The sequence below is a fragment of the Hemiscyllium ocellatum genome, chromosome 12, assembly GCF_020745735.1.
Source record: "Hemiscyllium ocellatum isolate sHemOce1 chromosome 12, sHemOce1.pat.X.cur, whole genome shotgun sequence".
NCBI classification, from domain to species: domain Eukaryota; kingdom Metazoa; phylum Chordata; class Chondrichthyes; order Orectolobiformes; family Hemiscylliidae; genus Hemiscyllium; species Hemiscyllium ocellatum.
The window spans coordinates 51,508,729-51,580,817 of NC_083412.1; the positions used below are offsets into that span (position 1 = coordinate 51,508,729).

General features: G+C 39.9%; 1 protein-coding gene across 1 annotated transcript; it reads left to right on the forward strand.

Annotated features, from left to right (window-relative positions):
* The first annotated feature begins 13,467 nt into the window (after nt 1-13,467).
* LOC132820754 (cytochrome b-245 heavy chain-like) lies at nt 13,468-57,277 on the forward strand. Its single transcript, XM_060833040.1, has 13 exons — nt 13,468-13,506; nt 23,901-23,996; nt 24,088-24,198; nt 26,531-26,603; nt 27,976-28,115; nt 30,270-30,451; nt 33,845-33,974; nt 34,083-34,175; nt 37,147-37,400; nt 40,104-40,266; nt 43,963-44,109; nt 48,728-48,852; nt 56,369-57,277. Exons 3-13 carry the CDS (start codon nt 24,139-24,141, stop codon nt 56,493-56,495), a joined length of 1,494 nt encoding a protein of 497 aa, XP_060689023.1. The 5' UTR covers nt 13,468-13,506; nt 23,901-23,996; nt 24,088-24,138; the 3' UTR covers nt 56,496-57,277.
* The last annotated feature ends 14,812 nt before the right edge of the window (nt 57,278-72,089 follow it).

Consider the following 72,089-nt stretch of genomic DNA (forward strand, 5'->3'; position numbering starts at 1 on the left):
AGTCCAAACTGGTTTGCCTGCCAAATGTCTCTCTCTCCCTCTCATCCAGTTTGAGATGAGTGAAATTGAGATAATCTAATTGCCAATAATCAAATCCCCAATTCCATAGCCATGGACTGTAGGAAATGAACCATTCACAATTCGATGGTCAAAGCTTTTAACAAGACAATTATCAAAAGAAGTAAACAGACTATTTTGTCTTTCATCCATTATTTCATGAGTCAAGGTGCACAACCAATGCAGAATTTTATATGAATTACTAGAGTCAAGGCACAAGAATGTGAGACTCAATGAAAGTCAAGAAACTGGACATTCCCAATGATGGTTGCCATGGTGCATTGTTTTTCTGTTCCTTTTTTGTTGGTAATAGCAGTGGCCTCAGCATCTTCCTCCAATGCCTTTCTTGAAGTGCCCAGCTCAGCTTGATTGCAACTGAACAAGCGCACTCTCAAGTTTATGTAGCCACCTCCACCAATCAATGCTCTTCCCTCTCCTGCATTGTTAACTCAAGACTAGCACAAGTAGTTGCCTTTTGGTTCTATATGTTCTGCATGTTTCCATTACAGCATCATTGATAGACGTATGCAGTTAGATTCCTCATGTCTGCTGACAACATACAGCTTGATGTCCCCATAACCCATTCATCCCCTCCACTGCACTTGTGCTTTTAGACCACTCCAGTATTGCATGAAATGTAAATCCCCTGAATAAGGAATGGGAAGATTGAAGCTATTCACCCACGTTTTGCACCCAGTAGTGATCAAAAACCAGAAATTATTCCTTACATTTACATTTGACCTGACAATCTCCCACTTCAATGACTTGAAATGTCAGCTGAAATTTTTCCGAGGCAGCAAGGTACCCACTACCAGTGCAGGAAGTACACAGCAACCTCGCTTTGGCAGACACCAGATCCCGACATTGCATTTTTCTGGTGCCATTAATGAAGTAGCTATTGCCATCTGGCCTGCCGTCCAGTAAAGAATGGAAGACATTCCTGAGTATAATCACAGTAGCCTCAACAGTACAGTCATGGCCACTGTAGGGCTGCAGCTGAAGAAAGAACACACTTTAAAATGAGCACTCTCAGAGATAGGTAAATAGGGCCTGGGGTATTGGAGACTGTATGCTCCTGACGAGAGGAGGCAGCAACTAAGGCACATGACTTCAATGGTTACTGGGGGGCCTACATAGCCAAAGCTGCCCAAAGCTGTCCACTTCATCGAGGCCACTCAAAAACCTCAGGTGATTGCCAGTTGATGTGGGGTGTAGGTCCCATTTATCCACTAAACTATCTCAAACGGGCACTGGGCTGGTCGGCAATCTGCCATCTTTCCTGCCTCTGGCAAAAAGAGGCAAATGGCAGGAAAACAACAGGTACTTCACCCATTGACCCTCCACACTATTTTGCCAACCCTCCAGGCTTTGACCTCATCCTCAAAGGGCCGTAAAAATCCTGACCATTAACTCTGCTTCTCCCTCCACAGGTACTCTGTGACCTGATGAGAATTTTCAACGTTTTTTGTGTTTCAGAAGCACCACATCCAATTACCCATGCTATCAATTCTACTCTACTCTCCACAAGCACAGTTACCTGCCATTCACCATCCTGACTTGTGAATATACCACAGTTTCTACAGTGTCACTGGGTTAAAATCCTGGAACTCTTCCTAACAGCGTTGTAGGCATTCCTACACAATATAAACTGTTGTGGTTCAAGAAGACAAGTCAACACCACCTTCTCAGTTGTAAATGGCAATGAAGGACGAACAACAAATGCTAGCCCAGCAAGTTGCACCCAGATCCCATAAAAGAATGAAAAGAAACTTTACTCGAAGGACTAATCAGACTACACTGTGGAAAATAGCAGATGTAATGCACTTTTCTTTCACATGGTGGCACTGCACACTCACTCACATATGCTAAACAAATCTCCTTCCAGGTTTTAGGATGTGGTCAAAAAATAGAATCGCTACAGTGTGGTTACAGGCCATTCAACCCATCAAATCCACACAGACCCTCTGAAGAGCAGCTGAAAATGTGTTGCTGGTCAAAGCACAGCAGGCCAGGCAGCATCTCAGGAATAGAGAATTCGATGTTTCGAGCATAAGCCCTTCATCAGGAATGAGAGAGAGTAGCCAAGCAGGCTAAGATAAAAGGTAGGGAGGAGGGACTTGGGGGAGGGGCGATGGAGGTGGGATAGGTGGAAGGAGGTCAAGGTGAGGGTGATAGGCCGGAGTGGGATGGGGGCGGAGAGGTCAGGAAGAAGATTGCAGGTTAGGAGGGCGGTGCTGAGTTGAGGGAACCGACTGAGACAAGGTGGGGGGAGGGGAAATGAGGAAACTGGAGAAATCTGAATTCATACCTTGTGGTTGGAGGGTTCCCAGGCGTAAGATGAGGCGCTCCTCCTCCAGCCGTCGTGTTGTTATGTTCTGCCGGTGGAGGAGTCCAAGGACCTGCATGTCCTCGGTGGAGTGGGAGGGAGAGTTAAAGTGTTGAGCCACGGGGTGGTTGGGTTGGTTGGTCCGGGCGTCCCTGAGGTGTTCTCTGAAGCGTTCCGCAAGTAAGCGGCCTGTCTCACCAATATAGAGGAGGCCACATCAGGTGCAGCGGATGCAATAGATGATGTGTGTGGAAGTACAGGTGAACTTGTGGCGGATATGGAAGGATCCCTTGGGACCTTGGAGGGAAGTGAGTGTGGAGGTGTGGGCGCAAGTTTTACATTTCCTGCGGTTGCAGGGGAAGGTGCCGGGGGTGGAGGTTGGGTTGGTGTGGGGTGTGGATCTGACGAGGGAGTCACGAAGGGAGTGGTCCTTGCGGAACGCTGATAGGGGAGGGGAGGGAAATATATCCTTGGTGGTGGGGTCCGTTTGGAGGTGGTGGAAATGACGGCGGATGATACGTTGTATGCGGAGGTTGGTGGGGTGGTAGGTGAGAACCAGTGGGGTTCTGTCTTGGTGGCGGTTGGAGGAGCGGGGCTCAAGGGCGGAGGAGTGGGAAGTGGAGGAGATGCGGTGGAGGGCATCGTCGATCACGTCTGGGGGGAATCTGCGGTCCTTGAAGAAGGAGGCCATCTGGGCTGTGCGGTGTTGGAACTGGTCCTCCTGGGAGCAGATGCGGCGGAGACGAAGGAATTGGGAATATGGGATGGCGTTTTTGCAGGGGGCAGGGTGGGAGGAGGTGTAGTCCAGGTAGCTGTGGGAGTCAGTCGGTTTATAATAGATGTCTGTGTTGAGTCGGTCGCCCGAGATAGAGATGGAAAGGTCTAGGAAGGGGAGGGAGGAGTCTGAGACAGTCCAGGTGAATTTCAGGTCGGGATGGAAGGTGTTAGTAAAGTTGATGAACTGTTCAACCTCCTCGTGGGAGCACGAGGCAGCGCCGATACAGTCATCGATGTAGCGGAGGAAAAGGTGGGGGGTGGTGCCAGTGTAGTTGCGGAAGATGGACTGTTCCACATATCCTACGAAGAGGCAGGCATAGCTGGGGCCCATGTGGGTGCCCATGGCAACTCCTTTAGTTTGGAGGAAGTGGGAGGATTGAAAAGAGAAGTTATTCAGGGTGAGGATCAGTTCAGTCAGTCGAAGGAGGGTGTCAGTGGAAAGGTACTGGTTGGTGCGGCGGGAAAGGAAGAAGCGGAGGGCTTTGAGTCCTTCGTGATGGGGGATGGAGGTGTACAGGGACTGGATGTCCATAGTGAAAATAAGGCGTTGGGGACCGGGGAAGCGAAAATCCTGGAGGAGGTGGAGGGCGTGGGTGGTGTCCCGAACGTAGGTGGGGAGTTCTTGGACTAAAGGGGACAGGACCGTGTCGAGGTATTGGGAGATGAGTTTGGTGGGGCAGGAGCAGGCTGAGACAATGGGTCGGCCGGGGCAGGCAGGTTTGTGGATTTTGGGCAGGAGGTAGAAACGGGCGGTGCGGGGTTGTGGGACTATGAGGTTGGAGGCGGTGGATGGGAGATCCCCTGAGGTGATGAGGTCATGGATGGGATCCCCTGAGGTGATGAGGTCCCACCCAGACCCACCATTTTGTAAATGTAATCCTGCAATTCCCACAGCTAATTCATCTTGCCTGCACATCCGTGGTCACTATAGGCAATTTAGCATGGCCAATCCACCTAACCTTTGCTGTGAAAGAAGGCCTGCAGACACAGAGAATGTACAAGCAGCACACAGGCAGACAGACAGTCAGTCAGCTGAGGTTAGAATTGAATCCAGGTTCCTAGTACTGCAAGGCAACAGTGCTAACCACTGAACCACCATCAAGAAATAGGGGAGAATACTGCAGAACATTATAAGGTACCTAATATGAAGGCCATTCAATCCATCACATTATATCACTCCAGAACAATTTCACAGTAATTTCATCATTTAGAGTATGTGCCAAAATTATTTTTTCAAGAATTACATAGCATGTATTAATCACTAAGTGTTGGTGGTGCTCTTGAATGGTATTATTATGGTTTGGTTAAAGGTTAACTAATTCAGAGTGATGGGCTAATAATCCAAAGGCAAATCCTATATGACATTTAGGGAATCAGTTAATTAAATAACTCTGGAATTAAAAAGCAACCATTAGTATGATAATCATGAAATGATCTGATTGTTGATAATGCCTTTTAAGGAAGGAAACTTACAGCCCTTAGTTTATCCAATAGGCAACTCCAAAATCACAGCAAAGGACTTTGAAAGAAAGTTGTCGCCTGTAACAAACTGCTACATAAAAGCATAAGAAAACCACATGAACAACATGGAATCAACCTTGAGTTACTGAGTTCAGACATAACAAAGACAAACTCTTCAATGTCCTTCTTGCTAAAATCCCAGAATTTGTGCCAAGTTTGGAAGAGACATTCTACACATTAGTCCAGAGAAACGTTGATATAGTGATAGTCACTGAGTCACACCATACAACCAATGGTTCAGACTCTTCCATCAATATCCCTGAGGTATAGCATTTCCCACAAGCAGAGTACACCCATTAGAGGTAATGGTACAGTGCTATACAGTGGGCTGGGATTGTCTCTGGGAATTCACAATATTTATTGTGGGGACCATGGCGTGATATCACATGACATCAGGGAAAACATTGACAAGAAAACCTCCTGCACATTAGTCAGAAGGCATCTCAGTGAATGAGTCAGTACTCCTGATATGTTGAATATCACATAGGAGAGGCACTCATGACAATTTATTTGGGGGGGGGTGGGGGTGGAGGCGGGGTGGTGGTAACTTCAATGTCTATCACCAAGAATGGACCATTACTTCCAATATGACAGCTATGAATAGATGTGAACCATTCAGCTCTGAGTATTTCCAGAATCAAGATTGATCTGTCTGGTCTTTTGCCTCAACTCCCCTTTCCTTTGCATTCGCTATATCCCTTAATTCACAGATAGCAAAAAAAAATTGTCTATGTCAACCTTAAGTATATTCAACAATGACATATTTGTAAGCATCTGGAGCAGAAAATTCCTAGATTTATAAACCACTGACAAAAAAAAAGTTACTCTGTGCCTCAGTCCCAAATGATCAACCTCTTATCTTGCAAGCATCATCTTCCTTAGAAATGAACTTCAAAACTGTGCACAGAATTCCAAATGTGGTAAAATGTAGCAAGATTTTCTTGTTCTTGTACTCCAGTCCACTTGTAATAAAAACAACACATTTGACCTCTTAATGGCTTACTGTACCTGCACCCTAACTTTGTGTTTCTTGTACGAACACACTGAATTGTCTTTCAGTACCAACATTTAGAAGTTTCATATCTTTTTTTAAAATCTACTTTCCTATTCTCACTCTAGAAGTGAAGCACTTTACACTTCCTCACATTTGTCTCTACCTGTCACCTTATTGTCTGTCACAGCAACATAAGGAGACATCTCACTATCGCTTTCTCAAAGGCAACAACAGATGGGCAATAAATGCTGGCCCAGCCGGAAAAGCCAATATCCCACAAGCATATAAAGAAGGAAACAATTCAACTGTACATATCTCTTTGCAGCATCTTTTTGGCTTCCTCATAGTTTGCATTCCCACCCAGCTATGCAGAGATATTTCATTTTCTTTCTCTTCCTCAAAGTCATTGATATAGATCATAAATAACTGAAGACAAATACTGACTCTTGTGACACTTCACTGGTTATGATTTGTTAACTTGAGGTTGTGCCATTTATGTGCTTCTTTACTATTCTCGATACATGATAATATATTACTACCAACACCATGAGACTTAATTTTGTACCTTAACTTTGTGCTATTTTATCAAGTGGATTTGGAAATCTATGTACATTACATTTATCTACCATATATTTTACATTCTCAAGATCTCTAAAAAAAATTGTCATCCAAAATTTCCCTTTTATAAAAACATTTTAATGTTGGTCAATCACGTGAGAGTTTAAGCATATTGTTAAGACTTCCTGAATAAGAGATTCTAGCACTTTCCTGATGACCCATATCAGGAAATCACATCTGCATTTCCCAGTATTCTCTTTCTTGCCTTTCTACAGTAAGCTATTCTTTAAATACCAGTCCCCTGAGGTTATTCTAGAATCTAGGAAATTTTGGAAAATCATAAACACTTTTAAAAAAAAGTGGAAAATACATCAAATCTCTCTGAAGCTACTTCTTTTGAACCAGAGGGTGCAGACCAACATGTCCTGGAATGTTTGGTGTTTTAAGTGTATTTAATAATTTTACTCTGATACTATTAAATTATGTCAAGTACCTCACTCTAATTAGCTGTCTGATTACCCTTTCTGTGTACCTATGTCAGTTTCTACAAGTCACCAGGCAGGTATAAAGAACAAAAAGAATTTATTCAATATCTCAGTTGTTTGTTGATTCCCCCTGATAATTTTGACTGTCCTAGCCTTTAAAAGGGCCAATATTTGCTATTCCTTCCCTCCTTCATTTTTGGTAAAATCTCTTATAAGTTGTTCTTATATCCCTGTTGAGCCCATGTGTTCTCATTTCCTTCTTAACAACTTTTTAATAGTGTTTATGGGGCAGGAATTTCAGCACCCTTTGAGATACCATCATCTGACAGCTCTGCAAGTGGGAAGCAGTCATGGGTCATAATTTTCTCGCCTGTCAGCCTTATTGGATGGAACGCAGTTGCAACAGTGTGTGCACTAGCGGGGAGTACTTATTTCTATACAACGTCTGCCAGTGCAGATACATTCACACCAATTGGTCCTCATACACAGTTAGAAAGGATGGCAGTGGGTGAAAGAGGGATTTTATCCTGTACTCCCTCTTTAGAACAGACTCGACTCCAGTTTCTTGGTTTAAATGTTTATTCATGCATGCATGGGAGATGTATATATCAAAAAATGGTGTACAGCTCACAATTACAAACTTTCAATCAACTATTTCCACAGATAATAATTGCTAATCAAAAGGTTACACATTCACTCATACATGTCTTTATGGAACTAAGTTCACATTGTCTACATTCCAGGTTAGTACACATGGCTGTATTATCCAACCATATTTAATTGCATACATGTGACTATACTACCCCATTGTATCATAACATGTTCACATCTTCTTGCTTTAAGTACATCTTTAATTGTAATTTGAGATCAGAAAGCCCATACTGTCTAATTTTCGCCATTCACTTCATGACAGAATGGCACTAGTTACCAGGAAGAGATGAAAGAAGCAGAGGTAGCTATGGGGAGAGCAAACCTGACTGTCCAGCTGACTGACAGCTTTGGGAGTCACAGGAAGTTGGCTGTACTATGGTACCAGTATGCCTATATGCGGAAGTTACCAGCAATGTACATCCTCACTCCCTGCAAGAACCCATCCCATGCTCCCAAGTTCACTGTCACAGGCCTGCTGCAATGTTCCAATGAGTCTCAGCACAAACCCAACATACAACATCTCACTTTCCACTCAGGGACTATACAGCCTCTTACACACATTGGGTTCAAGAACTTCAGAACTTGATTCCATCCTTCCATGTTTCTTTATCCACCCCACACCCTGTTATGACATGGGTTGCCTTTATAACAGTCACCCATTCTCACATACTCCTACGTTCATTACCATATTATGTGGGTTACATTCAGCACAGCTAACCCATTTTCTTCTGCTGTTAGCTCTTCATTATCACTTATTCAGCTTTTGTTTTGCCTTGACCTGCTAATCCATAATCTCCTTGTTTACCTATCGTTTTCAATTCTCTATAGGCTCCATCTCCACCCAATCTCTCAGTTTTCCCTTTACCTCCTACCCCCAGTCTTTGGATTCGGCAGAAATTTTTTTTATTTCAAAAATATACTTTATTCATAAATACTTTGATGATCTATACAACTGGACGTGCCATACATATGTAAACATTCCATTTGTTTGCATACCGAAACAGAGTAATCATTCCTATTTACAGGTCTGTATGATTACATTTTTAGCTGAGGTGTCAGCAGAGCCCAAATGACTGCGTGGGCCCCTTGTTCTTCTTTAGGCAGGCAGATGTTACATGGTGGTCTTTCCCCACCGCGCCTTGGCGGCAGTTGCCCCAAGCTCCAGTGCGTCCCTCAACACGTAGTCCTGGACCTTGGAATATGCCAGTCTGCAACACTCAGTCGGGGTCAACTCATTCAGCTGGAAGATCAACAGGTTTCGCCCAGAGAGCGTCCTTCACCGAGTTGATGATCCTCCAGGCGCAGTTGATGTTCGTCTCGGTGTGCGTCCCAGGGAACAGGCCCTAGAGCACTGAGTCCCGTGTCACAGCGCTGCTCGGGACGAACCTCGACAAATACCACTGCATTCCTCTCCAGACTTCTTCTGCATAGGCACACTCCAGAAGGAGTTGTGTGACAGTCTCGTTCCCCTCCCCCACCCCCCACCCCCGCAGCCGCTTCGAGGGCAGCATGCGATTCAGCATAAATACTGTATCTTTTCCCAGCTTGCAATCTGTTCTTGCTATCAAAGACCGCAGAGTGAATGTCTTTAGAGAGGGTAAAGAGGACATTTCAGATAATGTTGCCAGGACTAGGAAACTACAGCTATGAGGAAAGATTTGATACACTGGAATTGTTTTCCTTGGGTCAGAGGGGGATGAAGAGATATTTAATTGTATACAAAGTTGTAAGGGGTCTGGATAGAGCAGATGGGAAGGACCTATTTACCTTAACAGAGAAATCAATGACTCAGGGGCACAGGTGTACAGTGATTGGTGGAGGGATTAAAGAGGAACTGGGGAACATGTTTGTCATTAAAAGGTTGGTTGTGGTCTGAAACTCATTACCTGAAATGAAGTAGTGGGAGGAACCCTAAATTCACTTAAAAGATGACTGGAAATGCATCTCAAGTGCTGTAACCTGTAGGAATATGGATCAAATGGTGGAAAGTTGGATTAAGCTGGATGTTTCATATTTCAACTAGCAGTCACAACTGATCAAGGGGCTTCTTTCTGTGTCATGGACTTTCAATGATTCCATGATGTTCTGTTTGAGTTCTACCAGGTCACTTGAACCAAAACTGCGTTAGAGCCTTGGCCCAAAAATAGGCAAAGGAACTGAATAGAAGAGGGGAAGAATGAGTCACTGCTTATGTTCATTGCAATGAGCTCCTTAGTCTTTCTCTCTGCAATATGAGTAGAATGATCATTTTTCATTTAGGCTTCCCTTGTAATTTGCTAATTATGTTAAGTTAAGGTGATGGAAGTAATTCTGACATTGTGCAAAATACAAAATGAGGAATAGCAAATTATTTTGAAATGTGAAATACCCAGTACTTTTTACAATGGCATAATGTCATAGTTTTTCACTCAACTGTGTGCTAACCATTTGATGGTTGTTTAATTAACCTGGGTGAAACAAAATTACATCAATACGCAGAAGTTAGTTAATCTCAGTAAAATATAAATTGAATTTCCTGTATATTAAATTGGTCATGTTAATCTCATTTACTGTGATTGGCACTGCAGTGTATTGATACAGATACTGCAGTGACACCAGGCTCTGTAACTACACCAATACACCAAAAGGGAAACTTGTCTTCAGATAAACTCTTCAACTTTTAGTCTTTTACTCCAGTTCTGTAATTTCTGCACACAAGTTTAATGATGAGAGTGGATCAAGTTGCCCACTACATTATAATATCAAACTAATATTTACCTTACTGTGCTGACATGGGAAATTATAGTTCACACATACAACGAATACAAATCTGGAGGACAAAACGATTCCCTTTTTATTGGTACTATAATTTACAGACTGTTCTGAAGAATCTGAAATAAACATATAGTCTTTAAATATCACTGTACAGCAGTTTATTTTTAGTTTAAAAATTACTGAGTATGAATAACTTCCTCATTCTATGATCTACCTATTTCTCTAATACTCATAACAACAATAGTAATGAGTATTAATGTAGCACTTTTAATGCAATAAAATGTCTCAAAGTAATTCAAAAGAACTTTTGAAAGCAATATTTGACAACAAGCCATGTAACGAGATATTACAGCAGGAGGAATTCCTGACTGTTGGATCGAGGCAAATGAAAGTAAAACCAACAGTTGTGGAGCCATTTTAAACAAGGATGCACCAGAGACCAGAATTAAATGAACATTAGATGCAGATGTGGAATGGAGGAGATTTCAGAGATAGGGAGGGGCCTATAGGGATATTAGCAATGAGTGTTCTTGGGGCCATTCACACAAGTGAAAATTACTGTACCCCAGGAATGGTTATACAAGTGACAAGATTTTAGTTTATGAATGTAACTCTATGCATGGTCTAGAGTTGTTGACTCAAATCAGTGACTTGGACTTGAGAAATGGCTGGAGTTACTTTTTTTTGACTTGTGAATTGACTTAGACAAAACTAGCTTGGTGACAATCCTTGATTTAAAAGCAAAAAGTAATATTTAACTTCCCGCATGTCGTACAAAGTTTGGTGAGAACCACCGTACCTGGGACCAGGACAACCTTTGTGAGGGGCGAGGATAAGGACAAGGTGGGTCTCAGAGGGTGCCTGGTGAATGAGGGGGTAGAGAACCACAACATATGAAGTCCAGCACAACTCTATCTCCTCTTTCTGCCTGACCACAACTATTGCTCCTGCTCACTGGCTGTTTTGTAAATTGGACTGCCAGACCAACAGCACTGATTGATCAAGCAGGTAATTAACTAGGAATAGCCTAGGCACCAGATTTACCATTCCCTTCTTTCCCTCTAACCTTGTACAAGGAGAGGTCTATTGTTCTCAGTGGAAACAACCAAGGAGAAGGATGCAATTGCAATTCATGGGTTTTTGACCACTTCCTGATGGTATCTGCTGTCCTTTCTGAAGGACAAACACAAAAAGGTTTACATGGCCACCCCAGACCAAATTCTTACACTGTCGTACCTGTTCTAACTATTAGATGATTGCCCCTACCCACTGCAACCTTTTCATGGCTCTGTGCCTGAACCGTAAGAGTTAGAAAAGGAATGGGGAAAGAGAGGAGAGAGGGAGAAGGGAGAGGAGAGAGGGAGAAGGGAAAAAAAATTAGGGGTGTCATCCAGGAGAAAAAATGCAGGGAGAAAAAATGGACAGAAGACGCAGGAGAAAGATAGTAAATGGGCAAGAGAGAGGCAAGGTGGAATATGGGAGACTGTTAATGGAGAGGGACAGCAGAGAGGGATAGGAGAGAAACGGACATTGGATTGGGGGTGATTATGAAATGCTGGAGGGGATCAAGCCACACAAGATCCTCACCTCAGAATTATTTCACTATCCTCATTGTCGCTAGGTCAAAATTCAGAAACTCACTTCTTAAGAGCATGGTGTGTAACCCTCCAATGTTATTTAGAAATATACTCTTCCACTTTGTGAGTAGCTTTCTTGAAACTGAAAGCACATTGTACCATTGTTTTTCAGTTCAAAGTGTCAAATCTTCACAATCTGTATTCACTGCAGTGAGTTGCAGCCTCTCCTATGATCTACAATAAACCCCCCTTTTGCATTTCCCCTACTGTCTCGCAATCCCTATTTCCCCAATGACCTTTCATCATCCCCCATTTCATTTGAGCCCTTTGTTACTACTCTTCACAACCTCTCATAATCATGATCCTAATGCCCATGATCCCCTTCCCAAATGCAGGTCATAGTCATTGCGTTTCCTTGATGATCCCTGTATGCTAGACTACCATATCTCACCCCATTACAGTCAGTTTCTTCCGATTACTATAGCCCTTCCCTCAGCTAGCCAATACAATCAGACAAATCCCAGATTGGAGCTGCCTGCAGCCTTGAGGATGCCATGGACAGATTCTATGGCACTCCCCACCCTCCCAGTTAATCCACCATCTATCTTCCTGATCAACATAGCTCAATCTCCTGCATGGCCTTACATGATGTCCCTGATTAACCATGACTCCCTTCTGCTGTTCACATACCCCATGCTTTTCATCCTCAAGTTGTGCTTGGCACAGGCACATGCAGCACCTCTGAAGGTAACACATCACAATGCCTTTCAACCACAAGTATTCCCTTTTATTTAAACATTAACTATACCCTTTGGCACAAGCTGATGTGCAATCTTCTGCTCTCTCAGCCACAGTTGCTGCCTTGCTTTAGGAGCTAAGCCACCAAATCTGAAATGCAATTGATGTAATTCTTGGGACACAAATGCATACTGTTCAGGTTCTATATATTTGATTGCAGGAAGGTTGACTTGCCTTTTGAGGAGCAACCCTCCGACACAAACATCTTATTTTTGGACACTCACTCAATTATGTTGTCATACCCACCAAATTTTTTGCCTCCACTTGAAGTGGAATATCATGCCCATATTATGGGCAAGATATGTCCTAAAAACAAGAATGAGTGAGTTGAATAGAAAACAAATCTGCTGGATCAAAACTTTGAATTTCCTACTGGTAAAGTAGCCCACACAAACAGTTTACGGATGGAAACAGATTCATGTCAAGTTTAGCCTACATGGGGTCAGAGTCACAATTGACATCCGTAACAGAAATTTGCATTTCCTGTCCTCTGCAAGTCTCCTCTGACAGGACTTTCTACACAAGTGACCTCTGCTACCTAGAAGGACAAAGGCAAAAGATAAATGGGAACCGCACCATCTGCTAGCAAACCTCCAAGGCACACATCATCCTGACTTGGAACTATATTGCTATTCATTCACTGTCAAAATCCAACAACAGCATGGAGATACCTACACCCAAAGGGCTGCAAAAGTTCAAGAACACAGCTCCCCTCAAGGACAATTGGGCATGGGCAATTAATAATGACCTATCCAATAATACCCACATCCTTAAAAAGAAAAAAAGAAAAAAAACGATATTTAATAGTTTTAGCATCCATGGATATTCATGTAATTAATTTTATTCACTTAATTTATTCTACAAGTAGAGAAAGGTTGCACAACTATCAACAAAAATCTCACTTCCTTATTTGTTTGCTTAAATTCACATCTGTGAGCTGGTAAGTTCATAGTTTCTCCAATAATGGGAAACTGGCTGGTGAACGAGGGAGTTTCCATCTTCGTGATTGTAAGTACTCTGAAAGCAAAAGCAATGTGGAAATGTTCTGTGTTTTCTCATTTTACTTGAATCTTCTTGTTATATTAATTGGCTAATTTAAGCCTTCGTAAACAAAATAGTTTGATTAAAATACACATTTAAAACTGAAGACTTTGCAGATTAATTTTTTTGAGGCTATATTTATATCTTGTAATTTTGCGTCTGCTATTTTAGAGATCTGAAATGCTTATGCTTTCAGTTGTATTTCTTTGGGACATAAAACTTTAAAAATTAAAATACAGATCACACAGCGAAATGTATTAAAATTGCTCATAAATTGGAAGTAAAATTTATTTTGATGGTGCTTTAGGCAAATAATGAAGATTAAATGTTTGGGTTAAAGTATGAAAATATGTATATTACACACCTTAGAGGCTTGTGTTATTAACAACAATTTGAACAATTCATTTTAATACACTTCAAATCTATTGATTTCACATGACCATATTTACCAAATAAATTTCTCTACTCTTCAGTCAGATAATAGAAGTGCTTAAAAAGAATTAGTCCAACTTTTTAAAAAGTTAGACTCTCAACTCTTTAAAAAAGATCATTCCAGGAGGTCATTCTTAATGCTACCATATATTTTCCACTCCTAATTGCCCTGAGGGGTTAAATTGGGTTACTTCTTCAACTGTTCCAGCCTGTCTTGTTCCATTTGTTAGTGGTTTTGATACAATTAAATACATTCTCAAAATTACTTCAGAGTTGCTGAGAATCAACTGTAATGGATTGGGACTGGAGTCGCATATAAATGAGACTGTTCCACAGCATTGTTCCTTCTCTTGGATGATATTAAGAGACCAATAGCATTCTTAAAGCAATCCAGTCACTTTCAGGTCATGTTTAAATATTCTATTTCCAAGATTTTAACTGTATCAAAGTTCTGAAATTACGGTACCACGATGAGATTAAACTCTCATTCTATATATTTATTAGCTCAGATTGTTGGATTTCAAGTCCAGTAATATAATGGCAAAAGGCATTAGATATCCAATTTACAATGAATCAGTAATGAAGGTAATGAGGCACATGTTAACAAGAGGACAACTCTGCAGGTGTTGAATTAGTCAGTTCAAAAATTTGTTAATTGGAAGGTAACCCACTCTGACCTGTCAGGACAATTAGAATTGTACAATAAATGACACTCTTAAGGGTGACATCCGCATCCCCAAAATGATTTTTTTTTAAGACTTGAGAGGCTAATATTTTTAAAAGTCAGAATAAGTTTTATAAGCACCTCTAACAAATTGGTGAATATTCTGGAGAAATTTTTATTCAGTTAATATGATGATTGAAGTACATCAAAATTAATTGTATTAATTGTTATTAATAGCACATGCTTGCAAGACACGTATATTTCATTCAGATTGGTGTAAGTTAGGAACTGAAATAGGGAACATTTTAATCTTTTTATTCTGATCAAAAATTCAAAGTGAACCTTTACAAAACAGTTTATGCAGAGTTGTGATTATTGAGCACGTACGTGCTCAATAAAGGGAAATTCAAAACTTGCAAAAGTTAATGCAATACAGAAAGAAAAAAAAGTTTACTAATCTTTGCTCTCAGTCTACTTATGATGACTTGAACATTAATTTTAAACCAAAGAGGAAGTTAGACACCACAAATGCTGGAAATCTGAACTAAAATAGAAAATATTGGAGAAACGTAGCAGACAAACAGAGTTAACATTTCAAGTCCAATGACTCTTCTTTGGCACTGAATTAAAAGAGAAATTTACAGTTCCCTTCTCTTATTCCTGTACTGTCAACCCAATGATTGCATTGTCATTGTTAGTATTCCTCAGGGCAAGACTGTACCAATGAAAAAATCATGACAATGGTTAATTTTATTATTTGCCAATCATCTGATAGCAGTAATATTTACTATTTGTTTGTAGACATTGTCATTTTTGGCTAGCAACCAGGAACACTTGTTACACTGTGTAGTTCACTTCATTTTCTGTCTATATTTCTATCTTATCCTATAGTTACTCTTTATGGTGTAATCTCTATAGTGAGCAATCTGGAGCATGATTTGTTGAAAGGGATAAGTTTATGTATTCCTCTATCATTGGAAGTAGGCCAGGAATGGGCATAGGAGACAAACATTTCTAAGAACAGATGTAATTTTCTAATAACTTTGCACTGGATTCAAGGCCCAGCCCAATGGTACAGGGACTAAGAGAATTTCAAACATGATTTATGACAAGTGCTCTTAACTAGATTCAATCATAAAATCCGTACAGCATTGAAGCAGGCCATTTGCCCCATAGAGTCCACATCAACTCTCTAATGAGCATCCCACCCAGATAGCATTTTCATTTACAAGCTTGGCTTTCAGTTAGGCAAGGAGAATTTTATTGTGTAAGGATATTAGGACCCTGGAACAACCTCGTACTGAGATCTGTACTTCACAGAGTATAAATGGTCAGAGTGGAAGAAATTAGAACACACCAGAATGAAAACATTCAGACTCTGTACCAGAGCAGACTACAACAGGTACATGAACTCACAAAGAAGAGAGAGATTAGTCATTTAATCTGGTTCATTACGACCCGAAAACCTACTGAGGAGCATGGTTAAGACTTCTAACAATGAGTTATCAAGTTTCTGAGCTATTGAATTGATGAAAAAGATAAAAGCAGAAAATAAAGTAATTCTTCAGGTACAGTGAAGGCACCACAGTGAAGTTAGTGATTTTTTTTTATTATTTTGACTGTTTGAATGACAAATTCAAATTTTATTCAACAAATTGGAAGTTTTATTGATATAAATCATTAAACTGAAAAATTGAATTAAACAAATGCACAAATCTGACTACATGCCGCCAAATTCTATGTGAAATAAACCTCAAATGCTGGAAAGATTATCATTAATTGTCAGCTTTAGAAATCCTTCAGCCATTTTGGAAAAGGAATATCTTTATTCATCTCTAAGAAGATGGCACTTTGGAAATGGAAAACCAAATTTTACTTTGAAAACAGCAGTTAGAACAGCAGAAACTTTGACAGCTTTCAGTTTTAGACTTACAACAATGATTCAACAACAGCTTTAATGAACAAAGAATACAAGACAACAAATTAGTGCACTAAAAGATAAAAATTGTAAAAACCATTACGCACATCACAAAGATAATCAACAACTTCAGATGCCTACGAATGATCAAACAAGGTAACAAAATATGTCCACATAGATCTTTCCAACCGAAAAATTCAAACTATTGAATCCATTTGACAGATTAGCAAATTGGCAAATGTGGAAAACACAATTCCTAAATATTAAATAGCTTCAGATTTGGGCACCAAATAAATAAAGAACAGGTTAGTCAGTTCTCGAAAAACATCACATCATGTGTTATATAGACAACAGAACAAACATGAGTGAAATTATGCTTCAATGGCAGGTATCAACTTCCAGAAAAGTCTGCAAATGGTATATATAAATGAAGCAATCAGACCATGCAGCTTAGGAAACTTACAAGAGTGGCCTCTCAGTCACTGAACCTCTGGTGAAAGTAGATCTAATTCTAGAAGACCGGTCCAAATAGAGGTGGAATCAGGGTCTAGAAAAGAAACATGACACAGCAAAAGTTTAATTTAATTTAGAACATTCTACATGTCAAATTAAAGCACAAGACACAATCTGACAAGAGAAGGCAGACCTCTCATTTGACCAACAAACTGAGTACAACAACATCAACTCAAAATACTAAGCAATCAATTGTCACAGATGTGGTTCCACAATACTACATCAATGAAGACATTTGCCAACAATGCAGTCATTGTAGCAAAACAAGTCACTTATTGAAAAGTTGCTAGTGAGAATACACCAAGCAAAGATCAAATAATGCCCAACCCATCATATACATTTATGCCTTGGAACAGAACTGTTAACAAAGTTTCAGTAGAGTCAGAGATGTACAGCATGGAAACAGACTCTTCTGTCCAACTTGTCCATGCCAAGCAGATATCCCAACCCAATCTAGTCCTACTTGCCAGCACCAGCTCATATCCCTCCAAACCCTTCCTATTCATATACCCATCTAAATGTTTTTTAAGTGTTGCCATTGTACCAGCCTCCACCACTTCCTCTGGCAGCTCATTCCACACATGTACCACCCTCTGAAAAAGTTGTCCAGTAGCTCTCTTTTATATCTTTCCCCTCACACCCTAAACCTATGCCCTCTAGTTCTGGACTCCCCGACCCCAGGGAAAAGACTTTGCCTATTTATCCTATCCATGCCCCACAATTTTAAACCACTATAAGGTCACCCCTCAGCCTCCGATGCTCCAGGGAAAACAGCCCGAGCCTGTTCAGCCTGTCCCTTTAGCTCAAATCCTCCAACCCTGGCAACATCCTTGTAAATCTTTCGGACCCCTTTCAAGTTTCACAACATCCTTCTGATAGGAAGGAGACCAGAATTGCATGCAATATTCCAACAGTGGCCTAACCAATGTCCTGTACAGCCGTAACATAATCTCCCAACTCCTGTACTCCATACTCTGACCAACAAAAGAAAGCATACCAAACGCCTTCTTCACTATCCTATCTACCTGCGACTCCACTTTCAAGGAGCTATGAACCTGCACCCCAAGGTCTCTTTGTTCAGCAACACTCCCTAGGACCTTACCATTAAGTGTATAAGTCCTGCTAAGATTTGCTTTCCCAAAATGCAGCACCTCGCCTTTATCTGAATTAAATTCCATCTGCCACTTCTCAGCCCATTGGCCCATTTGGTCAAGATCCTGTTGTAATCTGAGGTAACCTTTGTCGCTGTCCACTACACCTCCAATTTTGGTGTCATCTGCAAACTTACTAACAGTACCTCTTTTGCTCGCATCCAAATCATTTATGTAAATGACAAAAAGTAGAAGACCCAGCACCGATCCTTGTGGCACTCCACTGGTCACAGGCCCCCAGTCTGAAAAACAACCCTCCACCACCACCCTTTGTCTTGTAACTCACATTAAGAGAAAAAATGCAACAATTCCTTCCGAGCGTAACTTAGAATGATATCCAACATTACTTATGGAGTCACTTCACCTGATCCAAACACTATTTCTAGTGCTAAGAATATTGATATTACCATCAATTCTTTGACTATTCCTCCTACATCCTTCTTGACCCTTCCTCCAACAGGAACCATTTTCTTTAGCTTATCCTAGTTCGAGTCTTTGTGATTTTGAGCAACTATCAAATCTCCTCTCATTTTTCTATTCTCTAAAAATAACATTTCCAAGCTATCCACATAACTGAAGTCCCACAGCCATGGAATAATTCAAGTAAATCTTTTTCTGCACCCTTGCTGAAGCATTTATATCATTCCCAAAATATATTAACTAGAATTTTATAAAATACTCAGATAAATCCAGTCTTAAGGCTCATCATAACTGCCTTGATTTTGTATGCTGTGCCTCTATTTATAAGTCTTTGGATTCTTTATGACTTTTTAAAATCACTATTACTTTCAATAGCACTAATTTTCCCTTTCCCATCACCAACCCCCAGAACTTTCTATGAGGCCACGGACCTCGGCAAGTCCACTATTCTCCTCCATGCAGTTATTTAAAAGTTTTGTATCATCTACAAATTTTGAAATTCTGCTTTGTGTACCTAATTTCTAGTCATTATATCAAGGAAAATGGCAGTTCTAATATCAATTCCTGGGGAATCCCACTTCCTTTCTCTGGTTTGAATACTAACCATTCACAACTACTTGATTTCTTTTCAGTCAACGAACACTGGATCCATGTTTCCACTTTCCCTTTTAATTTCAAAAATTCAACTTACTGTCAAGCTTTTTATGTAGCACTTTATCAAATGTTATTCACACTTGATTTTGTGCAACATTCTCTTTGATACAATTCAAAGCAAAATACTACTGTTACTGGAAATCTAAAAAACACTCAGCATTACTGGCTGCATCTGAGTTTAAACTGAGGTTTAAATGAGGACTGAAGAATTTGAAACATTAACTGTTGTTTCTATATAGATGTTACCAGATCTTCTGAGTGTCTCCAGGGCTTTGTTTTTATTTCTCATCTATGCAAATTTCTCCACCAACTGATATCTTGTTGATTGATTTATCTTCCCATGACTTTTTAAGCAAAGATGGAATATTTGTGATTCTCCAGTTCTCCGGCACTACCAAGAAGGATTGGAAGGTTGTTGCCAGGGCATCTGCAATTTCTTCCTTTACTTTCATTCGTATCCCTGAGTACTTCCCATTTGGTCCTGGTAGGCACAGTCAATATTTAGAATCCCTCCTCTTTATCCATTTTTTTATCCATCCAGAGCCTTAATGGACACCTTTTTCACCAGACATCGGGCTTGGTGACGATTGATACAAAGTACTCATTTAACTATCTCAACCATGTCATTTTCCTCCCTGTGTAAATCCTCCTTGGATCTCTAATGAGCATCACGCCTCTTCTTACTAATCTTTTGACTCAGTCAGACTTCTAGATTAGTTAACAGTTTCTTCTCATTCTCAAACTTTGCCTCTTATTTTCTTCACTTGACCTCTTCCTTTCTAAGAGAGGTTGGTTCATAATTATATTATCAATCTGACATATGCACTCTTTTCCTGCTTCATCTTATCTTTGATGAAAGACATCTGGTTTTGCTGATATTACCTTTCCCCATTTTGTAAATGAACTTCAACTGTACCCAAGACATCTCTTCTTTAAATGTAGCCTATTATTCCATTGCAGTTTAATCTGTGTGAGATATTAACTGTGTTTAACTAAATTTATGAGTTTTCTTAGTGAGGGCAAACAGAATGAAGTAGAGTTTATGGATTTCCAAAGGGCAATTGATAAACTGCCACAAAATTAGTACAAGTACAAGCTTTGATTGTAACTTATCTGGTCCAGGTATTACTAACGGTCCTAAGTTCAAATCCCAGACAACTGTTACGACACCTTCCCCCCACCCCACACTTAATTTAAACTAGCAACACAGAAAAGATTTATCTCGTGCAGTCATCTGAAAATTCAAAAGGCCAAGACCTATTTAAAGTAAAAATTAACCACTATTTCTTAAAGCATGAGAGAATAATTAACTAGTTACAACTCCTTTCTCTAACCTATCTTTTACTTTCCCTTCTGTAGTAATAGTCCGATAAAACCCCCGTGTAAGATTTACCAAAAATTCAAATTTCAAAACCAGGCAGCTGTCGAATCTTCTCTTTGTATCTTCCTCTAGATTTTCTTCTTAGGGACTTCTGTTTCACGGGTCATTGATAGATAATGGTACCTTGTAGAGAGCTGTGTTTCGGGCAGTCTGTATATGCTGGTGGCTTGGCAGTTCTCCCCTCAATTGTTTAATTTTTCAATTGACCCCCAAAGCATTGGATTGTTTCATCGGATTAGTTTTTGATATAGTCAAGATACTAAATTCAAACTTGATTGGAAGTTGGTATTTTGGGGTATAATTTAAACTAATTGGCTGAATTTGAATCTGTTTACTTGTCTCATAGCAACTCAGCCAATGCTAGCTGTTGGACCAAATGTTACATTGTAAATTCTCCAGCACTATGTGCTTGCTAAGTCCTTCGCTCTCTTAAAGATACAGTAAATTTCTACACCTTCATAAGAGGCCTCACCACAGAAATTGACTCACCTCCAATTATGCATTTTAACTCCAACTGCTATTCTTCCTTGTCTATAGCTAACCAAAACCCTGGGATTGAACGAATGAAAATATGTTACCAATCTACATGCTTACTTGAAGTAAAATTAAGTCGAGCCTTGTTATATTCCAGCTTAGCATTCCAGATTCATCACTGTCTTTTCCTGCCTTGCTGTCTGTTATATGTCTGAATAGCGAACACCAATCAAAATTGACATTATGCAATGTACAAAGAAATTATAGTAATTTAATTGAACTTCTTGTATCTGTTCTTGCTTAGATTAATCTTACTTCAAAGTAATTTCCTTCATAGTTTTCAGCCTGAATTATATGACTTATCAGCATGGGTTCTCTTTGGATACATCAGGAAATGTTAGTGCTATCCATTCTACTTCCAGTGAATAGCACAGCTCTGAAAGCAAATTCTCTTCATCCATAGACTTGCTCTCCTTGTTACTTTGTGCATATGGTCAAGTTTTGGTTCAAAGGAAATATCTATTTGTATATGAAAGCTGATAAGATTACAGAATGTGTTCTGCAAAGGTTAAACCTGAGGTCAAGTTGCATCGACTAGGCTTATAGTACATTGAGTATAGAAAGTTCATTTGTCTGAGGTGAAGGAAACTATTTCCTCTCTTGACCTAGCTTTAAAATAAGACTGACAGCAAAGATTTTTTCATGGAAAGTCTAGAATTTGGAAATTGATTCACTTTAGGGGGTTGTAGTTTAAATATAAAGAGAATTTTTACAACTGACAATGTTGGTGAGGTTGTACCTAGAGTACTGTGTACAGTTTTGGTCTGTGTAATTAATAAATAATTTACTAGCATTGAAAGCAGCTCAAAATATATATTAGGCTTAATTCTGGGAAGAGGAGGTTGACTTATCACCAACAGCTAAACAGATTAGGCCATTATAAATTAGAGTTTAAAGAATAGGAGATGATCTTATTGAAACATATGAGATTTTGAGACAACTTGACAGGATAATATTGATCAGATGTTTCCACTAGCTGGGAGTCACAAACTAGGGGACATAGTTATATAACTAAGAAACATTCATATGAGATGAAGGAATGTCCTCAGTGGGGAATGAATGCCTGGAAGCCTGTACCCCAGAGTTGTGGAGGCTAGACCACTAAAAATACTTAAAAGAGGAGCTGGATAGGTTTTTGAAATGTCTCAAAGTCAAGAACTGTGAGGAACTGGCATGAAAGAGGAGTTGAGGCTTCAGTAGAACAGCCATTGTTTTATAGAATGGCAGGGCAGGCTTGAGCAGCTGGATGTCTTATTCTTCCTCTCATGTCTTATATTGTTACGTTATTTCATTAGGCAGAGGCATAAAGCTGTGTGGAATCAAGATCGGTAGATGTTGAGATACAGAGAAGGAATGATCTCATTGAATGGCAGATTAGCTTGAGAGGCTAAAGAACCCACATTTATTTTCCTAGAATTTCCCTTAGAATGTCAAAATCATAACTGGCCTTACTGAGCTGAAGACAAGAAATATTGCTTCCATTTCAATCTGGCGATCATTTCTATAAGAAACAGATTTCCTTTTTATTGTTTCGGTCCTTACATTTTGTTTTACATGTGCTGAACAGTTTAAAAAATAAATTGCTCAATGTGAAAATGTAATACAATTACCACTCGCTCCAGCTCTGCACTTGACAGGAAATAAGGGTTTTCTAAATGTTAGCAAAAAGTTATTTTACTTCCCCTTCATTTACTTTATTTCTGTTATGGTTCCAAAGTTCTACGGAGCGATGAGTTAGATTTGGGGAGGACAAATAAGTCTGAATGTCTACATGATGAGTTAAATCTTTCTCGGCATTGTTGTCTGAGCATCTATTATCGCCTGGAACAAGTGCTTTCAGGAAAACTCAGTTCAGGGGATTTCACAAGAGTGTAGCACAGCCCAGCTAAAGCTTCCTCCATCAGTTTAAACAGAATGGAGATTTGACAGGATCTCTTATAGGCATTTGATCCCCCTTTCCTGAGTTTCTGTACTCTGCTCTATCAAGATGTTTAATGTACAATTTGTTTAGTTCCAGTCTGTACCTGTGACAATGAAAGGAACAGGATATTTGATGTCAGAGGATGAATTAGAAGCTTTCAGAGGAGTAAAACCCTTAATATCAGCAAAATAATGAGAGAAGAGATTGCAGTAAAAATAGAGACTCTTTTTAAAATTTACTCATGGCTAGCCAGCACTTATTGCCTGCTCCTGCTGCTCTTGAAGTGAGTGGCGTGCTAGGCCATTTCAGAGGACAGTCAAGAGTTAGCAACATTGCTGTGGTTCTGGAGCCAAATGTCAGCCAGACCAGGCAAGGATAAACGTCATTAGTGACCCAGATGGGGTTTTCCTGACAAAAAAAAATAGTTTTATAAAACCAAAGGGCTTGCAGATGCTGTAAATCAAAGACAAAAATAGAAATTGCCGGAAAAGCTCAGCAGGTCTGGCAGCATCTGTGCAGAGAAATCAGAGTTAATGTTTCGGGTCTAGTGACCCTTCCTCAGAACTGGGAAATATCTTGAATATACTCTACGTACTCATCTTCAAAGGAGTTCCGAGGAAGGATCCAACATGTTAACTGATCTCTCTCCACAGATTCTGCCAGACCTGCTGAGCTTTTCCAGCAATTTCTACACATGGCAATGCTTTTATGATCATCAGTAGATTTTAACTTACCTTTTTAAACTGAATGCTGAGTTTACTTTTTATTTGCAGCTGGTGTGGCTTGGAATAAATGCGTTTCTCTTTGTGAATTACTTTAACGTGTATGAGGCTGGGGAGAAGTTTTACTACACACGAGAACTTCTTGGAGTAAGTTTGCCTTGAGATACCAATATTTTAGATGATAGTTTCTCTTCTGCAAATGCACTGTTGCTCATGTGTGTTTTTTATATTTCTGTAGTCTGCTCTGGCCTGGGCTAGAGCCCCGGCTGCATGCTTGAATTTCAACTGCATGCTGATCCTCCTTCCAGTATGTCGAAATCTTTTGTCATTCCTGAGAGGATCATGTGGGGTAAGAATTCAAATAAATCTGATTGTATAAAATGTGTGTGCTCTTTTACCCTTTTCAATATTTAACATCTGCTGCATCAGCCAAGGCACAATTCATAGCACAAAATCACCAAGTTGCTGTTGTGGATTATTTCTGTTCGAATATTTAGATTAGATTCCCTACAGTGTGGAAACAGGCCCTTCGGCCCAAACAGTCCACACCGACCCTTCGCAGAGTAACCCACCCAGACCCATTTCCCTTCGACTAATGCATCCAAACATTGCCAATTCATCTGACCTGCACACTTTTACACTGTGGGAGGAAACCTGAGCACCCGGAGGAAACCCACGCAATCATGGTGAGAATGTGTAAACTCCACACAGACAGTTGCCCAAGGCTGGAATCAAACCTGAGACCCTTGAGCTGTGAGGCTATTAACGATTTGAAATTCAATTGCTGTACCTCAATAGAAATGCATTAGCTTCTTTTTTCAATCACCCACTTAATATTGAACAATGTCCCCACCCAAATCACAGGTTATTCAAGGGCAGTTTGTAAACAATTAAAGAGGAAATTAAAAGTTGAAATTGTAAGCTGATGCTCTTTCAATAAGAGATTAGCTAACTGTTTGAAAGAGGTGAATGTGATGGAATATTGAAAGTAAATAGATGAGTGGGATTAAACTAAGTGAGTTATATAGAAGGGAACACCAATGCAGACTTATGGTGCAGTGGTAGTTTCCCTATCTCTAATTCAGGAGGCATTAGTATAAACCCCATCTGCTCCAGAGGTGGGTCATCACATTGCTGAACAGATGGGTTAGGAAGTATCTACAGAATTATTAAGATGGTTTTCTATTGTGCTGCACCATTTCAAAATGTGCATATGTGGATGCTGGAAATCAGAAACAAAACACACAAATTATGGGAAAAGCTCAGCAGATCTGGTAGCATCTGTGGGAAGAAATAAGATCTAGTGACCCGAAGGTTCTGGGAAGGGTCACTGGAGTTGAAATGTTAATCCTGATGTTTCTGCATAGATGCAGCCAGACCTACTGAATTTTTCCAGCAATTTCTGATCATGCATGTTTGAATCCAGTTTGTTTTAAAAAATAAAACAAGTTTGAGAATTGTAGCCAGAAGATCACCACCTTAATCACAGAATCCCTACAATGCAGAAAGATATCATGCAGCCCATCAACACTGCACCACCCTCTGAAGAGCATCCCACCCAGACCCCTCTCAAATCCCCACATCTGCCATGGCCAACCCAACCAGCCTACACATCCCTGCGCATGATAAGCAATTTAACATGGTCAAGTCACCTTGGATATGGGAGGACACACGCGCCTGGAATTTTGAGGTCATAGTACTAAGCACTGAACCACTGTGCCACCCAAGATTAACATTGCAGGTGGCAGGAACAAGAGAGAAAGAAAAGTCCTGACTGCCATTTTAAACCCTGATCGTAGTGTTGGTACTGAACCAAGGGGTAAACAAGACATTCACAGGCTTCTCATTGTATTATAAAGGTAGATGCTGAATATTCTTACACATAGGGTTAAAAATGAGGTCTGCAGATGCTGGAGATCACAGCTGATGAAGGGCTTATGCCCGAAACGTCGAATTTCCTATTCCTTGGATGCTGCCTGACCTGCTGTGCTTTAACCAGCAACGCATTTTCAACTATTCTTACACATACCTGAATAAAAATAAAATGTAAAATAAGAAAGTGATAAAAATAATCAAGCAATTTGCCAGTATCTCACCAAGAGATTTGGCTTTGAAATACATGGAATGACAATAAATTGCTTTATCAACAATGATGGATATGCAATACACTCAGAAGTAATTCAGGTTTGCCCATTGAAAAGAAAGATATCCTTAATGGCATAGTAAATCTCAGATACCCTGTAATGAGCTCTTTACTAAAGTGTCTCGCTAGTCAAACAAATCCAGAGTTAAATCTGCATTTATATAAGTCTGGTGTTTGTCATTTGCTATTGCCAAGAAAATTCAAAGCATTGCTTAGGCTAGTGGAATAATAAAAAAAAAACACAAGATCTCTGCTGTACTGCTTGGTTTATATTGTTAGAGGTGGCTAAAGCTGCAAGCAAAAATTATAAATTTGTGCTGCTTGATAATTTGTCAGAGCTCATTCCCATTTGAGGCATAATCATTTATCAACAGAATAACAGGAAACTCAACAAGAATCATTGGGAAAAACTAAGACCCAGCATTTGATGCTATTTATATGAGCTTGTACATTACTCTACTGCCGTCAATGAGGCTAATGCAATCTGTTTAAACACTCATCTGTCACAGTGTCTAGTAACATCTGTTTTAATTTAAAGTGCTGCCGAAGACAACTGGACCGAAATATTTCCTTCCATAAGCTGGTAGCTTACATGATTGCCCTCCATACAGGTAACTTAAACAGTTTTCTTACACTATTGTAATTTATTTCCTGAATTCAAGAAATCAAATAAAATGTACTAGAAAAGTTAATTTTTTGGGAGGATTAAAAGCAAAAATATTCAAAAATCAGAAACCTTTGGATATAATCAAGCAACATTGTAACTATTCAAATGCTTTACGCCAGAGTACAGTACTGCAAGTACTTCACTGATTCCCCTCTGGAAATTAGTTCAGTAATGCCAGTACTTGAAAGCACTGTCTGTATGCATGTGGTCTGTTTGTGTGTACAATCAATAAAGTCACCTCTGCACAAAACATGAATATAATCATGATTGTCTTATGGCAATAATGACATTTCCAGATTTATAGGGTTTTATCCTAATTTTGGGTAAATTTTGGAGAGGTAATATCAGTGAAAGTGTCCCTGTATGCTAACCTAAATAATTGACATTATTAAAGCTAATAATTGAATCACTCAGTGGCATAAGTAGAACTGAGCATGTGGGCATTAGTGCAATGTTAAAAAGAGAAGAAGCTATTCTGTTAAAAGCCCATCAACCTGAACTATTGGCCTCAAATTGATTACCTCATTAACAACCTCTCCCTCTTGCCATATGACATCCCAAAGTCTGGGCATTGTACATTAAGGTCCCAGACTGCATGTATTTACACCTGGTGCTCCTTCAGGTTGTTCGTTTGACCAGTTGCCTGGCAGGAAAAGAAACTAAAGCACGTTAGTGATGCCTATTATTAGGTTCACCAGGACTCTGGCCCTGGAAGGTGCTTCAGCTGTTATTGATCTCTCCTGCCCTCTTTCAAATTCTTCGTTAATAAGGGATCATACATTTGGTTTCCTCTCCATAGATACTACTGAGTTTTTCCTGCAGTTCTGCTTTTCTTTCAGATTTCCAGCATTTGCACTATTTCTCTTTTATTAGACATAATCATAGTCTCTCTTCACTTTTTTCAGATCCTTTAGGAGATTCTAAAAGGAGTGATATCATTAAAAATGGGAGAGGATAATATTTTTCTCAAATATAACAAGTTTAAGGTTAACCTTAAGAAGAGTTGGGAATGTGACAATGACATTGTTGTAAAATACAATTAATACAAATCTAAAGCAGTAATACTTTATCCGAAAAAGATTAGTACAATGCATCCTAGACCACAAGGGATCAGACCGTGTCATGCTGACTATGGTTAAAAATTAGCTGATACAATTTTTCTCAGATTCAGAAGCATGGTTTAAGTTGACTCTATTGGCCATATTTTAGTACACAACCTCTTTGAACAATAAAGTAATAAAGCAGTTTTGTTTATCTCCTACATATTGCAGCATTTTAACAAGGTTATAATGGATGCTCCATCACTTCCTTTACAGCCATTCACATCATTGCACATCTGTTCAACTTTGAACGATTTATGACAAGCCAAGGATATGAAAATGGAACACTTGACAATGTTTTGTCTAAACTTGGAAATGATGAAAGCTATCTGAATCCAATTCGAGACCCAAACACGGTAACCTGTAACTTCCTTTTGATATCTAATGAAGTCATTATACATTTCGGTTAAATTGCAAACATTGTTATAGTTGCACTAATTTAAAAAGTATGATAGGATTTCCCACAATCTACATTTTACATCTTCTATACTTATTCCTGATGTGTGGACATTGTTGACTAGGCAGACATTTATTACCATCCCTAATTTCATTGGAGAAGCCAGTGGTTAGCTGTCTTCACAAACTGCTGTGTTCCATCTGCTGTTGGTACACTTATGGTGGATAACATAGGACTTTGATCGAGTGTGAAGGTATGGCATTGTACTTTCAAGTTGGATGCTATGTGGTTTAAAATATAACTTGCAGTGCAGTTTCCATGCATCTGCTGCCCTTGTCGTGGCGATAAAGGTTGTGGGTTTGGAAGGTGCTGTCAGAACAGCATTGTGAGTTAGTGCTGTGAATCTTGTAAATGTTATATGCTGTACAGTGATGGAGGGAATGAATGTTGAAACTCAGATGGGATGCCAATCAAAGGCTTTTTTGCCCTGCACAGTGTCAAACTTCTTGTTGTTGGAACTGGGTCCATTCAAGTAAGAGAGAAATATTCCAATGCACACCTGTCTAGAGCTTTTAGATTCTATCTTGTTGGAGATGATCATCACCTGGTACTTGTGTGGTGCGAGTGATATTTATCACTTATAAGCCCAAGCCTGGATATTGCCCAGGTCTTGCTGCATTTGGGCACAGACCGCTTTCATATCTGAGGAGCTGCAATTGGTGCTAAACATTCTGTGAGCATCAGTGAACTTCCCCACTTCAGACTTGACGATGATAGGCCAAAACAGCTGAACATGTTTTGGCCAAGATCACTGAACAAATGAACATCTAAAATAGGAGAAGTAAACTATTCAGCCTTTCGACATGGTTCTGCCATTGAAGAAGATCATGACTGATATGTTTTATGTTTTGAACTCTGTTGCCATATCCATCCTGATAACCCATGATTCCTTTGCCAAAAGGAATCTTTTTTCCTCTGTCTTAAAAAAACTTTAAGAATCTCACCTCTACTGTCTTATGAGTCAGAGAGTTCCAAAGTCACAGCCTTCTGAAAGAAAAATATCCTCCTTCCTCTGTCCTAAAACAAAGGCACCACATTTTAAAATGATGCTCCCTAGTTCTGGATTGATTGACAACAGGAAACAACTTATCCACATCCAATTTGTATCACAATTCAGGATCTTATCACTTCCATTGGATCACACCTCAGTCTCCTAAAGTTCAGCAGAACAAAGCCCAGCCATTATATCCCCTCCTTGTGAAACACGCTTATTCCAGGGGTATCAAACTAGTAAACGTATTGTGAATTTCCTCCAAGGTAGTTAAGGAAAAGCTGGATAGGGTTTGACTTCTTTCACTGGAATGTAATGAGGTGGACAGTGTCCTTGTCGAGTTTTATAAAATCATAACTGGCTTAGATAAAGTGAATAGAAAAATTCTTTTTCCTAGACTGGGGGAGTCCAAAATCAAGTAGCATATTTTCAAGATGAGACAGTAAAGATTTAAAAAGGAACTGAGGGGCAAAATTTTCATTTGGAGGTTCGTTCATGTGTGGAATGAACTGCCAGAGGAAGTGATAGATTCAGGAACAGTTACAACATTTAAAAGACATTTGGATGGGCACATGAATAGGAAAGGCTTAGAGGGATATGGGCCAAGTGCTGCCAAATGGGACTCGTTTAGTTTGGGAAACTTGGTCTGCACAGATGAACTGGACCGAATGTTCTGTTACCATGTTATATGAGTCATCGAGTCATAGATTCTTAAAGTCACACAGCATGGAAACAGAATCTATAAAGTTGATTAACAAAGATCTCCTTGCTGTGAAGAACTGCAGTAAATATTCACTGTCTGCCAACACCTTTGCCATGATGGCATTGAGTATTCATGTCAAAAATATCCATACAGACAAAAGGTGTCATTGTAGAACCCTAGCAGCCTTCTTCATGCCCAACTCAATGGTTGAACTGAGCTCAATTTCTTGCTCACCGTGTTTTCATGTTCGGTTATTACACTTCCTGAAACACCCAAGTTTCTCTTTCATTTTAATGATCAGTCAAGGTGTTGGGTTTTTTTTTTACATTGTTTACAAACTTATTATGTTTCCTTTCCAGAATCCCACTAAAGTCGCATTCACAACCCTGGCTGGACTGAGTGGTATTGCCATCACTCTTGCTCTGATACTGATGATAACAACATCAACAGAAATTATCAGGAGATCATACTTTGAGGTTTTCTGGTATACTCATCATCTTTTTGTGATCTTTTTTGCTGGACTTGTGATCCATGGAGTTGGGTACGTATTGTATTTGTAAATTGTCTACCATTTACACCTACTGGCATGCCATCTTTCTAATTTCAGCAAATGTGTTTCAGATAACATCAAGAGAGCAGCAGACTTATAAGAATAAATGCTAAATTACATTTTGACAAAAAGTATTAGCAGATCTGTTTCCCAATCGTAGCAATGTGCAAAACACCATTGGCTGCATGATATGCTAAAAACACAATCCAAAATGCACCAATTCTATATCAGAAATTTCACTGATTTGTTACATTTAAAAAAGGGAAAAAAACTCTGACAATCGTGAAATGCTTCATAACTCCTACTGTTTAATGAAGGCTGTTAAGTGTACTTATTGTGGCTGCAGCTCTTTCAGAATTTTGTAGATAACCACAGAGTGCACACACCTACTAGCCTGCTCCTACATTCATTCACTACTGTCACATGTCAGATAGACTTGCAGCAAAGTGTTCTTGACTGGAGAAAAGGTTCAACAGTGTTTTAAATGAGTAAAATAATGCAGATCTGAAATAAAATAGCGTTACACTCCTCAGTTTCTTGGTGTTCTCCACAATAAGAGTTGTCACTCTCACCTTGGATCCTGCCAAATCATTCCCAAGAACAAACTGTAATTCCTGGAACTGACATTCTGTCAATCACACCACTATAACTGCCCAGTCTTAAGTTGGCACTCCAATCTGATCTTACATAGGGGAATGCTAAAATTCTGGCCATCTGTCCCACAAATGATCACCTGCTCAGGTAACAGATCAGAAAGAGGACATATTTGCTCATCAGCAACTGGTTAGATCCTGCATCTCTCAAAATTATAACATCTTGTCCTTCTTGTCCCCCTGTTCTTTCTGAGTAAACTTCACACAGGGGAATTCTTTGTAGAGATCAGGTTCTAATTCCATAACCAGCCCCTACCTAGGCTGTGCACTGTCCTGTAGCTCCTCCACTTTTCTTGGGGTTTCCTTTACTACCTTCACTAATGCCACTGGCTTTTCTATTACCACATCTTTTCCCACAGTGCCTTTCTTTAACGGCCTGCACTGTGACTTTACGTGTCCCACTTTCCCACAGTGGAAACACTTAAGGCCTTTCACCTCCTTTCCACCCTCTTGGTCTTCTTTTTTATCCTGTGGTAAAATCTTACCAATGCTTTTACTCTTGGTAGAGTAGTGTAGGATCTCCCCTTCTCCCAACTTCTATCCTTTACAGGACAAAATTCTGGCTAGAAGCTTGTCTTATACACCAAGATGTACTCACCGGCTAGTTCTGCTGCCCTTCTCACTTCCTGTTATTCCATGTGAGTTTTTTAGATTAGATTAGATTACTTACAGTGTGGAAACAGGCCCTTCGGCCCAACAAGTCCACACCGACCCGCCGAAGCGCAACCCACCCATACCCCTACATTTACCCCTTACCTAACACTACGGGCAATTTAGCATGGCCAATTCACCTGACCCGCACATCTTTGGACTGTGGGAGGAAACCGGAGCACCCGGAGGAAACCCATGCAGACACGGGGAGAACGTGCAAACTCCTCTAGCAGAATAATCTCTCTTAGAGCCTCAAATGTCCTATCTATTTTCAAAGCATGCACTCATCCATTAAATTGAAGATGTTTAATTCTTTCAAACTCAACCTAAGTCTGACCTGGTTCCTTCTTTGTGTTCCTGAATCACTATCTATATGCTTCTGGTACCAATTCATAAGCACTTCAAATAGCCTGTTTAACCTCTTCATAATCTCTTGACACCTCATCTGACAATGCAGCAAATACCTCACTAGCTCTTCCTACCGATTTAGTCTGAACTAGCTTTACCCATAAATCATCAGACCACTCCATCTACCTTGCTAATGTTTCAAATGAAATAAAGAAAGCTTCAATATCTTTCTCAAAATGTGGCAGAGTTTTGACATATATATATCTCTATCACTACCTTCTCTTTTAATCTCCATCCTATTAACTTGACTTTGCTGACTAAGTCACAACCTCTCGAGTTCAACTTATCTTTCTCTTTTCCTTTCTCTCTTCCTCTGTTTATCATCTAACAGAATTTTCCTCAATTGTAATTGAAGGTTTTCTACCTCTACTGCATCTGTCATTTTCTCTGATACACCTATGTGTTTGAGTAATCCCTTTATCATTTCAACTTTACTTTTGTCCTTGGTTAAACACAAACTTAACTTGTTAATTTTAAAACTATGGTCTTTTGCTTTCCTTCTAAACTTTCTTGGCAAATTCGAGAATCATGTTCAAATCCCAGAGCCTCTTTAGCAATTTTAAGAGCCACCTCTCTCACTTTTAATTTAATCAACCACAAGTCACCAAAATTAAAGAAATTGTCTCACCTGCATTTTATTTAAAATGAGGACATTAACCTGCAAGCGTTTAAGTCTGCTGGGAGTTTTCATACCCCCACATCTATTCAAAACTGTTTAAACCAGTTCAAATCACAGACCTGAGCCTCCAAACTGTTACAACACAGGGTAAACCTACCTGCTTAATTTAACACCAGCACCACAAGAGATTTATCCCACGCAGTAATCTGTAAAAAATTGAGTAGCCAAGAACTAAGTAAAAATTAACAACTTTATTTCATAAAACATAAGAGAATAATTAACTAACCACTATTTACAATTTCTTTCTGTAATCTATCTTTTACCTTCCCTTCTATAATACTAGCCCAATAAAACTCCCAATTAAGTGTTACAAAACAACATTTCTTATCTCAAAACCAGGCAGCTATAGGTTCTTGTCTTTGGATTTTCCTGCGTCGTCTTTTCTCCTTGTTGGGAATTTCTGCATCACAGATACCTTTTTAAGAGAGCTCATTTTTCATGCAGTCTATTTACATGCTGGGCTTGTCAGTTCTCCTCTCAACTGTTCAATTTCCCCCGATCTTGTACTCCAGAGCACCAGATTGTGTCATTGGCTTTTAAGATTGTCAATTTACCCAATTCAGACTTAATTGGAAAATGGCATTTTTATCGGGGTATAATTTAAACTGATTGGCCAGATTCAAATTTGTTTTTATCTCCAGGCAACAAAATACTCTAGTTGTTCAACCCAGTGTTACATTGCTGCCTTATTGAGAACACTTTGTGCTGTATCCAATAGTTCTGCTGCTTCTAACTCTCTTAAAGGTACACCCACATCTTCAAAACAGTAGAAAGTGCTGGATAAACTCCACAGCATCTGTGGAGACAGAAAAGAATTATTATCTTGAGTCTGAACACGTCTTCATCCCTCTCCACAGATACTGCTGGATCCTTGAGGGTCTCAGCACTTTTTGCATCAATAGTATTTCATATGCTGACACTTAATTTTTTAAAAAGTTCAAAATCTCTTTAAAACTTTTTTACAAAGGAAATATTTTGTGCTTCAACCAACAGGCGAATCGTTCGTGGTCAAACAGAAGGCAGTCTACACAACCATAATGCTACCTTTTGCAGGGATAAGTATATGGAATGGGGGAAAATCAAAGAGTGTCCTGTGCCTGTTTTCTCAGGGAATCCTCCAATGGTACATCTGTCTTTGCATCACTTTTCGATGATAATATTTAGTTGAGAGAATGCAATCACATTGAATTGTTTTTGCTATTCTAACTAAACTAATTGATCTTCTTTACAGACATGGAAATGGGTGGTGGGCCCCATGTTCTTGTATGTTTGTGAGAGACTTGTGCGGTTTTGTCGGTCCCATCAGAAAGTTGTAATCACAAAGGTAAGCAAATGTTCAATTGAAGTTTATTTGATCATGTCTAGCATTACCACAAATATTTTCTGGCGAAAGTGAGGACTGCAGATGCTGAAGATTAGAGTCAAGAGTGTGGTGCTGGAAAAGCACAGCAAGTCAGACAACATCTGAGGAGTAGGAGAATCGATGTGTTGGGCAAAAGCCTTCCTCAGGAATGAGGCTGGAGCCTTGGGGGTGGAGAGATAAATGGGAGGGCGGTGGGGCTAGGGGGAAGGTAGCTGAGAGTGCAGTGGGTGGATGGAAGTGGGGGTAAAGGTGATAGGTCAGAGGGGAGGGTGGAATGGTTAGGTGAGAAGGAAGATTGACAAGTGGGACAGGTCATAAGGCGGTGCTGAGCTGGAAGGTTGGAATTGGGATAAGATGGGGGGAGGGGAAATGTGGAAACTGGTGAAGTCCACATTGATGCCCTGGGGTTGGAGGGTTCAAAGGTGGAAAATGAGGCACTCTTCCTCCAGGTGTCGGATGGTTAGGATGTGGCAATGGAGGAGGCCCAGGATCTGCATACCTTTGGTGGAGTGGGAGGAGGAGTTGAAGTGTTTGGCCACACGGTGGTGGGGTTGGTTGGTGCGAGTGCCCACAGATATTCTCTGAAACGCCCTGTAAGTAGGCATCCTGCCTCCCCAATATAGAGGGGACTGCACCGGGAGCAACGGATACAGTAAATTACATGTGTGGAAGTGTAGGTGCAACTTTGATGGATGTGGAAGTCTCATTTAGGGCCTTGGACGAAGGTAAGGGTGAGGTGTGGGCACAAGTTTTGCAATTCCTGTGGTGGCAGGGGAAGGTTCTGGGAGGGGAGGGTGGGTTGTTGGGGGTGGGGACCAGACGAGGTAGTTGCGGAGGGAACGGTCTTTACAGAAAGCGGATAGGGGTGGGGAGGGAAATATATCTCTGGTGGTAGGGTCCATTTGTAGGTGGCGGAAATGGCAGAAGATGATGCAATGTATATGGAGGTTGGTGAGGTGGAAGGTGAGGACCAGGGGGGTTCTGTCCTTGTTGCAGTTGGAGGGATGGGGTTCGAGGGTGAAGGTGCGGGAAGTGGATGAGATGTGATTGAGAAGAGAGAAAGAGAAAGGACAGAAAATACATCTTTAAATAAGACAAAAAAGGGACAAATAATACTTGACAGCATGTGATATGTACATACAATGTACTTTCTCATTCACACTGAAGTTGCAACATTTTATATTTAAATATAAAATTTCACAAAATGTTTCATAGCAGTGTTATGATCAAAATACTGTGTGTCCTTTTTTGGCCAACTGTCAGATTGGGTCAGATGACCAAAAACATGTTCAAAAGGTAAATTTAAGGAGTTTCACTCAGGAGGTCTGAGAGGTAAAGAGGTGAAGAAGTTCAGGAAGGGTATTCCAGAGATTAGAGTTTGGGCAATTGAAGGTATGACTACCACTAACAAAAAATTGGGGTCCTCGAGAAGCCAGGATTAGAGGACACTGGTATCTTGAAGGGTTCTGGGCTGAAAGAGATTACAAAGATAGGGAAGAATGGTATGGAAGGATTTGAAAACAGGAATTAGAGTATTAAAATCAACACATTGTTTGTTTGGGAGCCAAATGAGCAAAGGAATGATAGAGGAACAGGTAGCAGAGCACTCTCAGACAGCAAGATGGAGAATAGAATGTGGGAAAGCAGGAAAGAGTCCATGGCAATTACAAAGTTTACATGTAACAAGGATATAAACAAAGGATTCAGTAGCAGATGAGTAAAATAGGAGAAAAGTTGGTAATGTTATGAAAGTGGAAATGAGCATTTGCCTCAAAAATGAAAAAGGTAACTGATCTTGGGATCAAGTGTGACAACATTGTCTGAATGGACTGAATTTTCTCAGACTTCTGCCTGTTTTAACTAAACAGAAGTTTACGTGAAGACTGAGATCAATCGCTTCAATTTTGCCAATATTTAATCATAGAAAATTTGTTCTCAACCATTACTAGATATTGGATAAGTAGTCTGATAAGTTAGTCACAGTGGTAGAGCTGGGAGTTTTGTACATGTGAAAACTAACTCTGTGCTTTCAATATCACCAAGGGCAGCACACAGATGAGAAATGTTTGGGGCCAAGATTAGATTCCTAGGAGACTTCAAAGGTAACAAAGTAAGAGTGGGAGAGAAACAATTGGAAACAATTCTCCAGTTGTGGTTTGATAATAAGAATATAACCAAGTGACAGCTGTCCCACTCAGCTGGACGGCAGTGGAGAAGTGTTGGAAGAAGATTGTATGGTCCATTATGTCACAAACTATGTACAGGGTTCAAAGATAAGAAGGGAAAATTTACTCATCTCAGTCACACCGGATGTGATTTGAGATTTTATTGTTCAATATATCATATTGATAAAGGAGTCAAACATTCATATGCTGGGAAGGATGAAAATGGATTTTAAACAAAATAAACAAGGCCTTTGGAGAGGAAGGAGACATTGGAGATGGTTTTAAAAGACAGTGCATTTTGAGGATTTTTTGAGGAACAGGGTGATAACAGCAGATTTAAGGGAGAAAGAGACACACCTGAGGGAGAAAAGCATTAATAATTTTGGACAACATGGCAACAAAGAGGAGAAGTTGAGCTGTCAGCATTTTAGTGCAGATAGAGTGCAGAAATTAGTCCCCATGGACAAGATTCACTCAGAGAAGGATTGAGGAAACATGGGAAATAAATGAGAGGAAAAGGTGAATCCAGGGCCAGCCAAAGGGAAATGTTCTAGAGGTGGTTTGGCCTCTGTGGGCTGGTTGAAGGAATGGACATGTTAGAGGCAACTATAACAATGGTCCTATGAAAGGCAAAACAAATTCTCAACTGGTAGATTTATGTTACAGAGGATTTTATGTAAGGGAAACAAAATTAGGCAGGAATTGCTTGCTATTGTGTTTAATTGTACACTCATTTGCCATTTGCTCAAAGTTGTTTCTCTTCACAGGTTGTTACCCATCCCTCTAAAGTGCTGGAACTGCAGATGAAGAAGCGAGGTTTTAAGATGGAGGTCGGTCAATATGTTTTTGTCCAATGTTCAAAGATTTCAAGGTTAGAATGGCACCCCTTCACATTGACTTCCTCTCCAGAAGAAGACCACTTCAGCATTCATGTGAGAATAGTAGGAGACTGGACAGACAGCTTGTTCAAAGTATGTGGTGGAGACCAAAAGGAATTCCGAGAAGCATGGAAACTCCCCAGGTGAGGGAACTCACAATCTGGATTCATCGACTTAGTATTATTTCTGTTTGTCTTTATGATCTTTTCATAATTACGGTATACATTCCATAAGTTATTTGAAGTTTGATTTCCCCAAACTGCCACTCCCAGTAAGAAGCTGCTGTGTGAACGGGGATTAGATTCCTGGGAACTGAATTCCCAAGTTTCCCTCATCATGCAGGTTGCTGCCTAGTCAGAACACTGATGATAGGGCTATTCCTATGGATTCTGGGTTTGTCAGTTTTACTGACACAAAGGAGGGGTTTTAATTTACTCCACTCAGTGGAAACTGGGCAGAGAGATTCAAAATGTACAGGCTCCTTTTCCCTACTCAGAGTTGAGGTGCTCACCAGAATTAAGCCTGCAGCTTATTAACAGATCCCCTGAAGTAATGGTAATGGTCTGCTGGGCTGGGTTGGGCAGCCAGTTTGACTAGAACTACTTGCCTCGTATTCAGCAGAAGACTAGAAATGTAAGCAAAATGACACAATCCTTTTATTCTCAACAACACAACGAAGCTGGACCTCTGCTCATCTGAACAACCCCTCCCTCTGCCCTGCACCCATTACCAAATCCACAAAACCTCTTCATTCACTCAACAACCTCTAAACACCTCTGTACTTACCTGAAAGCTGGAGGACAGTCCTGAGATGTTCAATTTTCTCCTGTTGGCAACAAGCTCTCCACAACCCTTTGAGTTGTGGGATGCAATTAATGGAGATTGGCAGTATGTTAATGAGGCCAGGGTCAAACCCAGACCTACAGCTCAAACCCAGCTGAGCGTGCTTCATCTCCCCTCCACAGATATTCCCGAGCAGGATGGTTAACAGCACTTCTGAGTTTTCCAATCAGCAATTAAAGTTCACATTTCAGATCTCTGAAATATGAATATATGCATTAAATCTAATTCTCATATGTAATAACTCCGCCACTGACATTAGTATAGCAGAATAAGACACATTTGTCAAAGCTTTTCCCCTTGCACTGATCAGGACAATTCACAAGAAATACCACAATAAAGGGAAAACATATTTATACTACTTGATAAAGGGGTCCTCATTGGTTGCGCAAGTGGATTCTGATTGGTCGATGCATTGCCATGAAGTGTTCATTACTTAAGGATAACCAGCAATTAACTGCCAAGCTTTGTTTGAATTCTAAACCAGGCAGGTTGACTCTGAATGGTCAAGGCATTGACCTGACAACTAAATCAATTTAATTGAGTTGAAAGAGATGTAGTGTGCATACATTTTTTTTTTGTCTGGGAAGAACTGGACCCTTTATTGATACATGCACATTCCAGTAACAGAAATGCTCCCCATTACAAGCTCAAATGACAATCTTAGAGTGGCACTTCTTTGCACATCCAGGATTATTAACAAATGTTATGATCATGGAATCACACCTAATGTTTGACACTGCATTACAGGGTCTGCTAGTGCAGACTGTTTGGTTATGGTCAGTCCAGGTAGTTCTTCTATAATGCAATGATTGCATTCTTGTGCAACTCCACATTATAGAAAAATCAGGCTTTAGAAACAGCACGTAAAGTGTTGGCGATATAATTGCGTTCAGCCAACACAAGTTTTAAAAGTTTGTGCTTCAGAAACAGTGCCCCCAATTCATCAATCACGTTATACTGATTTTGCTTTAGGAGAAAGTGAGGACTGCAGATGCTGGGGATCAGAGTTAAAAATGTGTTTATCCAAACCAACATTATAGCAGACCAACCTGTACCTTGCTTCATCCTTACCTTGATCCACCCATTTTTGAAATGCACCTCCTACATGCCGAGTATAACACCAGCACTGAAATGCATAAACTATATTATTAAATAGCATGAAAGGCAAATTTCTTTTTATCTTTATGGCAGTATCCTGTTAGTGGTGAATATCACTTATATTGTTCTGCAAATTAGCAATATGAAGCAGCTAGCGATTACACAAACTTGTGAGCTACCTTACATTTCCAGGGTAATCTGAGGCAGACGGGGTGCTTTTCACAACCAAAATGATGGTGTATGATATTGTATAATATATTCATAATGTTGTGTGATATATACTGAGAAATGGTCTGTTCAGGATAGCAATTATCCTGCAGGATGGCTTTGATCCCCAACATCAAGTATACAAAAATAGAAATTGCTGGAAAACTAGCAGGTCTGGCAGCATCTGTGTCAAGAAATCAGAGTTAGCGCTTCAGGTCCAGTGTGCCCCGTTCAGGAGAAGTATCACTGGATCTGAAATGTTAACTCTAATTTCTCAACATAGATGCTACCAAACCTGCTGAATGTTTCCAGCAATTTCTGTTTTTGTTTCTGAGTTCTCACATTGGCGGTTCTTTTGGGTTTTTTGTGTCAGCATCAAGTATGTTGTTTTCTGTCTATTTTGGTATTTCTTACAAATTGTCCGGATGAATGTAAAATGAAATGTTTTGACAAGACCTGAGATTTTTTTCAGGAATACTCATGACTCTGAAATTATTCTGTCAAATACATTGACCAATGTATTTTGTGAAATCTCTCTTTCCAGCTTTTTATCAGAGATGCTAATCAATCAAAACTTTCTCAGCACTAACTTGTCCTTTTATCCTTTGGGAGACCCTGTTAACAGTTGGGATACTTTATTATCAAAGAGATTACAATTACAAGCAGGATTACTTTTTAACATTAACTTATTGTTTCAGTATTACAGTTGATGGTCCTTTTGGCACAGCCAGCGAGGATGTGTTTCTGTATGAAACTGCTGTCCTTGTTGGGGCAGGGATTGGAGTTACTCCTTTTGCATCTATCCTCAAATCGGTTTGGTACAAATACACTCACTCTGATCCCAATCTGAAACTGAAAAAGGTAATGATATCAGAAACGCATTTACTGAAGGAGATTCATTTTGCTTGCATGAATTGATTATTGAGATGTAACTGATATTTGGTTTTGATTCAAAGGCTTAGAACTTAAACAAAAATAAAAACAGGTCTTAAGGCACAGTAAAATACAACAACAGAAGTAAAAGAATAATGTACAGCAAGGATCTTGAGTTCCTGCAAAATTATCAGGCCTAGAAATATGATTGCGCAATACAGGCAAACAGAAGATGGGCTGCTCACATGCATCTTCCCTCAGGCTGACACAATGCCTGTTCCCTACCATCTATTCTTCCTATTTTATTATTAGTGGCATGTAGCCAGTTGGAACAAAGGGTCTGGATTCATGCCAGGATGTAGCAATCTGGAACCAAACCCTTAAGGCTCTCAAAATTGTGGTTACACTCAAAAAATACCAACAGCTTTTCACCTCCTGTAGTAACTGGGGATATAATTGGAATACTAGGAGACACAAACAAGTACAGACTGGGACTAAGGGCAAGTACAAAGCTGTTTCATAATGATTCTTATATTTAGACTCAGATGCAGTTGAGTTTCTGGGTTAAGCTTCTTCATCTATATTTGGTGTAGGCATTGACCTTTATGGTGAATTGAGAGCATGACTGGTCATATGACTGGTCTGAAGGAAGGAAATTGAATGGGGGCAGCAAGGACAGTTTTATATGGATTGTGGGACAGATGGTAATTACTGTTTGTGAGAATATGAGGAATAGTAAACATCTCCAAGTGATTTGGATAACTAGGAGTATTGGTGGTTGATTCTTCTCTTGATCTTCCTCCACTTCATCCTCCTCCTCTTATATGTCTTGTTGCGCAGGTAAAATAGGATTGGCACCTCATTATTAGAAATTAAACTTCAAAAAGCAAATGACAAAAAGTCAGACAATGATTCAGTTCTGTGCTGTATAACTCCTCCTGAATAGTCCAAGAGGTCCAAACGACTTGAGTACATCATTAGTCATTAGATCATGAGTTTTGTTGATCATGGTTTTGGAATAGCATGACCCTCATTGTAAAACAACACTGCCATAGGGTTTAGGTTCCTAAGAAGAGTGATGAGCCATCAGTAAAGAAGATAGACTATTGACTCAGTAGTCAACCTGTGATCTGATAGTTTAGCTGGAATAAAGATAGTGTAGATGAAGACTCATCAGTGACAGCATAATGCACCTAGCAAACATTTAATCCCCAACGTAGAGTGAGAAAGGGGAGAGATCTCTAACCCTAGGTCTCTGATTTTGGGAAAATTTTCTAACCCAGAAAGTTTGGCAAATTCAAAATCATCTCAGGATGCCTGCTGCCTGACTACCATCGAGTGCAATCAAAAGGAAAATTGGGCCAAGCATTTCTAAGCCTGGATGGTCAGAAATAGAGCAGGTCATATATTTTGAATAGTTATTGGATTGGAACAGATAAAAACTGGTCAGTCGATGTAATTTCTAATCCTAAGCCAGTTTTAGATTAGATTCCCTACAGTATGGAAACAGGCCCTTCGGCCCAACCAGTCCACACAGACCATCCGAAGAGTAACCCACTCAGACCCATTCCCCTCCAACTAATGCACCTACCACTATGGGCAATTTAGCATGTCCAGTCCACCTGACCTGCACATCTTTGGACTGTGGGAGGAAACCAAAGCAAACCCACGCAGACACAGGGAGAACGTGCAAATTCCACACAATCAGTCATCCAAGGGTGGAATCAAACCTGGGACCCTGGTGCTGTGAGGCAGCAGTGCTAACCACTGAGCCACTGACCCACCATGCCACCCTTTAAAGAATGCTTCCTGTTGTGGGACAACCCAGCACTAGGATCATACAGAATGCCCACAGTGTAGGAACAGGCCGCTTACCCCTTCCAGTCCACACTAACCTCCAAACTGCACCCCACCCAGACCGACCCCCTACAATTCCTATAGTTAACCCACCTAGCCTGCATATTAGCATGGCCAATCCACCCTAACCTGTGTATCTTTGGACTGTGGGTGGAAACCAGAGCAGCCGGGGGAAACCCAAGCAGACACAGGGAGAACATGCAAACTTCCCATGGACAGTTGCTGAGGCTGGAATTGAACCGAGGACTCTGGTGCTATGAGGCAGTAGTGCTAACCATTCGAGTAACGATAAAAATAATAAAAAGAAAATGTTGGTAGGCTGATGCATTTAGCCTGATTGAAGCTGAGGAATCAGCCCAGAATTCCCACTAACAAATTATGTTGGGTGGGGAGAGGGAGGCAAGAGTAATTAATCACAAAGAATAGGAAGGTTTCGGGGTCAGCTCCTAGTTCTCTGGGGCCTGCAAAAATAATTGAAAACCTACTTTTTAACACCACTTTCTCTTCCCTTACAAAAAGACTGCACATATTCTCATTGAGATGATTGATTGGCTGACTCACTGCCATGGAAAAAACAATGGGAAACTGTAGGAATCTGATGATTCACAAAAACCAAAAAGCTGTTGGTAATAGCAGAGTATGGATCATACTCAAACACTCCATGCTTGCAAAACCCAAATCAAAATGTTCGTTCTTAGAAGTAATTCTGTAGTTGCGTAATACTGTTGCTGAACAGTCTTGAGTGGGCTAACAGCAACGCTAACAATAAATTTAAGATTATTAGGCAATCTCATAACATGGCTCATTAATGCTTGCTAGAAGTGACCTATTTTAATTTGCAAAGATCCATTCTTGCCAAAAACCAAAATATGTTAATATCTTGTCCCTTTACTCAATTACCTGGAAGTATGGGGTGTACAATAGAATAGAATCACTACTGTGTACAAGCAGGCCATTTGACCCATTGAGTTCACACCCACTCCCCTACCCTATAACACTGCACCTCCCATGGTTACTCCACCTAACCTGCACAGTATGGGGCAATTTAGCATGGCCAATCCATCTAACCTGTACATCTTTGGATTGTAGGAGAGCACCCAGCTGAAACCCACACAATGTTCAAAACTCCACACAGATAGTCACCCGAGGATGGAATTGAACCCACGTCCCTGGTGCTGTGAGACAGTAGTGCCAGCCACTGAGCCACCTATGCTGCCCGGAGTCTAGAGAGTCCATTGCTCCCTACTGTGTTCTCCATGGTCATACTTCAATTAGTCAAGTTGCCAAACTATCAGCAATCTCTACTCCAATAGTAGAAATAGTTCTGGTCATTTGAAATTTGACTACCTTCTCTTGCTGAATACAAAACAAAAAAGCTTCTGCTAAATGTCTTTCTTTTCAGCAACACACTCTTATTTTTCAACTTGGAATATGTATTCAGTTTTGGGTACAAAAAAACCACCACAAAAGAGACGCAAAGTAGTAACATGAAATATTTAATTACAGTTAAAGCCAGAATCACCTGGTCAATGTAAGTGTTCATTATGCTAATAAGGAGAACATGTGCATTCCAGATATAGTAAGAGTTAGTCCTTTCTCCAAGTGACAGTTAGACTTTATAAGAGAGGAAGGGGGCACCAAACCATTACAAATCTTCTTGAGCATTCAACAGTTCTGTGATATAGAATTCTACATCTGGGTCTTCTCAATAATTTGAAATGATGGTTTGTGCCTCAGGGACAAATAAAATGGCAGGACATAATTTGTGAATGGGTAGTTGGAAAGGTAAAAGGAGTTGGAGGGAATTGATCTATATTCTCCTCTCAGATCTACTTCTACTGGCTATGCCGAGAAACAAGTGCATTTGAGTGGTTTGCAGACCTCCTCCAGTCACTTGAGTCACAGATGCTTGAAAGAGGCAATGCAGATTTCCTGAGCTACAACATCTACCTCACTGGATGGGATGAAAATCAGGTAATTTTTTATTGTTATTGTTAACAAACTAAGCCAGCAAGCTTCATCATAAAGGTCTGATCAAAAAAGGGACAGATCTGGACTCTTGTTCATTATTTCCTTTGCCTTCTAATGATTAATCTGCAGTTGGAATGCATATTGTGCCAAAGGAGATCCTTAATGGTTCATTGGGCTTCATAGTGCTAGCTGCACAGAGAGGGAAGATTCTGGACCTGATTTATAACATGTAAAATAGCCGATTTCAGTCAGGGCAGCAGGATACATTTCAACATGCCCCAGCATTCTGGATCTTTGCAAAGGGAAGTGCAGCTAGGTTTTCTGCTAAAGGTGTCCATCCAGGCATAAATTGTCATATGTCAAATAGCATTGCCTCTGACATAGTACCACTGATTAAAACTCTATACAATTCATCTTTCAGTTGGTCATGAATTTTACTTGTGGGAAATAATTTGATGAGTGCATTTGTGTATGAAGCAAATAAAAACATAATATTTGCCAGATATTTGGGCTCACAAAAGATTTGCTGAAAAAGATTAATAAGGTATGTGCCAGAAGTATATTTGTTTACACCTCGTACTTATTTTGTTTAATTTATTATTGTAAAGGTTATGGTCAGGAAGAATATTGAAAAAATATAAGTGGCTAACTAGTGATTTGTTAATGGATAATGGCATGGCAGATGGAATATAAAGTGAATAAATGTGAAGTGATTCATTTTGGTAGAAATCAAAAAAAGTAGACAGAGCATTTCTTATACTGAAAAATGTTGGGAAGTGCTGATGTCTAAAGGGTATCCTTGTTTCTGAATTACTTATAAACTAGGGTGCATGTGCAGCAAATTATCAGAAACCTAGACATAGTGAAAGGGAACAGCAGTCGGTTTTTCAGGTCTTCAAGCCTGCTTTGCCATTCATAATAATCATCACTGATTGTCCAATTCAGCAGCCTGTTTCTGGTTTGCCCCCATACCATTTGATCTCTTTAATTCCAAGTGCTGTATCCAACTCCACTTGAAGTCAAACAATGTTTTGGCGTTGACTGCTTTCTGTGGTAATGAATTCTAGAGGCTCATTATTCTCTGAATGAAGAAATGTTTGCTCATCTTAGTCCTAAGTGGTTTACTCTCTATCCCTAGATTGTGATCCCTGGTTCTGGACTCCCTGTCTTTTGGAACATCCTTCCTGCATCTCCCAGCTTAGTCCTGTTGCCGAGGAAAGCAAATGGCATGTCATCTTTCAGTGCATAGTGATTAGAATGCAAGAAGAAAGATGTCCCACTGCAGTTGTTTAGAACTTGGTGAGGCAGCACCTGGAATATCATGTACAGTTTTAGTCTCTTTATCAGAAGTATACAGTTGCCACAGACAGCGAGCAAGAGAAGTTCAACATACTAATCTTTCACATATCAGGATTGTCTTATGAGGAGAGATTGAAGAAACTGCGCTGATATTCTGCAGAATTTCAAAAAGTGAGAAGTGATCCTATTGAAACTTAACAAAATTCTTATTGCACAAGAAAGGCTAAGTATGGCTGGGATGTTTGGTGAGCAAAAACCTAAGAGATAAAGTTTCAGAATTAGAGGCAAACCATTTAAGTCTGAGTTAAGGAGGAATTTCTTCACTCAGAGTGGTGAATCTTTGGAATTCTCTACCCAGATTACTGTGAAAGCCCAATCATTGAGCATGTTCAAGACAGAAAAGTTTCAGGATAAGAATGACATCAAGCAATATGGGAATAGTAACAAAACATGGAGTAGAAGTAAATGATCAGCTATGATCTGTTTGAATGGTAGAGCATATTTGATGGGCTGAATGGTCTATGTTGCTCATATGTTCCTATGTAACAGGAACATATGAGCAACATACGTTTGTACAGGTTTAAAGCTGAATGTATAATTGTAGCAAATTGTTTAGTGATTCTGACATTGTGGATAAATTCAATGTTTCACTAAGAAAAGTTCTATTTGGCTATCAATTTCAAACTTACCCAAGTATCACAGAATTGAAAGTTTCTATTGATCCAGTCAGTTATCTTCAACATTTTTTCTGCTAATGATAACTGGTACATTTTAAACAACAATAAACATCCATATCGAGCAAATAACTGGTCACATTATAAAAATATTATGAATCATAGAATCTTTAGGACTTATACATTTAATGGTAAGGTCCTGAGGAGTTTTGCTGAACAAAGAGACCTTGGAGTGCAGGTTCATAGTTCCTTAAAAGTAGAGTTGCAGGTAGATAGGATAGTGAAGAAAGCACTTGGTATGCTTCCCTTTATTGGTCAGAGCATTGAGTATAGGAATTGGGAGGTCATGTTGTGACTGTACAGGACATTGGTTAGGCCATTTTTGTAATATTGCGTGCAGGACTGGCCTCCTTCCTATTGGAAGTATGTTGTGAAACTTGAAAGGATTCAGAAAAGATTTACAAGGGTATTGCCAGGATTGGAGGATTTGAGCTATAGGGAGAGGCTGAATAGGCTGGGACTGTTTTCCCTGGAGCATTGGACACTGAGGGGTGACCTTATAGAGGTTTATAAACTCATGAGGGGCATGGACAGGATAAATAGACAAGGTCTTTTCCCTGGGGTAGGGGAGTCCAGAATTAGAGGACATAGGTTTAAGGTGAGGGGTAAAGATTTAAAATGGACCGAAGGGGCAACTATTTCACACTGAGGATAGTGCGTGAATGGAATGAGCTACCAAAGGAAGTGGTAGAAGCTGGTACAATTACAGCATTTAAAAGGCATCTGGATGGGTATGTGAATAGGAAGGGTTTAGAGGGAAATGGGCCAAGAGCTGGCAAATGGGACTAGATTAGATTAGGATATCTGGTCAGCATGGACGAGGTGGACCGAAGGGTCTGTTTCCATACTGTATATCTCAATGACTCTATGACCGTACAGCACAGAAAGTGGCCAACTGACCAGTTATCTGTGTGTCCATTCCTTAAAAAACACATCTGATTTAGTTCCAGTAGCAGACCTTTATCCCCACAACTCTCCTAATAAATCATCATTTCAATGGGTGGCATGGTGGCACAGTGGGTTGTGCTTCAGCGGGTCAGTGTGGACTTGTTGGGCCAAAGGGCCTGTTTCCACACTGTAAGGAATCTAATTTACCTTTTGAATCCCCTGTGCAATATCATCACACCTTATACCATCCAGATAAATTACAGAATCATAGAATTTAACAGTATAGAGGGAGGCTATTTGATCATCATGTCTGTACTGGCTCCCAAATGAGTTACCCATCTAGTCACCTTCTTCAGTCTGACCTCCATAGCCCTCTAAATTTATCATTTTTAAATAAGGAGCTAGCTCTCTTTTATCCAGATCACTTTCCTCCTATTAAGAGTCAATAAAAATATCAATCATCCAAAATCTTTAAGTATCAATTGTAGAAACTGCAAAAATTTGCAACCTCTTAACCTTGTGTGTCAATAAGTATTGTAGAATAGACTGCAGAGGCTTGGAAGTCATCAATTAATTAATGTTTTTCTTGGAACTCATGATTTGGAGATGCCGGTGTTAGACTAGGGTGTACAACGTTAAAAATCACACAACACCAGGTTATAGCCCAACAGGTTTATTTGGAAGTACCAGCTTTCGGGGTACTGCTTCTTCATCAGGTGGTTGTGGAATATAAGATCATAAGACAAAGAATTTATAGCAAAAGTTTCCAGTGTGATGTAACTGAATTTATACATTGAAAAAGCCCAGAATTGTTGCTAAGTCTCCCATCTTTTAGAATGAATGTGTGTGTGTGTGTGTGTGTGTGTGTGTGTGTGTGTGTGTGTGTGTGTGTGTGTGTGTTGCAATGGGATCACTGTAGTATGACATGAACCCAAGGCCCCGGTTGAGGCCATCCCCATGGGTACTAGTTCGAAGAATGCATAATAATGTTTGAATGTTGAAATTGTATTTCTCCTTATGGGACAGACTAGAAATAGGGAATAGCTTAAAAAATAAGTCATCTCACTTTAAGATAGAGCTGAGGAGGTTTTTTTCCCTCAAAGACGGTTAGTCTGTGAAATTCTCTTCCTGGGAGGCTGAGATGTAGATTCTTGACTGACAAAATAGTCAATGGATATCAGACATAGACAGGAAAGTCAAGTCCAAAATCAGATCTTAGTAAATGGCAGAGCAGAACTAAGGAGTAAATGGTCTACACCAGCTCCAAAGGGATCATGTGGCACAGTAATAGTGTCCTTACCTCTAAACCAACCAACCTGGGTTCCAGTCTTACCCACTCCAGAGACACGCCTGAACAGGTTGATTAATAGTACCTACTCTTACTATACGCTTGCATCTTAAGGAGTCCACCCTGAGGTATTATCAATTTCCATCAGGATTAGTACTGTTTGTAAAATTATTATTTGAATGGTGAACATGTTTGTATCAGATTTCTTTCTCTATTATTCTCTTCAAATGTTTCAACTTTTGCTTGATTATGATAATACATCTTCTGCCTTGTTATCACTACCTATTTGCTTTGTACGAGGTGTCTTAGTAAATTCATTCTAGCCACTTGTATATTTTTAGAACACACCATTGCCCCTCAAGTCAGTGATGGACACTAATGCAGATATGAAATGTTATTTTCATGCTGTTAGGCCACTCACTTTGCCATGCACCATGAAGCTCAAACAGATGTCATCACAGGACTGAAACAAAAGACTTTATACGGGAGACCCAACTGGGAGAATGAGTTCAAAAGCATTGCAACCAATCATCCAAGGTAGGCTGAGTAAACAGAGCACCTGAAATGTTGGCTTATTTTGTTTTTGTTTTGGTTTTCCAGCACAAATCTACATTGTAAATGCTAAAAGTAAAATGGATTTATGAAAATTATACTAATAACACATTTATATCTTTCATTGTTGCTTTGGTTTCCAGCCTTTATTAGTCTGTGGTGTTCCATTATCATAAACTGAACTTAAAATATTTCAAGACTCCTTCTCACAGTGAGACAGCAATTTCTGAATGACTTGCATACTGTGATGTAGTCTGCAAGTAGCAGAAAAGGAGAACAGGCATAATTTTCATTTCACTCCATAGCGAATACAAACTAAAACAAAAATTAAAAAATTACAAAATGCATTAGATAAAGCAAAATGGGTCTTAGACAAAACTTTCCCATTAATTAAATATTTGCTTGCAAATGAATTGACCATGCTAAATTGCCCATAGTGTTAGGTGGATTAGTCAGGGGTAAATATAGGGGAATGGGTCTGGGTGGGTTGCTATTTGGAGGGTCAGTGTGGACTTGTTGAGCCGAAGGGCCTGTTTCCAACAGGGAGTCTAATCTATTCTAATAAGAAATGACTGAAAGTCATCGGTATTGTCATATATTTAATGGTGTTATTTCAAATTCTGTTCATGAATAGTTGCACACTCAGAATATGCTATTATTCGAATAATCTTTTTTTTTGAAAATTGCCTGCAACTTGCTGAAGAAAGAGAAAATAATAATTCCACATTCTCCAGTCAGTCACACTTGGATTTTGCAAATAAGTCTGTATCAGGTGCTAGCCCCTTACTTTTCCTAAGGAACAGCCATTTGAATACAGAACTGGCTCAAAGGTAGAAGACAGAGGGTAGTGGTGGAGGGTTATTTATCAGACTGGAGGCCTGTGACCAGTGGAGTGCCACAAAGATCGGTGCTGGGTCCTCTACTTTTTGTCATTTACACAAATGATTTGGATGCGAGCAGAAGAGGTACTGTTAGTAAGTTTGCAGATGACACCAAAATTGGAGGTGTAGTGGACAGCGAAGAGGGTTACCTCAGATTACAACAGGATCTTGACCAGATGGGCCAATGGGCTGAGAAGTGGCAGATGGAGTTTAATTCAGATAAGTGCGAGGTGCTGCATTTTGGGAAAGTAAATCTTAGCAGGACTTATACACTGAATGGTAAGGTCTTAGAGAGTGTTGCTGAACAAAGTGACCTTGGAGTGCAGGTTCATAGCTCCTTGAAAGTGGAGTCGCAGGTAGATAGGATAGTGAGGAAGGCGTTTTAGGTGCTTTCCTTTATTGGTCAGAGTATTGAGTACAGGAGTTGGGAGGTCATGTTGCGGCTGTACAGGACATTGGTTAGGCCACTGTTGGAATAATGCAATTCTGGTCTCCTTCCTATTGGAAATATGTTGTGAAACTTGAAAAGGTTCAGAAAAGATTTACAAGGATTGTTGCCAGGGTTGGAGGATTTGAGCTAAAGGGAGAGGCTGAACAGGCTGGGACTGTTTTCCCTGGAGCGTTGGAGGCTGAGGGGTGACCTTATAGAGGTTTACAAAATTATGAGGGGCATGGATAGGGTAAATAGGCAAAGTCTCTTCCCTGGGGCAACTTTTTCATGCACCGGGTGGTGCGTGTATGGAATGAGCTGCCAAAGGAAGTTGTAAATGCAACATTTAAGAGGCATTTGGATGGGTATATGAATAGGAAGAGTTTGGAGGGATATGGGCCGGGTGTTGGCAGGTGGGACTAGATTGGGTTGGGATATCTGGTCGGCATGGACGGGTTGGACTGAAGGGTCTGTTTCCATGCTGTACATCTTTATGACTCTGAGTCCATTCACCATTGTTCAACAGATTCCTTGATGATTATAGGGCATGCTAACAATATGGTCTGTGGAGAACCTTTGGATACCAGACGCCCATGATAAAACAGCTATATTGGGCTCCCATGATACTGTGGTTGTTTCCCTTCCTCTGGATCAGGAAGTCCAGGGTCAAGTCCTATCTGTATAGAGCTGCCTCCATTGCATGTACAAAGACAAATGAATAGTTTGCCTTAATGAATTTCTAGACCTAACTATGTGCTGAAAGAAGCTGATGCGGCCACAGAAAAGTTTCTATATAAATTAAAAACTAAATGATACAAGGTAAGGCCACCATAGTCCCAGTGGACTGCTCTCTGAATAGAGGGAGTTAACTGGTGATGGTTTTCTCCAAGGCTCACCGTGCCTCAGGTGAAGGAAGAGGTTGAGAAGGAAAGTCCTTCATGGTAGCCTTAGTCAGGAGCAGGAATTGAACCCACACTATTGGTGTTACTCTGCATTGCAAAACAGCTAGCTAGCCAAGTGAGACAACCAACCTCCCATAAATTAGAAGATACAATACTCCCAACTGAACTTTAATTTTACAAATTTTATTAGCTAGTGTCAGCAAAACAATTTTTTAATGCAGACTCTTCATGTGTAAACAAGTGACTGTTCAATGAAAATGAACAGCTGTAAATCTTGTTACAAACTGTAACCAAAATAATCAAATTTACCAAACTGCTAAATGATGAAATCACCAGCAAGATTTGACTGCTTGTAATTGTTGCATTGACACAACACAAACGAACATGAATTAACAGGCAAATTATATGTCAAGTAAAAAGATAAATTGCACATTAAGCAACTGGTATGGAAAAGATATTTGTTACACAACAACAGGCCCTCCCCCCTTCAGGCAACATGGCATTACATATACAGCACAGTTTTACAACCTGTTCTTTATTCATGCAAGGTAGATCAGGGGTCCTATCCAGCAACAGCTTTCATCCTCAGACCCCAAGGGTATGATTACGAACAGTAGGATGCATTTCGATGAAACCTCGCTCCTTTAAGCTTGGCAGTTCTGATGATATAGCTTTCAAACATTACTTTTCAACTAATCAACTAATGTTACCCAGTTCACAGCCCAGTCTTCTGATATAACCCCTCAGCTCTATTATATGCCTGAACTATTTGCACCACATTTTGGGATCCAGCCCCTTTCAGCTGGTCGTATTCATTCCCAGAATTCTATTTTTCCTCTCACTGCCAAACTGAAAAACACATTTTTTGTTGGGTGACCTCATTGGCTTTTCCTCAGATGAATTATGTATTCTTCTTTCTGTTTCTGTCAACTCTATTTTTATGTCTGTATCTTTAAATTTCATCCTCCAACTCATCTATTTGTAGACCCGCATTCTCTCTTTTGTCTTTTTCTTTCCTATGATATCACTTCCAGGTTAGATGTCTCCAGATCACGGAGATCACTATACTTATCAAAGAAAATAATTAATCCTTTTACAAATGATACACACTCTTAACAGCCTTCTTTAGACATTCTTCAAAACAATTTCAGATTCACAGGTGATTGAAAGTAATTCTAAATTTTCCTTACTATATTGTTTCCGTTTTAATTATAGTCGCAATCTAAAACTAATTGATAGTAATGCACACAGAAATGTCCTCGATGCAAACAAATGTGATCAAAATAAAGAAGCTCTGCATTGCAAAGAATAAATTACTTTTAGCCACAGTCACTTTTAGAATAAATTATTTCCATTTACCCCATCAAGTGTTGCTGAACAAAGAGACTTTGGAGTGCAGGCTCATAGTTCCTTGAAAATGGAGTCACAGGTAGATAGGACAGTGAAGAAAACAGTTAGGATGCTTTCCTTTCTTGGTCAGCACATTGAGTGCAGGAGTTGAGAGGTCATGTTGTAGCTGTACAGGACATTAGTTAGGCCACTTTTGGAATATTGTGTGTAATTCTGGTCTCCCTCCTATCAGAAAGATGTTGTGAAACTTGAAAGGGTTCAGAAAAGATTTACAGGGATGTTGTCAGGGTTGGAGGGTTTGAGCTATAGGGAGAGGCTGAATTGCCTGGGGCTGTTTTCCCTGGAGCATCAGAGGCTGAGGGTTGATATTATAGAGGTTTGTAAAATCATGAGGGGCATGGATAAGGTAAATAGACAAAGTCTTTTCCCTGGGGTGAAGTAATCAAGAACTAGAGGGCATACATTTAAGATAAGAGGGGAAAGATTTAAAAGGGACCTAAGGGGCAATTTCTTCACACAGAGGGTAGTGCTTATAGGTACAATTACGACATGTAAAAGGCATCTGAACGGGGATATGAATAGGAAGGGATTCGAGGGATATGGGACGAGATTAATTTAGTATATCTGTTCAGCATGGACGAGGTGGACCAAAGAGTCTGTTACTGTGCAGTACATCTCTATGACTCTATGACTTCTAAGTCAGTTCCACTTCTCAGCTCAATCCCAAAGCTTAGCAGCTTTACTTCCTTCAGGTGACTACAATGTTTTTTTGAAAACATTGTTGTTTCCTTTTCCATCATCATCTTGGTAGTCAGTCCCAAATTATTTATATTTATTCTCTGTATCTTGCTCAAAAACCTTAAATCTATGTCTCTTAGTCTTTGTAACATCAGTAAATGGGAATAGTTTTCATTCAAATAAATGTAAAATACTCCAGATGCTGGGTATCTGAAGTAAGGCAGGAAGTGCTGGAGAAACTCAACTCTGACAGAAGCAGAGTTACTGTTTTGAATCTTTCTTGGAACAATTTTTCATTTTCTACCTTATCCAAACCCGGACCAAAATTGCATATTTCTATCAACACCCACCTCAATCTCCTTTGCTCCAAGGTGATAATGCCCCAGTTTAATATTGAAATTCCCATCACACAAACCTTTTTGACAGATCTCTTCCAAAAATTGTGGTGACCAGAACAATACACAATTCTCCATTTGGAGAATAACAAAAGTTTTATAAAGATTCAGAATAACCTCCCTGCTTTTGTTTTATGAAATCCAAGACCCTATATGTTTTGCTAACTATTCTCTCAATATACTCTGCCACATTCAAAACTCAATGCACATGCATGCCCACGTGTCTCTTTTCCTGCAGACTTTTGAGAACTCTTCTAACAATCTCCATTAAGACTGTAAACTGTTAAAAATAAATTTGAATTTCCCATTAATAGCTGAAAGGGTGATATGACAAGATATCCTGTATTAATACTTCTTCAGTAAGAAAAGGACAAAAGCACTGTTCAGAAAACCTTGAAACACAATTAAATTAATTCTTCTGATTTAGTTTTGTGTGTGTTGTTTAAGTGCAAATTTCTAACTCATGCACTATATTGAAATAATGAATACAGTTGTACAATAGATTCATCCAACTTGGATTCTTGCATTAATCCTGATGGACATAACTCCACATAGACCAGCATCATGTCACTAAGTCACCCATTATTTACACGTGGAGAGTCCTTGACATTGATCCAATTTCCTCAGAGCCAGTTGCCAGAATGAACAGGATGTCTGACACTCCTGTTCTTATGGGTCAACCAGGGCTTCCTCATTGGAGTTTAGAAGATTGAGAGGAGACTTAATAGAAACTTACAAGATGATACATGGCTTGGAAAGGGTGGACGCTAGGAAATTGTTTCCGTTAGACGAGGAGACGAGGACCCGTGGACACAGCCTTAGAATTAGAGGGGTCAATTCAAAACAGAAATGCGGAGACATTTCTTCAGCCAGAGAGTGGTGGGCCTGTGGAATTCATTGCCGCAGAGTGCAGTGGAGGCCGGGACGCTAAATGTCTTCAAGGCAGAGAATGATAGATTCTTGATGTCACAAGGAATTAAGGGCTACAGGAAGAATACTGGTAAGTGGAGTTGAAATGCCCATCAGCCATGATTGAATGGCGGAGTGGACTCGATGGGTCAAATGGCCTTACTTCCACTCCTATGTCTTATGGTCTTATGGACAAGATTAACAGCCTCAAACAGCTTCCAAACCTGCTAAGCTTTTTCCAGCAATTTCTGCTTTTGTTTCTGATTTCCAGCATCCAAAGTCAGTTTTATTGGCATAATGGCTTTCTTGATTAAGGTTAATATTACAAAAGGACCAGAAGGACCTAGATAACTCAAATAGTTTAGGGATACAGCTTGGTGGCTTCCATTATTCTGGCCTATACCTGATACTTACACTACATGTGGATGTTGTCAATATACTTGCTACATTGTCTGGTCAATAATCATATTGACAAAAATTCAAATTCTGATAATGCCATCAAGATATCACAAATTCTAATGAATAATATTGAGCAAATTCTAATGAGCATCATTGACTAAGCACTCTCTTTATAGACAGCTTATACTGTATGCCACAAAGCAACACATTTCCCTGTTCCTTTTAGCACAATTAAACACACTTTTCATAGATATACTTCACACTGTCCATTGAAGAAACAATTAATTCTCCAGGAAACAGTCCAAGATGATTCGTAACTCCTGAGCATATACTTCTGTTTTTTTTTCATTTCTCAGCCTGGGAATTTACACAATCGCTGAACTGTCTTACAGCACCCTCTAACTCCAAGAGCCTCAACTTTATTAGCTAGCTTCATCTAGGATTACTGTATTATTGCATTGTTGTGTATCAGCTGGTAGTGTGGCCGAGCGGTCTAAGGTGCTGGATCCAGGTTCCAGTGTCGAGAGGGGCGTGGGTTGAATCCCACCACTGCCATTTCTGCTGATCAACTCCACTGCTGCAGCTTGTTAAAATGCTGCTTCGATCTCTGCTGCAGTGATGATGTTCAAAACAAAAGTCACATTGGTTAGCTTCCAAGGGAATTGACTGTGGTGTGGGAATGTGCTGGATATTGCAAAGTTTTTTGTGGGTGGCACAGTGGTTAGCACTGCTGCCTCACAGCGCCAGAGATCCGGGTTCAATTCCCGCCTCAGGCGATTGACTGTGTGGAGTTTACACGTTCTCCCCGTGTCTGCGTGGGTTTCCTCCGGGTGCTCCAGTTTCCTCCCACAGTCCAAAGATGTGCGGGTCAGGTGAATTGGCCATGCTAAATTGCTCGTAGTGTTAGGTAAGGGGTAAATGTAGGGGTATGAGTGGGTTGCGCTTCGGTGGGTCGGTGTGGACTTGTTGGGCCGAAGGGCCTGTTTCCACACTGTAAGTAATCTAATCTAATCTAAACTATTGGCTCATAGTTAGAAAATTTTAATTCCAGCACCATACTAAACATCAAATGTAGTTGACAATTTTGATACAATATGAAGGACACAATAAAGTTTTGTAGGTACCATTCTCAGTTGAGTGACATCCTTTCTGTCTATATTAGATGTTAATGATTTGAACAGAAGTGAGACATTTCCCCTGGTGTTCTGTTCAACATTTTCCCTTATTCAATTGTAATCGTCATCCATCCTGTGTCTGTTTGTGGAACACTGCCAGCACAAAGTGGTTATCACATTTCCTACATTTCCGATGCAGGACAGGATCCACGAGTACTCTAAAAACACTTTGTTTTCTGTTGGTCAATTTGATAATACTTTTAAGAGAAACCTGAATTTTACCCTTCCAGCTAAAGAGTAAACACAAGTCAAAAATAGGTAAGACCATGTTTTTTTTAAAAGTAAGGACTTGTTATTGAAATAAATATCTTTCTTTTTTCAGCACTAATGTGGGAGTCTTCCTCTGTGGACCACAGGCTCTGGCTAAAACATTAAATAAAATGAGTATTGCTCATTCATCAGCTGATCCAAGAGGTGTGCATTTCATATTCAACAAGGAAAACTTCTGAGTTCTATTGATGTCACTTGTTTTCATTAATTCCACACTATTTGTAACTTTTCATGATAAAACACACTCAGATATCGTCATCATGCATCTACATTAGCTAGCATCATCATTAGTTTTTCATTATTTTCTTAAAATGTTATTCTTGACTGTTCCTGCTACAAGCTTGTGCATAAAAGCATAGTGCAAATATCCTCAATGTGAGAAAACAGATTAAAAATTAAATTCTTGGGTGTGAATTCAAATGAGTTGAAATTCATGCCCAGTAACTTTGACAGCACTGTACATGAGATATTTGCAGTAAACAATTGAATTTTTCATATGATTTCGAGAGGAGTTTACAATACATTCTGGTCATTTATGGGCATTCAGTAACTGCAAATAAGTTTGAAATTCATTCTGACATATTGGAAAATAAGAAGCTCAAGGACTAGCTTTATGCTAATGGAGCCAAAATGAGATCTGTTTTTTGTCACACCTGAGCTAATTAGAAATCAAAAAGCTTTAGGGCAATAGTTTAAATGTAAATGGCACAGCTTCAACGGACTAAGATGAGGGTGCATAAAGCTTCAACCTTTTGAACAAATTGCTTTATCTTTGCCTGAAAAATAGATACAAATAAACTGTTGATATTTGACATTGAGTGTACATTGTGTTTAATCCTTGGAGTCAGGCAAGTTTCCAATTTTAGTTAAAGCACCAACTTCATTGAATGTAACATAATATTTCTGTTTGTAATTTCAGTATAGGATTAAAGAAATACTTGAATAAAAAACTCAATGATTATTATGTCTGATGTTTGATTTTGATGGCCTAGATCAGAAGATGAGGGTGATTGTCTTTGGTTTTTCACGCAGATAAGTTCTGTCACTTTCTTCAAGTAAAAGGTGTCACTATACAAAACTATATTTTGGAGTAGAGGACTAGGATTCAGTGCTCTGTACGCTAAGGTTTAGGTTATGTGACTTCAGGAATGATGAATTCCTTACCCCCAACAGATGAATCATCAGCCAGGTACTTATGTGCGGTCCTGAAAGTTTCTTGTCCAATTAGGATCCAAGCCACTAAAGTCCCACCCTTGCCTAGGATTGACACTCAGTCAGAGGCTGGAACATTCAGAGTGCTGTAGAGCATTGCTGGATACCTGTAGCTATGAAGGGCTGCACCAGTGAGTATATTTTTTCAAGAAGGGGCATTCACAAGGTAGGCATGATGAAAGATCAGGGAAGTTGTAGGCAAGTGCAGTGGAGTGGCTTTCAGTGGCCATTCCACTGGTCTCTTATCTCCTCCTCATCATGGGTCAATTTATGGACCTCCTTCCAACATGGAAGGTCGGCAGCCCTAGGAGTTACTTTTCTCACCATCTGGAAAAGTAGATAATTGTGGCAGTGGCAGGTTAAGGTTGCAAGTAGTTGCAAGTTGGGAAGCTCAACCACGAACCATTCAATCCAGAACTGAATTGCTGATGTGGCAGGATGTAAATGAGTACTTATCCAGGGCAAAATCTGCCCTTTCTGCTCCCTTCAGCAAAGAAAAATCATTCCAATATTTTTGTCTATGTGTAAGATATTTAGAGCAACCTAATGTTTGGTTCAACACAGGCTCCCTGCCTATCCTCTTCTCCCATTGAGTGGTTGGTTTGAACTCCTTTTTACACTTTGTCTGAAAGTTTACTCTTGTCTTACTCCATGCAGCCCATTTGTGGCTCTTCCTGGACTTTTCTGTTGTCATCTCAGGGCATGGGTTTTCAGCAGACATTTAATAGAAACCCACTGATCCCCATAATTATCTGAAATATGCTTCTTTGCACCTGACATACTGTACAATGTCATTAACTGTTCCCAAATTCCCAGTCTACATTGTATTTGCTCTATCTATACTATCCCTCAAACCAAGACTTCCAAAATGTCTTCATTTATTCCTCAGCAAAAAACTCATCAAATTCCTACACTTCTATGCTAAATCCTCCACCTACCCAATTCTTTTCCCAATTTTTCCAATCAGTCCTCTGATTGTCATATGCCAAGATAACGTTTGCCATTTCAAACATTATGTTTCTATTTTACATACACATGAACATACAAATTGGTAGGAGTAGTTATTTGATCCTTCGTGTCTGCTGTGCCATCTGATAAAATCATGACTGATCTAATTATGCCCTCAACACTACATTCCTATCTGTCATCTACAATCTATGACATCTTTTTCAAACAAATATCTATCAAACTCAGCCTTACAAATATGTTATACCCCAGTCTTCATTGATATCCAGGGAAGAGAATTCCATTGACCAATGACCTGCTGAAACTCTTAGCACTTTACAGATCATTGTCTTAATTTTCCTCTGTATATTTTTCTTCTTCTTGTACTGTTTCATTTAAAATATCGCTTCATCTTTACAACTATCAGTTTCACTGAGGAGTGCATGTCAGCAACTTTAACCTGCTCATTCTACCACATGCCCCCTGAGCTACTGAATGTTGCTAACACTTCCTGTTTTCATTTGAAATAATGACCCAGACTTTGTAGCCTGCGGTATAGTGATTGTGCTCACCAGAGTGACCTCAAAGAAAGTTAGCCAGTAAGGTCCAGTAAGCTCGGTGACTTAGATACTAATTTTACCCAAGCTGATTCATTCTTGTATCTCTGGTGTCCGGTAAAAGTGTTGACTGTCAAACAGTCAATTATTATTAAGTAATTTGCAGGCAGTAGATCAGGAAGTAAAGTTGGGTTATCGTCTACTTTTTATTATTTCTCAGAAAGGAAAATAAAGATTACGACATACCCATGGGATTAATGTAAAGGCTGAACACCTCGTGTAGTTTTAGGACATTTACTTCAAAATAGCATCAATGTATTTGACCAGATTAAAAGAGGAACTGTACAAATGTGTTCAAGAAAATTTTCTTTATCAATCTGTAAATGTTCCCACTAGAAAAAGGAGCAAAACTTGACCTTGTTTTGGGTAATTAGCCAGGGCAACTGACTGAAGTGTTTTTGGGGAACATTTTAGATCCAATGATAATAATTCTATTAGTTTTAAAGTAGTTATGGGAAAGGATAAGCCTTCCATAAAAATTAAAGTTTTTAATTAGAGTAAGGCATGAGACAAGGCATAAGGTATGGTATGAGACAAGAGCTTTTAAAAGTTGATTGGAGTAGACTGTTCATAGGTAAAGGGATGTCTGATAAGTGGGAGGCTTTCAAAAGTGTTATAATGAGAACTAACAATCTTTATGTTCCTTTTGGAGTGAAAGGTAAGGCTGGTAGGAGTAAGGAACAATGGATGAATAAAATTTTTGAGGTTCCAGTCAAGAATAAAAAAGAATCATATATTAAATAGTAGTCAACTGGATTCAAATGCTTCTGTTGAAATGTATAAAGCATATAGGGCCATTCTTCAGAGGGAGATCAGGAAGACAAATAGGGAATATGAAATCGTCTTGGCAGATAAAGTTAAGAATAATCCAAAGAGATTCATGTTAAGTGCAAGAGAGCAAAAGAGAGAGAGAGAATAGGACCTCTTAATCATCAAAGCAGTCATCTTTTTGTTGAAACTCAGGAGAGGGAGAGATATTAAATAAATATTTCACTCCAATTTTATTGCAGAGAAAGATATGGAGACTAGAGAACTTAGGGAAATAAATATAGATGTTTTGAAAAGTGTTCACATGACAGTAGAGGAGGTATTGGAGGTCTTAGAAACTATAAAGATAGATACATTTCCAGACATGATCTAGTATCTCCCAGGACATTGTGAGAAATTATGGAATGAATTGCAGGGCCCTTGCAGTAATATTTATATTATCTCTAACTACAGGTGAGGTGGCTGATGACTGCAGAGTGATTAATATTCTTTTCTTTAAGAATGGAAGTAGGGAGAAGCCTGGGTCTGAGTCTGGATATGCATTTGGAGAGGCAAGGAATGATTAGGGAGAGTTAGTGTGGTTTTGTACAAGAGAAATTGTGTCTCACAAACTTGATTGAGTTTTTTGAGGAAGTAACCAAGACAACTGGTCAGAGCAGAACAACAGACATTGTTTATATGGACCTTAGTAAAGCCTTTGGCAAGGTTCTGCATGGGAGACTCATTATTAAAGTCAGATGAGATGGGATTCAGGAAGAGCTTGCAAATTGGATACAAAATTGGCTTAATAGCAGGTGACAGAGAGTGGTGGTGGTGGTGGTGGTGGTGGTGGTGGGGCGGGGGGGGGGGGGGCGGGGGAGGTGGTGGTGGTGGTGGGGGGTTATTTTTCAGATTGAAGGCCTGTGACTACCCATGGTCCACAATGATAGATGTTAGGTTTATGTTTGTTTGTTATTTATATAAATGATTTAGATGAGAATATAGGATGCATGGTTTGTAATTTTGTGCATGATGTCAAAATGGGTAATACAATGGACAGTGAAAAAGGTTATTGAAGATCATAAAGAAATCTTGAACAATTGGGTCAGTGGCCTAAGGAGTGGCAGATGGAATTTAAATTGAATGAACGTGAGGCATTGCATTTTGGCAAAACAATCAAGGGCAGACCTTTTACATTTAAAAGTAGGGTCTTGGGTAATGTTGTAGAACATAGAGATCTAGGAGTTCAGGTACATAATTCTGTGAAGTTTGCATCACATGTAGATAGGGCAATAAAGAAGACATTTAGCATGCTTGCCTTTCTTGCTCAGACCTTTGAATATCGGAGTTGGAACATTATGTTGAGGTTATACAGGGCATTGGTGAGGCATCTTCTGGAATACTATGTCTAGTTCTGGTCCCCCTGTTATCAGAAGGATATTATTAAGCTGGAGAGGGTTCAGAAAAGATTCACCAGGATGTTGCCAGGAATGGAAGGATTGAATTATAAGGAGAAGCTGAATAGGTTGGGACTTTTTCACCAGAATGTAGGAGGTTGAGGGGTGACTTTATAGAGGTGTATAAAATCAAGAGAGGTATAGATAAGGTGAATAACAGGTGTCTTTTCCAGAGGTTGGGGGATTTCAAGACTAGGGAGCATATTTTTAAGGTGAGAGGAGAAAGATTTAAAAGACATGAGGGCAAACCTAGAGTGGTTTGTGTGCAGAATGAACTTCCAGAGGAAGTGATGGATATGAGTACAGTTATAATGTTAAAAAGACATTTGAATAAATACATTAAGAAGTAATATTTGGCAGGATTTGGGCCAAGTGCAGACAGGTGGGATTAGTTTAGTCTGGGATTAGGTCTGGCATGGACTGTTAGGACCAAAGAGTCTGTTTCTATGCTGTGTGACCATAATAGCTATAATCTAAAATTAGAAGAAGAGGCTGGCATGAAGAAAAACCCTAACTTTCATTTCATTGAGAAAGATTGGGAGGGACAGGATCTTTAAAAATGCTGAATTTTGTAAATAATGTCGACGTAAGCAGACTGTTTTGGGTGTGGGACAAGAAAACGCACATTTGAAATGTACATGTCTCAAATCAAAATTCCCTGATTTGCGTTTAAATCCTGCTCAGCATTAGGTTTGGTGCATTCATTAATGTACTTCTATAATATTCCTATTGACACTAATTCTCATGTCTTTAATTTTTTGATAATGTGACTGTTGATGCTCTAAAAAAGTTAACCAGTCACATTATTTAAATCAAACTGCAAATGTAAAATTAGCAGTGACAGGTTCAAACATTAGATGATGATTTGAAAATATACCACTGGAATTCTTCTTTATGCAGAAGGTGATCACAGCACATTCAATATACTTTGAGAAACAGTTGTGGAAATTTGAAATCTAAGGATAATTTGAGAAATACTTGGTCAGTACAGTGGGGACAGAGGGGTTATGATATTCTTTTGATGGATGAATTGATAGGAGAAGGTGTCCTAATTCTTCACTTAACTTCATGGTAGGATCCCTATAGTGTTGAAATAAGAGGTGGCAGGATGGATCTCAGTGGATATGAGATCCCTGATTGGGGCTGTTTACGTGGGCCAATCGGGGAGTCCTGGCTGATAGACATAAACAGGCGTCTCTGGGATTCTCCTCACTCCAGGGACTGGTTTTGAGCTGGGTGGTCAGCGTCCATGTAACGTGCACATGTAAATAAATGGGGGACTTGGTGTCAGGATTCTGGGCTCCATGGAGTTATTTCAGCTACAAAGTAGAATTTCAACATCTTGGAGACTTAGAGGTATGGAAAAGTTCCAGCATCAGTAGTACTTTAAAAAAATGAGATAAATTTCTGCTTTGAAGGTGTTAAGGATAGGTATTAACGTCAATGACCAACTGCTTTAAAGGAGCATTCAACTGTTTCCATGCTGTACAGATTCAAGCTGGTGTCTTTACTTGAGACAATAGTTAGAAATTGTGGCTGGATTTTCCAGGAGTGGCTCACAGGAATGGCAACCTCATGCAAGTTGCCTCCCAGCCCTTCATTTTTGACAAAAGAAGGGACAGAGATGTGGAGACATACTTCCATTCTGACCGTAGTCACGTATTTCCTTTCTTAACTAACTCAATAAACTTTCTGAAAATTGCTTTCAATAGTCGATTGCTTATATTAGATAACTATGATCATGAAACCCCAAAATTTAACAGTGCTGGTAGAAGTGGGACATCATGGTAAAGTCAACGTTTAATTGGCTGTAAATTTGAGATGAAAATGTGTTGCTGGAAAAGCGCAGCAGGTCAGGCAGCATCCAAAGAGCAGGAGAATCGATGTTTCAGGCATGAGCCCTTCTTCAGGAATCCTGAAGAAGGGCTTATGCCCGAAACTTCGATTCTCCTGCTCTTTGGATGCTGCCTGACCTGCTGCGCTTTTCCAGCAACACATTTTCAGCTCTGATCTCTGGCATCTGCAGTCCTCACTTTCTCCTTGTAAATTTGAGAACCTGGGAAACATCAGTTTTACATTATAATTACATGCATGTTGAGTAATTCTTAAGTAAACCTAGATGTACAGTGGCATTTAGGCATGCTAGACAGCAGTGCACAGATCCAACTCTTCATCTCAGGATCACACTCTTGACTCATCCTACCCGTCCACCTTCCTTCCCACCTATCTGCTCCACCCTCCCCATTGACCCTGACCTGCATCCACCCATCACCTTCCCAGCTACCTTCCCCAGCCCCACCCCCACCCTTCTATTTATCTCTCAGCCCCTTCTCAATCCTACATTCCTGATGAAAGGCTTATATCCAAAACATTGATTCTCCTGCTCCTCGGATCTGCCTGACCTGCTGTGGTTTTCCAGCACCACACTTTTCAACTCTGACTCTCCAGCATCTGCAGTCCTCACTTTCTCTCAGCAGTTAACAGAGAGTTTGCGAAAACAAAGACAGCTGGAGTAAAAGATATATTAGGAGTGGTAAGATGCTGTGGTGGGGATTGCAAGTCTATTTTGATAGACTCTCTAAGGAAGTTCAGGAAGGTAAGATTAAGATTTTTAAGAAGTCTGGAATACATTGGACCTCAAAACTGAATGAAAAATACATTTCCACAGAATGTGCAAAAGTCAAAAATAATTATTGAACAACAAAACTAATGATGCTTACTTGCATAAAGAAGTTAACACCTTATAGCAAGCAGATTTGGAAGAAAACCCAGAATATTCAAAGACATCTTCACTATATGAAGATACACTATTTTTTGAAGATGTGAATCAACTACTTTGTGAGGTATGAGGTAATTCGTGTGAAGCCATTATGACAGAGATCTTACAGATTAACTATCACCCAACTAATTTCAAACTTGACACAAAAACAAGGGTTACTGTATTAAGTTAAAAAAAGTCCTTTGATGGAAGAGAATAATACTTACAAACATCTGACAGGCAAAGGCATGGAGCAGATAAGCACTGCTCAAAATCGAAGGAATACAGGAAGTAGTCTTAAAATACAAAGGTCAATATTATGTGGAACAGGTATACATTATCAGAAATCAAACTTCTCTTTTGCTGAACTCAACCAGCGGCCCCTGAACATCTGTTTCTCTGTTTTAAAATTCAACCTCACAAATATTTAGCAATTAACATCTAAAGTAGCTAATTGAGTCAGTTACATCACATGTTTTCTTGGAAAAGCTGCCTTTAGTTCACTGTCCAAAATTAATTTCTCAACTTTGTGAGCAGAACATGTCATCTTCACATTACTAACAAATAAAAATTAATTTTTCTTCCATTTTCAAATCCAAGTTCCTAGCTAATAACAATATACTACAAATGAACATCATCTCACCAACGTACTAAAACTGAAAAGACATCTTTAAGGGGCATTTTTGTTCTTTTATTAAAATTGTCTCTGATTGATAGTTATACTTACTTCGACAGTCATAATATGTTTAAATTAAACATGCAAAGCGAATCTAATGGGGTTTTGAGCAATGTGGACGACCACAAGATTTGTGGCAGAATCGAAAGCGAAGTCTGGCGAGGTCTGACTCCACATCAGAAGGCAAAAGTGAGGACTGCAGATACTGGAAATCAGAGTCTAGATTAGAGTGGTGCTGAAAAAGCACAGCAGGTCAGGCAGCATCCAAGGGGTAGGAAAATCGACGTTTCATGCAAAAGCCCATCATCAGGAATGTCTTATGGTCTTACAGCTGCTCACCTGCTTGCTCAGCACTTTCTCACTTAGTGCATGTTCACTGCATGTCGGGCAAACAATTATACAAATAATTTAAAAACCACAAAAAAGATTGAGGGGAGATGCTGAATGAGGTAGTTAATGCCTGAAAGACTTAAATGGCATCACATGATAAGTTCCGACCATCAGGATATAAAGGAAAGTACCTGGCAGGAGCTAGCTTGCTGCAAGTATTCAGTTGCTGTTTAGTGCAAAGTAGCTCATAAATGCACACCTAAAGTTAAGCCTGTTGTTTCACAAGAGACAATTGTGTATCTCAGTTGCATTGTAACTAGCTATTAAGCAGCTACATGATACACTTTTATGCTTATCAATATTGATGACTTGGAGGTGCCAGTGTTGGACTGGGGTGTACAAAGTTAAAAATCACATAATACCAAGTTAGAGTCCAACAGGGTTTTTTTGGAAACACTAGCTTTTGAAGCGCTGCTTCTTCCTCAGGTGGTTGTGGAGAAAAGATCTTAAGACACAGAATTTATAGCCAAATGAGTATAGTCTCATGGAGATGTGATGATACATTAAACAAGTTTAGATTAAGTCTTTCATCTTTTTGAATGGGATGTGTTGTTTCTCTTCTTTGATATGTAAATCCCAGAACTTCTTTTAAATTACATTTGCAAGACAGGTCTCGCTTTTCTAACAATAGGTGCCATCTCAGCTCAGACAATGCATTAAGGTGGGAGGTCTGTCTGTGTCCCAATGTTGAGTTAAACTGTTACTATTCCTAAAATGGGATTAATAGAGTTTTATATGGATTCGTGCAGTTTTTTAGTGTGTTCATGTGAGTGTGTGCGGGTGGGTGTGAGTGTATGCGCGCTTGTGTGTGCGAATGTGTGTTCGTGCGCGTGTATGTGTGCAGGCCTGATTAAATGTGTGTGTGTGTGTTGATGGGATATACACCTGTGAGAGGGTGCCGTGGGTGTACGTATTTGCATATGAGAGTGCCTGTGTATGAGAGAGTGTCTGCCTGGGTATGTGAGCATGTAGGAGTGTGTGTGTGTGTGTGTGTGTGTGTGTGTGTGTGTGTGTGTGTGTGTGTGTGTGTGTGTGTGTGTGTGTAATGAGGTGGGGTCACCTATAGTGTCACATGAACCCAAGGTCCTAGTTGAGGCTATTCCCATGGGTACTGAACTTGGCTATTAGCTTTTGCTCGGCCACTCTGCATTGTTGCTTGTCCCGAAGTCCACTTGGAGAATGGTCACCTGAAAATCTGAGGCCGAACACTGAAGTGTTCCTGATTGGGAGGGAACAGTCCTGCCTGGTGATTGTTGTGCTGGGCAAATGTGAGGACTGCAGATGCTGGAAACCAGAGTTTAGATCAAAGTGGTGCTGAAAAAGCACAACAGGTCAGGCAGCATCCGAGGAGCAGGAAAATCGGCGTTTCAGGCAAAAGCCCTTCATCAGGAATAGAGACAGGAAGCCTCCAGGGTGGAGAGATAAATGGGGATGGGGGATATGGGGCTGGGGAGAAGGTAACAAAGAGTACAATAGGTGAACGGGGGTGGGGATGGAGGTGATAGGTTAGAGAGGAGGGTGGAGCAGATAGGTGGGAAGGGAGATTGGCAGGTAGGACAGGTCATGAGGACAGTGCTGAGCTGGAAGGTTGGAACAGGTAAGGTGGGGGGAGGGAGAGGGGGAGGGGAAGGGGAACGCCCCTGCCATTTATCTCTCCATCCTGTAGGCTTCCTGTCTCTATTCCTGATGAAGGGCTTTTGCCCGAAACATTGATTTTCCTGCTCCTTGGATCCTGCCTGAATTGTTGTGCAGTGTCCATTCACACACACTCCTACATACTCACACACCCATGCAGACCTTCTCTCATACACAAGCTCTCTCTCATACACACACACATACATCCCCCGCACTCACACCCACCATGCACCCTCTCACAGGCATATATCCCATCACACTCACACACACGCTTAACCAAGTCTACACACACACTATCACATGCACTTACACCTAAACGCATACACTCACATGCACACACTCTGTCTCTCCTACATATGCACATACGTAACTTTATGGAGTGTATTTGTTTTTGCAGAATTACATTTTGTTTTGTTCAAAAAACTGCATGAAGCCATGTAAAACTCTGTAAATCCCACTTTAGAAATAGAAACAAGTCTAACTCAACATTGGAACACAAACAGACCTCCCACCTTAATGCATTGTCTGAGCTGAGATGGCACCTAATATTAGAAAAATTAGTCCTATCTTAAGAAAGTAATTTGAAAGTAGTTCTGGGATTTACATATCAAAGAACAGAAACCAACAAATCCCATTTTAAAAGATGAAAGGTTTGATCTAAAATTGTTTAATGTATCATCACGTCTCCATGACACTGTACTTATTTGGCTATAAATTCTGTGTCTTATATCAGGAGCTAGGTCTACTATCGACAAGAAGATTTCATGACAGTGAATCCCAAAGCTTCTCAGCTATACCAAAAATATACCATACATGCAACACAGGGATCTGAAATTATATAACCTACTATCAAGAAACTGTACTCTAGTGGGAAACTAATAGCCTCAGGATATTTGAGGAAATAGTATATCCAAAGAAAAAGGTTGTGCCTACAACAACTAAACCTGGAGCCGTTACCAGTGAAATATTACATAAAATAGTTTGGCAATGCAAACAAGTCATTGTAAGGATTTTAATCTACAATTCTGACTGAAGAGAAAATTAACATATTTACGGAGATTGAGAGTTTTCGGATTATATTACTATTCAGTTCAAAGAATGTTCATAAATGGGGATGTACAAGTTGCATAAGTGTAGTGGTTTCTTAATTAGTTTGAGTACATTAAGGTCATCACTGCACCTAAATTTGTAAATATTTTCAATGTTCTTCTAATGTTTCAATGAGACTGTCACTAACATAAAAAAATTGCAATGATACTGTGCCTTTAAGAGGTGTTTTATCCTGGCTTGTTTTAATGAAGAAAGGTTGAGACAGAAGTGGTGCAATCTATTCCAAAGCCAATAAAATAAACAGCTTGTGAGGTCTTTATTTTTAAGTTGGTTCAATAGAAGCAGTCTGAATGGGTGGGGTCAAGCTCCCACAGAACCAGGTGTTTTAGTTTTAGATTTTCAGTATGTCTTGCTGGAGTCTTGAAGCCAGACATGGAAGCTGGTTTTCCTCCCTCTGTTATAGCTAAAAGCTAGGGCTTCGCTTCCTGCTGCTAGAATTGTATGTGAGACAATCTATTTTACTAAATTTGCCTTTGCCAAAGATGTGTTTATGGGATGTTGCTATGTTGGAACAATTACTATTTCATTGTTAAATAATCTGTTATCCTGTTAGGTTTTCCAGTTGAGTTAAATTTTTCCAATTTCTTCTTTCTTTTGATATATTGTGACTATACTGTATGAATAAAGTATGTTTGGCTTTATTCTGGTAGCTTGGCCATTTGAATTGCAATGGCTGGCACTTGCCTTTAAAATAAGAAAAAAATAGGGTCTTGGTTATCTCCTTAACATGTTTTGAGGGGGTTTGGTCTGGTCCAGAACAGGATAGAAATGGGGTGCAGGAATATGGGGTAAAGGTAGGAGATTGACACTAGTAACAGAACCGGTGCAGGCACGATGGATCAAATGGTATCATTCTGTACCCTAACACTTCTGTGAATCTGTATTCTGTGATAGCCTGATTCCGATAAATCTATGGACCAGATTTTGACTCTGTGCAAAGGAATGGACTTACCGTGAATTAAAATCCTGGCTGACATCATGCCTATCTGATAAGAGAGAGAGCTAGTTGATGACTTGGCTTCTAAGTTGACATTTTGTACCCTGAAATTTGTTATATAAAATTTTAAATAGATAGAAATTTAATTTACGTCACACACACTGTCAATGCCTCGCACTCCCAAGCCAAATGATTATTCTTCAGTGACATCGGAAGATTTAATAAAATAAATTTTCTATTCTTAAATTAATTTTCAAGCATTTGTTTTTATCAGCACTTCCTCTAGTCAACCTCTCTGGAATAATAGAATAAAGTGAATTGAGCATCATATGTGTTTTTCCTTCTGCATCACTGCTATTGTGAAACAAGGTTTAGTTGTACAATATTTCAGTAATTTAGGCCTAAAAGAAGTGGATAAGCTTCAGAGAATTACAAATATCATTGTTCATCTTTTTTTTCAAAATTTTTATATTTTACAAATTGCTCAATGAAATGTTAGGTATTTACTGTTCTATCTACTATTTTGTAAACAATTAACATACAAAAATAATATATTCACCAGTCTCTGATACTTTAAACAAGATAAAAATGAAAGCATGAACAAAGTCAAAGGCTTCCCAACTTAATTCTACATTTTTAGATTACATTTGTAATCTGTCCAACACTTAGTTCATAGTCAAACATATTTCAACATAATTATCAATTTCCTGTCAGTTGCAACTGACCTTTTTTCAGTAACACCCAGCAGAAACAGCCAGCCTTTGCAGAGTTGCAAATATCTGCTTCCTCTTTTCGTTAATAAAAATTGTGCGAGGATTTTATGAATTGTTAATACTAAAATGATAAACACTACAGCAAAACAATACATTTATTTGTGAGTCACTGAAGTTTTGTACTTTATAAAGTAATAATTATCAACTGAGTAAAAAAGCTTTCTTGTGTGGTTTCATTTACATTAGTAAAGTTGGCTGAATCGACTCACAATGATACACATTTCAACATATTTGTCAACTTTTCTACAAGGCAACATGATGGCTTACTTTCAGTATTAGTCTCCAGAAATGGCCCAATGGCATGTAACTCAGAAATGACACTTTCCCACATATCACTAAGATGTCTAGGAGAGTGGAAGAAACTATCTCCACCTACACAGCACTCCCATAATTATCCAGAAGATATAAAGTCTCAAGACGGTTGGAATATAAAAGCAGTGATGTGCTTCTCAGACTTTATGAAATTCTGGTTAGGCCCCATTTAGAATACTGTATCCAATTTTGGGTCCCACACCTCAGGAAGGACACACTGGCACTGGAGCGTGTCCAGCAGAGATTTACACGGATGATCCCTGGAATGGTAGGCCTGACATATGATGAACGGCTGAGGATCATGGGATTGTATTCATTAGAGTTTAGCAAGTTGAGGGGAGATCTAATAGAAACTTACAAGATAATGCATGGCTTAGAAAGGGTGGACACTAGGAAGTTGTTTCCATTAGGCGGGGAGTCCAGGACCCATGGGCACAGCCTTAGAATTAGAGGGGACCAATTTAGAATGGAAATGAGGAGACATTTCTTCAGCCAGAGAGTGGTGGGCCTGTGGAATTCATTGCTATGGAGTGCAGTGGAGGCCGGGACGTTAAATGTCTTCAAGGCAGAGATTGATAAATTCTTAATCTCGCAAGGCATTAAGGGCTACAAGGAAAGTGCAAGTAAGTGAAGTTGAAATACCGGTTAGCCATGACTAAATGAGGGGTGGACTCGATGGGCCGAATGGCCTTATTTCCATTACTATGTCTTATGGTCTTATTGTCTTAAAGTACTTGGTAATCAGCTCACCACATGCTCCAAAAGGACTTCTGTGCTACATACAACCAAACAGCATCACAGGGCACAATCCACGGGCATCAGCCGCAGGCAACCCTTGTCCACAGACATTGGTATCCTGGATTTGCCAACCCCTCATGACCATCATGGCATTTCTCTGATACACTGGCAGAGTGTATTGGAAGCATAGTCTTACATTGCAGGGCTTACTGGCAACTAGCATTGAAAGGCTGCAGAAGAGACATTTTGTACACAAGGCCATAGACCAGCTCATGGGATTGGACTAGGCTGCATTTCAGAGCTGCCTGCTTGCTTTTTTAATACTCTGGTCACTTAGTATCTATCTGCATGCTCTCACCATGCCTTACCATGCTTTTCCATTTAGCACAGTCACAGGACTTCCATTTTGCCTTGCTGCTCAGCAGTCCTCAGTCAGGGGGGAGGACATCTTGCTGAACAACAGTGTCGAGTATCAATCTTACAGTTGCCCCATGTGCCAACAGCTTCTGCGATAAACATACTGCATGTGCCACAGGCAGCCTTGACTCAAAGTGTTAGGGGAGGCATCCTCACTGAAGTGCAAGGAGGCACTTATCAGTCAGGGGGGTCAAGAGCAACCTCTGATACCAGATATCGACCACAATTCGTTATGTTTACTTTAGCAATGGAGAGGGATGGCTGTATACTGCAGGGCAAGAGTTATAGTTGGAGGAAACGCAATTTTGATACAATTAGGCAGGATTTACGATGCATAGGCTGGGGAAGGAAACTGCAGGGGATGGGCACCATTGAAATATGGAGCTTGTTCAAGGAACGACTACTGCACATCCTGGGTAAGTATGCACCTGTCAGGCAGGGAGGGAGTGGTCAGGCAAGGCAACTGTGGCTTACTAAAGAAGTTGAATCTCTTGTCAAGAGGAAGAAGAAGGCTTTCATAAAGATGAGATGTGAAGGCTCAGTTAGGGTGCTTGAGAGTTATAAGTAAAAAATGAGGTCTGCAGATGCTGGAGATCACAGCTGAAAATGTGTTGCTGGTTAAAGCACAGCAGGCCAGGCAGCATCTCAGGAATAGGGAATTCAACGTTTCGAGCATAAGCCCTTCATCAGGAATGAGAGAGAGTAGCCAAGCAGGCTAAGATAAAAGGTAGGGAGGAGGGACTTGGGGGAGGGGCGATGGAGGTGGGATAGGTGGAAGGAGGTCAAGGTGAGGGTGATAGGCCGGAGTGGGGTGGGGGCGGAGAGGTCAGAAGGAGATTGCAGGTTAGGAGGGCGGTGCTGAGTTGAGGGAACCGACTGAGACAAGGTGGGGGGAGGGGAAATGAGGAAACTGGAGAAATCTGAATTCATACCTTGTGGTTGGAGGGTTCCCAGGCGGAAGATGAGGCGCTCCTCCTCCAGCCGTCGTGTTGTTATGTTCTGCCGGTGGAGGAGTCCAAGGACCTGCATGTCCTCGGTGGAGTGGGAGG

Coding starts and splice junctions, on each gene's coding strand:
- LOC132820754 (XM_060833040.1), top strand. CDS start 24,139: ATGCTGATCCTCCTTCCAGTATGTCGAAATCTTTTGTCATTCCTGAGA. Junction 24,199..26,530: donor TCCTGAGAGGATCATGTGGG/GTAAGAATTCAA, acceptor TTTAATTTAAAG/TGCTGCCGAAGACAACTGGA. Junction 30,452..33,844: donor CTTGTGATCCATGGAGTTGG/GTACGTATTGTA, acceptor TTCAACCAACAG/GCGAATCGTTCGTGGTCAAA.